This window comes from Ambystoma mexicanum, chromosome 6p, assembly GCF_040938575.1.
Source record: "Ambystoma mexicanum isolate Mex_15411 chromosome 6p, UKY_AmexF1_1, whole genome shotgun sequence".
NCBI classification, from domain to species: Eukaryota; Metazoa; Chordata; class Amphibia; order Caudata; family Ambystomatidae; genus Ambystoma; species Ambystoma mexicanum.
Window position 1 is genome coordinate 450,645,355 of NC_090935.1, and position 72,089 is coordinate 450,717,443.

Sequence of the window (72,089 nt, forward strand, 5' to 3'; positions counted from 1 at the left end):
TGTGTCTATACCACATAGCCCAAAACTACACATACAAAAATAATATGAAACCTGATGAAAAAAAAGGTAAATATAGAGTAACAAACTGTGAAGGCAGCTTAGTTAAACTCACTAAACCAAATTTAATTAATCATATCAAATTGTCATTAAAGACTCCTCAACATAAAGAAGTATATTGCATGTCCCTGCTACAACTCTTCAAACCATGGAGAAAAGAAGAACAATTACTAGATAACTATGACTCATATGAGGATGCTTTCAAAGCAAATGAAAGCACTATAACTGATGTAAACTTTACACAGTACAAAACAATGTTGCACAATGAACAGCAACACGAAGAAGAACTCCAAGCCCAACTAGATAAGGACACTCCTGACAGTAGTCAACCTTCTGTAACAGGAAGCCAAGAACCACTGGGAGAACCACTAATAATAAATGAGGCAGAATTAGCTATGATAGAAGTAGAAAACACCATGTGTCAGTATGAAGATAAGGAAGACTTAACTATACTACAATCAAAACTAAACAATGAGCAAAGTAGCATTTTTCAAGAAGTAACAAAACAAATTGCACATGGTGTAAAACAGTAAAATAAAGAATGTTCCTGCCATAATTATAAACCTATACTACTGTAAGTCAGTGGTGAAGCTGGTTCTGGCAAAACATTCCTAATCAAAATCATTAGTAAGTTCCTTCAACAATTGACAAACAACAAACTGTAAGCTGTTGTCACTGCCCCCACAGGTTTAGCTGCCTACAACATAGGTGGTGTTACATTATACCGATTACTAGTATTACCAGTAGAACACCAGAACAAATTAGACTATTACAAACTTTCTGCAGAAGCTGCAATGGAATTACGCAGAGTATTGAAACAAATGAAAATGCTACTAATAGATGAAGTGAGCATGGTCTCCAACCTGATGTTAGCTTTGATTCACCTCAGATTACAAGAAGTACTCAAAACAGACTATGAAGAGCTCCTTGCAGGAAAACACATTATTGTTTTTGGAGATCTACTTCAATTAACACCAGTAAAAGGTGAACCTATTTTTAAAACATTAGGAAACAAACTCTGCCGTAAAACTGTTGGCAGCATTGGAAATGTCAACCTTTGGCAACATTTCCAATACAGAGAATTAACAGAAAACATGCGGCAATCTGCAGATCTCACTTATGCCAACATTTTAAAAAGTATCAGTGTTGGTATACTTTCTAAAGAAGCAGAAGCAATATTGAAAACCCGGCACATTAATGCACTTTATGGCGATAATGCATGTGCTACAGATGTTATGGAACAATTAGCCCATAAAAATGTCAATTGTATGGCCTTAATGCCAAACCGTGCAAGCTGTTTCAAATTCAATGAAATCATGCTAAGTAAAGAAATGCAACCAATCATGGAAATTAACGCCACAGACAAACTAGATGTATATGGTATGACACTACCCGTGTGTGACCAAGCCACAACAAGACTAAATAGTTTAGAAAAATCAATCTCAAACACAGCAGGCTTAGAAAAGATATTAAAATTATCCTTAAATTGCAGAGTAATGCTTAAACGTAAACTTGACGTGGACCAAGGACTAGTTAATGGAGCACTGGGTACAGTTGTTGGCTTTCAAACATACCCACGCGACAGCAAAATTTAGTTTGTCAATATACTCTTTGACAAACTTTCAGAAGTAAAAAGGATAGGACGCTCAACAGCTAGATTCCTTCTCTTCAAAGATATGCATGTACGCAGAGAACAATTTTCTCTAACTCTTGCATACGCAGTCATGATTCATAAATCACAAGGTCTTACCCTAGACAAAGCAATGATAGATATTGGTAACACAGTCTTTAAAGAAGGCATGAGCTATGTAGCACTATCATGATTACGTACACTTGACGGTATATTTCTAATCAACTTTGATGCAAGTAAAATAAACGCTGACATTCCTTGCATTTTAGAATTCAATAGACTTTGCTCACTATACACCCCCCACCTAAACACATATTCTGTTCCACAAAAAGTAAAACATTATAAAAGAAAAATAAATCAAACAGAAATGCAACAGGATGTCACTGCAAATCCTCCAAAGAGAGTAAAAGAAACTAATACTTCATCAAGTACCACAAGCACAAAATAATCAATTAGGTAGAGTAAACCAATTACTTCTTTAAAGAAGGAAGACAAACTTCAAAAAAAACAGTTAGATACAGAACTGCCTGTACCTAAATTCTCAAATATCGTTGGTGTAAGTTGCTACGCAAATGTAGCAATGAATATTCTATTTCAATTACCACCAATTGTTGACAACATTTACTTACACAGTACAGACACATTGTGTTTGCAAAGGTTAGTACTTCACAGAAATGCAGCAAACAATCCCGACAACACGTATAGTGTTTTTGGAATAAGACAACAATTGGACTACTGTGCTGGAATGGTGAAATTCACTATAAATTCACAGGAAGATCCACAAGAATTTCTAATGTACTTACTACAAGTACTGGAAAACATACCTATAAATGAAATCTTTCAGATTTCATACATGTGGAAACATACATGCACTCTCTGCAACAATGTGACACAAGAAGAAATCCCCAATGAACGCTTCATATATATATATCAATACCAAATTGTGAATCCATTCCATTTCAGCGACTTGTACAAAATGCAAACCATGGTAGATTGTGCTCTACCTGCAATTCAGATAATCACTCCAGGTTAGTAATGCAAACACATAGTAAATACATAATACTAATGCTTCTACGTTACAATGCAGATGGTACAAAAAACAACTGCAAGCTGACTGGATTCACACATGGTCAAATATCACTTGGTAAGAAAACCTTCACAACAATAGGTATAATCTACCACGCAGGAGCCACAACCAATTCAGGGCACTACACTGCATATATAAAAAAGAAATGTGGATGGTTTGAATGTAATGATAGTACCATTACTCTAAAGCAGAGATTACCAGGAAATCTTACCAACGCTTATTTGATGTTCTTAAAACCAATATTTGATAACTAAACTGTATTTAAACCCTAAGTAAACTTGTGTTAAAAAAATATAAACTGGTAGAATACTCCAAAAGCTATCTAACTGCTCAAACATTCTACAACAACTAATCAGATAAATGAATACCACTAAATTAGACCAAAAAATACACAGTTAGAATACGCCAATTGGTATCTAACTGTCCCTAAATTTAACAATATCCAAATAAATCAATACCACTAAAATATATCAAAAAAATAGACAGTTAGAATACGCCAATTGGTATCTAACTGCTCCAAACTTTTATAATATCAAAACAAATAAATAATATGTTACTGCTCCAAAAAAAATACAACAAGCCCAAGTATAAAGCATTAGCCAGAAACAACAAGTGAACACTGAAAACAAACAAACCAAAAAACTGTAGCATAACAGAAAAAGTTTTTTTTTTAATCCAACATGGATTTTTTTTTCTCCCACAGACCCAATGATTTTAGCAACAAATACAGAAACTGAGCAAATTGCACAGTACTCTGATTTGTAATCTACTAAATATGAGGGTCCAAAAAAAAAAAAAGTATATTGATTATACAATGTAATAAGTCATTACAAAATACTAATACTAACATGCTATTTTCTTTTATCACTGAAATTAACAAGAAAAACATGGACTCCCGTTACTAGACCAAACAGTAAGTATACAATAATAAGGAGAACCATAGCAGCATATCACACATATCACATCCATAGTATTTAATACCTTTGTTCCTTATACATTTGTTTTTCACCCAAAGTTATAAGCAAATATGAATGTGATATGCTGCGGTGGTTGTTGCCAGGGTATAGAGTCTTGGGTGCATGGCCATGCACCCAAGACTCTATACCCTGGCAACAACCACCGCAGCATATCACATCCATAGAGTCAAACATTTCAACTATGGTCTATGTAAACTTTGAATGTCCGCAGACATTATGAGTGTTCTTAGAACACTTTCAACTTGCCAGCGAACAATACGGATAGCGTTTTCAGGACACCCCCTACGAACATTTCAGAACAACGCGATAGTTCTTAGAACACTTTCAACTTGACAACGAACAATACGGACAGTGTTCTCAGGACACCCCCATTTTGTTTATTTGCGAACATTTCAGGACACTGCGAGTGTTCTTAAAACACATTCAACTTGCCAGCGAACAATACGGACTATGCCTTCAGGACACCCCCTACGAACATTCCAGGACACCGCGAGTGTTCTTAGAAACGTCTTCAGAACACCCCCATTTTGTTTATTTGCGAACATTTCAGGACACCGCGAGTGTTCTTAGAACACATTCAACTTGACAACGAACAATACGGACAGTGTCCTCAGAACACCCCCATTTCATTTATTCGCGAACATTTCAGTACACCATGAGTGTTCTAAGAACACATTCAACTTGACAGAGAACAATACGGACAGCGTCCTCAGGACACCCCCATTTTGTTTATTTGCAAACATTTCAGGACACTGCGAGTGTTCTTAGAACACATTCAACTTGCCAGCAAACAATACGGACTACGCCTTCAGGACACCACCTACAAACATTCCAGGACACCGGGAGTGTTCTTAGAAACGTCTTCAGAACACCCCCATTTTGTTTATTTGCGAACATTTCAGGACAGCGCGAGTGTTCTTAGAACACATTCAACTTGACAGAGAACAATACGGACAGCGTCCTCAGGACACCCCCATTTTGTTTATTTGCGAACATTTCAGGAAACCGCAAGTGTTCTTAGAACACATTCAACTTGTCAGCCACAACCCCATTCATATTTGCGAACATTTCAGGACACAGCGAGTGTTCGACAACATCTTCAGAACACCCCCATTTTGTGTATTTGCAAACAATTCAGGACACCGCGAGTGTTCTTACAACATATTCAACTTGACAACGAACAATACGGACAGGGTCCTCAGGACACCCCCATTTTGTTTATTTGCGAACATTTCAGGACACTGCGAGTGTTCTTAGAACAGTTTCAGTTTGCTTGCGAACAAAACGGACACATATTGAGTCCTCAGAACACCCCCCATTCAGTTTATTTAGAACATTTCAGAACACCTGTGATGTCCGCAGACAAATCGAACACAAAAAGAACGTCTAACACATAAAAAACACAACTTTCATCCCATCTCATACACTCCCACCCTCCCCAAACACTCCTACACACCAACACACTCTACTAAATACAAATTTTGAACAAAGTTTCACCGCGCTGTCCGCGGACGACTTCAAATCCAAGATGGCAGACGCTACCGAATCTCTGACGCGCTTCACTCTCCAGGCCGTTCAATCAGCGAACACGTTGCATGTCCGCGAACATCACGCAAGCCGATTGGCCAATCAGGACACTGTCCGAGGAGCAAACAGGGAAGTCCGTCCACGGACCGAACACAGATATCACTAATTTTTTTTCACCTACTTTTTGGTCATTTTTTAAAAAACTACTGGACGGATGTTCACCAAATTTGCAAAAGCACGCTTTCGGGACCAAGCCGCTGCTCCTGGTCCCAATTCGGTGAAAATTCATCCAGCGGTTTGGGCTGTAGATGCGAGCAACATTTTTTTCCCATTCAGTCTATGGGAAAAAAAAGTTTTGGGACCCCCCCTATAACTTTGCCCCCCCTGGACGAATCCTCAGCAAACTTTGCAATTCAGAGTGACCCAAATACTTTTTTTGCAAAGTTTGGTGAGGATTCGTCCAGGAAGAGCGAAGTTATAAGCCACCCAAAAAGTGCTCCTCCTTTGGAAACAGCAACTTAACCATAACTACATGGCCACTACCGTGGCCATGTAATATATATACATATATATTTCATAGGTTTTTAGTAGCGCAACTTAACCATAACGTCCCTTTAACAAAGTTTTTTTACTGCATTTCATAGGTTTTTAGTAGCGCAACTTAACCATAACGTCCCTTTAACAAACTTTTTTCACTGAATTTCATAGGTTTTTAGTAGCACAACTTAACTATAATATCCCTGACTTCATATACATGTAACATAGAACATACTAACCCCCTCGTAGTGATTTTCATGTCCGCGGACATATCGAAAATCTGAGCGTGGTGAATGTAAATTTAAATAGTGTGCCCCATTTCCCCTTTGAAGTTCTCTCTGAAAAGAGCCCTTTTTTTTTTACCGATGCTTGACAGACACCTGTTATTTTGGATTTTTTTTCTTGTTTTTTTTCTTACTTTACTCCTAAAATCTTCACATAACCTTCTCCAAAGCAACCCTTACATTCCAAAATAGAAAGGCATTTCCCGTAAAAGATAAAGAAATGCCATCTTCTTTAAAATTAACAGCATTACTGGCATCAATATTCTCATTATTACAGAAGAACATACCAGCTCTAAGCATGAAGGCACACATGCCTCGGTTGATGACACACCTAGCAATGTTTTGCTGAGGACAAAAAACAGAACTATTGTCCCATATTGCCCTAGGTAGTAATCCAGAAAAAATTACTTTCGCATTTGGAAGGATCTTCATTACGGCTTGAACCAAGCGTTCCAAATCAGCCAACAAAGTAGGGACACTGACGTTGCCCAAATAGAAAGCCCCATAGTGCAAAACTACCACATGCGGACTGTTCATCGTGGCCATATCCTCACAAACTCGTACAATTCTGTGTACATTGCAATCAGGCACAGTGCTCCACACCACCTCCACTCCTTTCACATCAAAGTTCTTTGCAACATGCCTGCATTGAGCGTACTGTTGTAAACCATGCACAAACATATCTCCGAGCACCAACACCCTGACTTTCTCCACTTCTGCCATCTTCACTACACACAGTCTCTTTCAACACAAATCCACAACCTCGACATCTGATTGGCTGATCCGTACAGTCTTCTTTCCATGTTGGATTTCCTGGAAAAACCCGGATGTAGCACGCCCTGTCCACGAACAGCCGTGGTGTCCACGGACGGCGTCACTTTACTCTCTGTGCCATTCCCTCATTGCATACAGCTAAGTAATCACACAATACGAATAACGTCCTCAGAACACCCCCTTCTTGTGAATTTTCGAACATTTCAGGACAATTATCATTTCATTATTCAACATATTAACATTACAAATATTATACTTTCATCTTGTACTCTGCACGCAATGCTATGTTTCTCCATTAGTAGCTCAGTATACGAGATAGAATCCCATAATACAATGCTATTTATATCAATGCATCATTCAAAGCACTAATAACGGTATGATATTTATTGCAATATCCTTGACACTTTTTTTTGCAACATTATAATAAAAATCCCTAGTACACAAATTCCATGAAAAGTACATACACATGTGATGTCATCAGTGATTTCATCAATGACATTTGCGATGTCATCTTTGATGTCCTGGGTGTTAGTCTTAGCAGTGCACGGTGGTTTCGCGAGTTATTTTTCATAGTTTACCATAACTTGCAATTTTCAGGGGTCTTTCGGCTGTACTTAGAACCATAACGTCCCTTAAACAAACTTTTTTTAATATCACGCAAACAATATACAAACATGGCGTGCAAAACCAACTTCTCACAGATGGCTTTACACAGAATGTTGCAAAGTAAGAATTTATGCTCGTTCACAGTGAAGGTCAGCTGCTTCCATTTTTTTCTTGGGCCCCAGAGAGGCTCACGAAGCAGACTATAAGGTTGTATTGTGTTTTGACCTTGACAGACAGAGATTGTGATGAAAGACTTCTCTTGAAGGAGTGTTGCTAAAAAGTAAGAGAAGATAAGGATGAAATTTCTGAAACGAAACCACTTTTATATATTATATCACTATGCGAAAGATCGTTCGCACACGCAGAGTCGTATTTTGGGACTGCACTACTCGTAGACAATGGAAATTGCAATTGTACTGTAAGTAACCCTTTAGATTTTTTTATACCAAATATAATTACAATAGCGTAGCATTAAAGACCGCTCAAGTTGAACTTGTTCGTTGAAAGTGGCATAATGTTTTCTACCGCGCACTATCACCGCCGAATTGATCCCCTGTCATTTAGAGGGCTCTGAAAAAGGCAGACGACACAGGGTGGGTTAATAGAAATAATTTAACTGGTCTATAGGCTGTCAAGCGCTCTACTCACTGTGCCACTTCACTGTAGCCTGTCAAGTGGCACAGCGAGTACAATGCTCGCTTTGACATCCATGCACACCTTGCTAACGCAAGTTCGAATCCCGGCAAGGCCAAACTCAGCCTTTCATCCTTCCGTGGTCGATAAATGAGCACCACACACCGTGGTTAATAATAAGCACCACTTAGATACCTCACGGTTCTAAGCGCTATATGAATGGGAAAATATGATTATTTTATTATTAACATACTCCGTTGCACTATCTTCGATAGCAAATAGTTTCACGCCCTAATAAATAAAATGATGATGTTTAATGAAGATCGGCTGGTGAGACTAATTTATGTTTTTTAAAACAGGTATGTGGCCCCATTTTTCCTATGTCACGATTTACAGACTCCAGCGGATGGGGTCTTCAACTGCCAGGTGCAGGTCCAAATATGCAACTTCATGACCCTCACCATTTTATGGGACAATCGCCAAGGACCAATATGCCCTTACGCAGTACTAGCGGCTACAAACAACATACCAACCAATAGGGTGGTCTAATGGCTCGTTGTTGGAGCAACCTTCCGATTATCAGAGCGACCATTTACTGCTTTTATCATAAACGAACAGCCTATCTATCGCAAAGGAACAACGCGTGGCTCAAAATAAACTTTTGCTGATCGACAGCAGAGACAATAGCAAATCGCTGAATATTCACTAAACATTTCATGTGAAATAAATGTACTTTACCAAATGTACAATCCTGCTGTTTACTTTTAAACCACAGTTTCATATTCCGAATTGTGGCGCACTGAGTTGTAAGCTGATCTAACACCCTCTGTACCGCAAAGGAACATTGCGTGCCTCAACATGAACTTTTGCGGATCGACAACAAAGACAAATGCAAATTGCTGAATATTCTCTAAACATTTGATGTCAAATAAATGTACTTTACAAAATTTACAATCTTGCTGTTTGCTTTTAAATCACTGTTTCATATTCCGAATTGTGGCGCGCTGTGTTGTGACATAATATGTGTTATCTTCCGGGTTCTGTTTAAAGTCACTTAGGACTGCAGAGGACTGGGCGCGTTTGATGAGGCACCTTGTAACGTCACGGAGAGAGGTGGGGAATATGAATGCGTTGATAATATCAGGCTTAGGGGCGGGAGATATGATGTAGTGTCGCAAAAGCAAGTCAGCCAGGTCAATAGCGCCAGTCATAGGATTATCACATAATGTCGGCACACACCAGCCGGATTTATCGTTTCTTTAGTGGACAAAAAGTCAGTTGACGCCCATAGGAAATTGTACTATTAGCCGACAAAAGGAGTGGTCTTAAAACACTTTCACCCTGACAATGAACAATACAAACAACGTTCTCAGAACACCCCCATTTTGTGTAATTGCAACTATTTCGGGACACCGCGAGTGTTTTTAGAACACATTCAACTAGACAGATTACAATATGGACAGCGTCCTGAGGACACCCCCAGTTTGTGTATTTACGAACAATTAAGTACACCGCGAGTGTTCATAGCTCATTTTTACCTTCCGTGCGAACAAAAATGACACATACTCCGTACTCTAAACACCCCACCATTTAGTTTATTTACAAAATGTCAGGACAGCCGTGTTCTCTGCGGGCAAATTGAACGCAACAAAAACGTCTAGCACATAAAAAACAAAACATTGAACCTATCTCATACTCCCTCACCCTCCCCAAACACTCTTACACACCAACACATGGCACTAAATACAATTTTTTATCCACGTTTCACCGCGCTGTACGCGGTCGACGGCGAATACAAGATGGTGGGCGCCACAGAAAATCTGAAGCGCTCCACGAGCCTTGCCGTCCAATCAGCGAACACGTCGCATGTCCACGGACATGACGCAAGGCCATGGGCCAATCGGGGTGCTGTCCGCGGAGCGAACAGGGAAGTCCGTCCGCGAAGCGAACACAGCTATCACTAATTTTTTTGCCTTAGGTTTTGGTCATTGTATAAAAAACTACTGGACGGATTTACACCAAATTAGCAAAAGCACGCTTTCGGGACCAAGCCCCCGCTCCTGCCGCAAATTTGGTGTAAATCCGTCCAGCGGTTTGGCCTGTGGCCGTGCGCAAAGTTTTTTCCCATTATGTCTATAGGAAAAAAACAAGTTTTGGGACCCCCCTATAACTTTCCCCCCCCTGGACGAATCCTCACCAAACTTTGCAAAAGAAATCAGAGTGGGCCATATACTTTTTTTGCAAAGTTTGGTGAGGATTTGTCCAGAGGGAGCGAAGTTATAAGCCACCCAAAAAATGCTCTTCCTATGGAAACACCAACTTAACCATAACTACATGGACGCTACCGCGTCCATATAATACACATATACACATATATATTCAAATGAAAACACTTTGTTAAAGGGACGTTATGGTTAAGTTGCACTAATAAAAACCTTCACATTTCAATGAAAAAACGTGGTTAAAGGGACATTATGATTAAGTTGCACTAATAAAAACCTATGAAATTCAATGAAAAAACTTTGAATTTCATAGGTTTTTATTTGTGCAATTTAACCATAACGTCTAATGTCATGGGTTTTTACCAGTGCATGTTAAGATACTTACCCAATATAGCAAAATATCTGTCCAATTTACAAAATTTCACCTTAAACCTCTGTCATTTCCCACCTTCTAGCATCATTTTTAACACTTCTATACATTTTCCACAGTTTTTGCTTCAGTCAACTGCAAACATCGGACATAATCGCGGACCATGAGCTTGCGTGCAGCATGATGACATGTCCATAAACGTGATTGCACTTCGCATTTGGGTCCTTGCTTTGAGGACAGTTCGGAACTGCATTTTCAACTGATCTAGGAAATTTCAAGATCAAAATGTCTTCTTGCACAGCTCCTGAACCTATTCTTACTCACTATCCATTAACAATCTAGTACAAAGCACATACTTGAAATAATAGTAGCAAACCTGCTATTTATCTTAAAATTGGCATCAGCTATTGCCATTCCTCCTCCCGAAGAGCCAAAACCACTCAGTGAAATGCACTGAGTGCAGCTTTATACTCAGTCGCTGACTTCCTGGACATTACTCCTACAGGGCAACCTCTATGCGCCGCCACACCAAATTCAACCACCACAATCCTCTCAGAAAGATTGTTCCTTTCTTAGCAAACAGTAGGCTGTCTTCTTCCACATCATCTTCCTCAAACAATACTGTAACCAAACAGCCTACTTCTGTGGGACACAAAATCCCACCAGCTACCTCGTAGGCAATAAAAGATGCTGTTGATCCACATCTTTCGAAGACAACAGTCCTCTGTATATAATGCAACACACCAGTCTGCAGGGGGAAGCAATTTAGAAGTGCTTTTGAAGCTATAATCAAGGAGCATGAGAAACACTAATAAACAAATAAATAAATAAATAACAAGGGCTATGGGTCATTATCCTCCATTCCAGGCCCTGCGATGGGGGATAAAGGCCATTAGCACCCCTGGTTCCCAAAGCTGGAACCCGGGGGGCTAAAAAATCGATTTTTCTTCCTAAGAAGGAAAATCCTTTTCCAAGATGGCCACCATGGAAAGGGAAGGTGGGGTTCCATACATAGCCCCTCTTCCCTTTCCATGGCAGCCTGCAGAAGGCGAAGACAGAATCCCATGACCATATCATTACAAGCACATTTTTTTCTCCCTCTTCCCTTTCCATAGCAGCCTGCTGAAGGCGAAGACAGAACCATATGATCATGTTACCGCGGGCACACATTTCTTCCCTTTCAAACCTATCCCACTTTTGAATAACTCTACCACATAGCCAATCCCAGGTGGACATGGCCACTTTAACCCCATATTACATCCCTAGCAGTAATGACCAGTAGCCAGATTGTCTGGGTCATGACCTTATGCAATGACCTGGCCAATCTGGCCACTGCCCATTGGCCCAGGCTATACCTCAGTCACCAAAGGTATATCATTTTTCTTTGTACCTACATTATGACACAAATAAAACACAGGCACATTTGCAAAACCATGCTTTTAGGTCCTTGCCAATGCTCCTTACACATGTTTTCTGCAAATCCGCCCATGTTTTATTTTTTCAAAGTGTCAAAATGTATGTACATACAATAGTCATATAACCTAGCCCCCACTTGACAAAATCCATTCAGACTTTACACAAACATTCAAGGTTGGTTCTATAATCTATCTGAAAACTTTTGTCCACATTCGTCAAACGGCAACAAAGTTAGAACCCATCTAATTATGTTGAGATCTGATCCCCCTCTAATTTTGCCCATCTTGACAAAATCCCACTAACTGTGGCAAACACATTCAAATCTGGGTCTAAAATCGGTTTGCAAACATTTGTGCAGAGTCATCAAATGGCACCAAATTTACAATCCTTTCAAATATTTTAGGACCCCCCCCTCTTATTTTGTTTCCTTTTGACAAAGCAGCACCACACTGTCCGCGGACATCGGAGTTGGAAAGCCATCATTTATTTTTGCCTTTTTAAGGACATATCCCATTCCATCCTCATCACCCCTCACGCTTATTAATTTGACAAGTGCAATGTTGTATTTTTTAATATTGTTTTACCTCAATTTTCGCAGACAATGGGCACTGTCTGCGAAGCCAACATGGCGAGAGTTTTCAAAAATATGACACACCTCACGCTTTTCACCATCCAATCAGTTTACGAGTCCGATGTCTGCGGACATCACGTCAACCCCTGGACCCATCAGAGGCACTTCCACTGACCGAACAGGAAAGTGGGTCCACGGACCGAACCTAGATCTCACAATTGCTTTTTTACCTGATTTTGGGTCATTTAAAAAAAAAAAGAATTGACAGATTTACACCAAATGTACAAAAGCACACTTTCGGGACCACATTGCCCCTCCTGCCGCAATTTTTATGAAAATCCGTCCCTCATTTTGGGCTGTAGGCGTGAGAAAAAAATGTTTCCATTGCGTCTATAGGAAAAACCAAACATTTTAGGGACCTCCCTACAACTTGACCCCCATGCACAAAAACTCAGCAAACTTTGTGGAATCAATCTGTCAGGGTCATATACATTTTGTCCAAAGGTTTCGTGAGAATTTGTCCCAGGAGGCCAAAATTATAAGCCGCACAAAAAGTGCTCTTCTAATGTGTTGAGCAACTTAACCATAACTATAGGGCCGCTACCTCAGGCCCTGTAATAAATTGTCTAATTTAAAGTTTTTAATCTAAGTTTTATGAGAGCTCATGATTTACTGGATTTTGTATTGTTGTGCTGTCATGGCTATATCGAATAAAGCTATCTAAACTAAACAGAAATGAATTATTTTACCCTTTGCTGATGAAAGTGCTGGTTATTAGTTTGACAGTATCACATCTAGTAATACCACAAACGTAGTTAGCATTACCACATGTTGTAAATGCAAGATTCCAAAAGGTCTGTGTGATGCTAATTCATGTGAACCTTTCGGTTGGCCACTATTCTGGACTTGAATAGGCCTCCTTGTGGTCAGCGATTTACTGTAAGTGGTAATTGCTGCATGCCATAATTAATGCTAGCAGTACTGCGTTTGTATATAGGCAAAAACTACCAACCCCATAATCAGGCCGTAAATGTCTGTAGCATCTTTTAAATGCCTGAAATTGCAATAAATCGGTCATCCCTTGGCTGCATATCTAAAATGATGTTTAATGAATGCAGCATTTGTAGAAAATCATTTTGTATGATGAGACGAGAACCTCCTGCACTAGGAAGGGCACAGTCTGATAATGGGCCTCAATTTGAGTCCGGCAGTAACCGTGTGCATCAAATATAATGTGTGCATAAAATATAGTGCAAGCAAGACAATAAAGAAGGAGTTCATAGAAAAACAGATAATTCATGATTCGTGAGGCGTGCTTAGAATTGTCTCAATTTGAGTTCCAGGTTGCTCCCTCTTTGCGGCAAAAGTCACATTACCGCAAAGAGGGGGCAACCTGGAACTCAAATTGAGGCAATTAGAAGCACGCCTCATTTGTCAATACAGGACAGTATCCACAGGTCTCAACATGGATAATGAATTATCTGTTTTTCTATGAACTCCTCCTTTATTGTCTTACAAATATATTTTTCTCACATTGTGAGCTCTTTATAACATGTTGTTCATATATTGGGTGTAATAAATCAAAGTAATTCATTGGCCTATACAGTTCTTAAATTGTGGTACATTCCAACGACAGCATTTGTAATTTTGCATCTTTAACAATACCTTGGGATTCGGGAAAGAGGTTTGTAACCTTTATTCAACATGTGAAATCGGTGCTCACATACATAGTGACCTAATGTTCAAGACAATGTACTGTGGAGCTATTTCTGTTTTTTTTTGGGGAGGATGTGCTAGTGTCTCTGCTATTTATTGTGAATCGAAGCACAGTTTGGTAATTATGGAATATGCATAACATTGTGAATAATGTGTTCCAAGGGTGGGTCATTGGGACACATTGAAATGCTCTCTGTCACAAACAAGCAGATTTTAAAGTAAGAATGCTTCAGTAAATAGTTTCAAATGTACGCATATTGCAGTTTAGTGTCATCATCAGTCCTAATTAATCACACTTTAGTTGTCAGTCCCGAGAAGCGGGTATAGTCGATCACAGGTTTTGAGCCTCCCCGCCATCTGTGCAGTATGAGGAAGATATCTTCATAGTTTAAGGCGGTCCAAACACAGATCAGCAGCCTTCCAAGTGACTTGGTATTTTTAATTTCAGGTTTTGGCACATCAATTTCGTTAACACATAGATCAGATGACGTATTAGATAGATTGAGAATACAGGTTGCAGATACATTTTGCACGTAATTATGCCAACCAAATGGACATATGTTTAAGATCATGTAATATAACTGATATGTCTGAATATGATGGACAACATTAATTAATTGGGCGCTCAATTCCAAAGTGCACTCAATGAACCAAACTTGTGACTGGACCAACATTAGCAGCACACATTGAGTTATCCAACAAAAATGCCGGTTACTTGAGCAAACCATGCTATCCAAGGGTGACCGACTAGTCTCCCAACAAGTTAATGAAATTTGTAGCAAGGAAAGCGTTCCCCTTCCTTGACTACGGGCTCACTTCGCCGAAAGGTTAGGTAAGTGCAATAACTACGGCCGAGGCATCGAGCGATTTTTCAATGTTACAACTATTGTGGATCCACAATACGTAACAGATCACAATCACCAAACCAACTGAGGCGCTTTGTTGTGTTTTTTTCTTCTTACTTCTCGGCACAATCAGACCAGCAATATTCATCAATTGACTTTCTCACATTTGTCAACATAATTGGTGATCGCAGACCTGTTCTTTCTGCAATTGTGAGGAAACTATAGAGGTGCTTTTTTCTTTTTTAGTATTAGTGGATTGTACAAAGCATTTATTAGCAACTTGAGTTCTGTAAATACATGTTTGCATAATGTATCCTTTCAGACATTTAATAGACGAGTACGAGATACTACCTACAATACTAATAGGTAAGAAGTCGGCATCATTTATATTTGGCAATGTTGAGCTCAATTCTGAATTCATCATTAATTGGTGATTGTTGATCTATGGCTCTACTCACGGCCTACAGCAACCAATCATTATTTTGTGCACAGTTTCCTCTAAAACAGATTTAGAGATTGACGAGCACCAAAGGTACATTATTTTATTCACATTCAATTAAATACATTTGTCGTGACATTGAGTGCATAACCACTATGCCCAATGGCTAACTCTTTGTCCCTATTGATTTTTTCTTATTTTTTCTTTTTTTCTTGTTTTATGTTTGTCTGTGTAAATTATGCGTATAGAATTTGGTCTTGCCATTAATTTGGGCATTATTGTGCATTGTTCTTTATTTGCATCCATTTACGAATAGCGTCAATTAATGTGATTCATAAAAATTGTGCTTTTAATTATGTTAATATGATGGTACCAAACCTTGATGTCACCATTTGTGCATGTACATTTAAGTAGAGTGTGAATTTGGATTGTATATTTTGCGGTTAATTCAGCCTCAGATGAAGAGCATGAGCTCGAAACACATGTCAGGCTGACAATAATAGGCTGACAACAATAAACTCAATGTGAAATACATCTGAATATTTGTGACCCTTGCATAATCAATATTTTTTGACCTTTGCACAGTGTGAATGTACTGCTCTATTTATAGATGCATACAATATCACCCAACCTGTGTTGGTACTCATTTATCGACCTCAGAAGGACGAACGACTGGGTTGGCCTTGCTGGGATTTGAACCTGCAGATCACGCTTACATCACAGCAGTGAGTGCTCAACCCACTGAGCTATTTTACCGGCGATAGTAAAATGAGCAATTACATGTCTGAATGTTTTCAAAATCAGAAAACAAATTACACTCTGTAGTGGATGCTATTTAACTGGTAAATGAAATTTAACAGCAGGCCAGTTCATCTTCAGATCTAGTGCAAAGTTGGCCACATGTCCACCTGTCAAGCCTGTGTGGATCTACTTTTTAGGCTTCAGAGGTTGGCAAAATATATACCATTGGGAGGGTTCATAACTGTATGTTAAAGAATTTAGAGTAGCACAGGGAAAGCAGAGGACTCACACAGGGATGTCATTTCACCAAAATGCCAGGGGTAGCAGAAGTGACACCACATGACCCTTGGCCTCTGATGACATCAAAGGAAGTGATGTCATTTGACCCCATTCCCAAGTGACATTTCGAGAAGCGATGGAAAATGACTGTTTACCCCTTGACAGAACAGGAAGTGGCATCACATAGCATTGTTTCTAAGTACACTATGAAAATATGGTTACAATATCACTGTAACACCATATACATTTCATACAAGAATGGATCACCACATGTATTGGCAGAAAAAAACATGCTATAACTGAAACTTGAGAAAAGGAAAATACATAGTCTGAAATGGATGCTTATTCTACTCTAAATGCTTTTTGGTTGAGTTTGTCTGCATTGGGAATTTGAGGTGTGAAATAAACCTTTAATAAGTCTAGCAATTATTGTATAAAATTCCAGAAAGACACATTATGTGTTATTCCTTTTCTTTCTTATTTAGGGTCACTGCTCAAAGTGTTACACTTGTGAAACCCCCTGTTTTTGTAAGAAGCCTGAACAAGAAAACAAGCCACTCCAGAAACAAAGAGGAGCTCCAGTTTGTAAAAGAAAATATTTTGATGCTGTATACAAGCTTTTAGGCACAAGGTGTCAAGTGAGCGAGGACACTGAAATGGAATGTCACGAAGGCAGAAACAAAACATGCTATAACTGCTACTTGCAAAAAGCAAAATACGTACTCTGGAATGGTTGCTTATTCTACTCTAAATGCTTTTTAGACGTTTTTGTCTGCATTATGAATTTGAGGTGTTTAAGAACAGACTAAATTAGTGACTCATCCCCTGAAGAAACGACTCTAGCAATTATTGTATAGAATACCAGAAGGACACATTATTTGTTAATCCTATTCTTTCGTATTTGGGTCACTGTTCAAAGTGTTACACTTGTGGAACCCCCTGTTTTTTTAAGAGGCTTGAACAAGAAAGCCAGCCACTCCAGAAACAAAGAGCTACATTGCACTGGCCACACACAGCCCAGGAGCTTCAATTAAAAAAAAACAAAAAAACAAAAAAAACAATTGTTTTCTTTTCTTAACGGGTAGCAAGGGAGACCACAGGGGTAACAAGGCAGAGAACAGGGGTTGCAGTTGCAGCCCATGGCGACCACCACATGACATCCCTGTCTGTGCTCACGACATAAAGACGGGCGTTATATCCATACGTTTGCATATTGTGTGGCCTTTCCGTGATTTCCAATGTGAAACCTGCAGCGTTTTCATTGAATGTGTGATAACCTAGAAAACTCGTGTTTGAAAAAGCAAACATAAGCACAATTTGAAAGAGGAAACCTAGGTCAGGTTACGAGGCTTGGAGCATGCTGTGATTGGCAAGTGCTAAGAAATGCAGTCAACGGCCGCCTTCCAAAGACATATTCTCCTTGACACCTGTCATACGGATGTGACTGCTTACTGTTCGCGTGCGTTGTGCCCGGCCAGTTGTGGTCCATTCGAGTACCACCTTTTTGATGTCCGTGAAAGCCTGCTTTGTGTTCAAGAACGTTAACGTGACTGCGAAGTGGATCTGCAACTGGGATTTTAGCTACATGCAAATGTAAGAGGCTGGTAATTATAGTTTTTGCGTTGCACATCAGAAAATAAATGGTGGATAATTATAGCTTGCCCAATGGGCAATTCGTTTTGTGCATTAAGGGAGCTGCTTCACTCTGATGCCTCTGGCAAAGGGCAATCGTCCTTCTTCCTCATGAACAGGTACAGCGGGAGAGCAGCCCTGGGAAAAGGTGAGCTTTCAGATAGTAAACCGCTGCAGTGAGGAATTAGTATTACACAATGTATTTATTTATTTATTTATTTATTTATTTATTTATTTATATTTTACATTTGTAAAACGCACCGAACCCGAGGGCAACTGGGCGCTGGAAACAGTAAAAGCAAAATTCAGATAGGAATAATAATGCTTAATAATAAGCAACACGTGAGACTTATACAGACGTGAGCAACATATGAGAGTTATACAGACGTGGATGAACGCGGTAGCTTCACAAAGGATAGGACTCTTTCATGAAGAGCCATGTTTTGACCCCTTGACGGAAGGACGAGAAGGAAGAATCAGACCTTAAGGAGAGCGGAAGAGCGTTCCAATGTTTTGCGGCCATGACTCGAAAAATGCTGCCCCCTGCTTTTCGGAGCTTGACTCTAGGAATGGTTCGGAGTTGCGAGTGGGCGACCCAGATGTGTCTGCTGGATTGCGATTTGGAAAAATGTTCTAGCTAAATACCTAGCGGCGTGTTTGACAAGCATTTGGCATTAGAGAAAGTGTTTTGAACAAGATGCGTTTGTGAAACGGTAGCCATTGGGCCTTCTGCCTTACAGGAGAAATATGTTCTATTTTTACAATGTTTAGGGTTGCTCTTAGTGCCTTATTCTGTATGATCTGTAGTCTTTTGCATTACAACAGGTCTGACAAGAGATTACAAACGATCCTTGGGGAGATGCAGAAATACACAGAGGGTTATTAGATTATCCAAGTAGAGCAACATAAACAGCAACCCAGGTTTATGGCAATGATGGAGCAGACGCACTGGGAACAGAAGTGTTCCCAGCGCATTCGCTCCCGAGAAAAGAAGAAAAATGAAGGTAAGTGGGGTTGGGGGGGTGTAAGGGGATAGTTTGCAGGGGAGTGGGGTGGAGGAAAAAAAAGAACTTACTTGAGTCCCCGGTGGGGTACGAAGGCAGCCTCCAGCCATGGGGAGGCTCGGAGCTAGGAGTGTCCCATTTTGAGCCTCAGCATTGGCAAAGGTTTTGCCACGCCCCCCACCGGGAACAAACCCAGGTACGTACGTGCGTCCACGGGATTACACCGTGGTATGGCTCAGAAACGAGCCAATCACGTTAAGTGTATCCCGTGGACGCACGTCCGCTGGGTACTAATGGAGAAATATTTTTGACATATTTTATATGTCCTTGGCACATCCTGAATATATATTTGAGGAAATATCCTGGTGTTCCCTCTTCCATGTCAATTGAGGCAGGTTTGTTTCAGAACCCAATTGGGAACAGCGTCTCCCGGGACAGTATTAGCATACTTTCCCTTATTTTATCATGAGAACAGCTGAGTTTTCAAGGGATATTTCTCAAAGTAATGTGAGTTTTCCTGGATGAGGAGTTTCATAGATTGTTTGCTAGGACTGAGAAGGTGGACGAGGATGCTGCCCTTGTTTTTGACTCATGGGACTGTTACCAGATGCACAACGCTGGATGGACTTGTCTTGCCAAGCGCATGTTGGATCAATTTTGTCAGGGTGTTTTCGGTGTCCCTGCCATGGAAGTTATGGTAGGTGATGCAAAGGGTTTGGAGAAGGACTCTGCCATTGTAGCCAGGGAAGGGTCAGTATGATATGATATGGCATTTCGACCGCGCCTATACACAAGTGTTTCCAACAGTAGAGTTGGAAAGATTTGTTATTGGAGAAGGCAAGTTTTGATACTACTAGGATGATGAAAGAATGGATGCTGTATGGGAACGTTTGCTAGTGCATGATGTGGCAGATGGATCTTAGATCACCCCCTCATTTAGCATTTGGCTTGTGTGTGTTTTGGCATTGAACTCCGCATCCTCCTGAGACTCTTCTCATCTTCCACCACTGCCTCCACCTTATGGTGGTTGGCCTTGCCTCCGGATGGTGTGATGTCATCATGTGATGTGTGCCTGGTCTTGTGATTTGAACCTCAGTGGTCCACTGCCTGCAGACTCTGCCACTTACCATCTGGCTGGTGTGACTCTTGGAGGTGAGCTTAGCATTTGCTTGAGACGCTTCTCATCTGCCGCTGCTGCCTACACCTCGCATCGGACAGCACATCCCCATCTGCCATAACATCATCACTTGATGGATGCCTGGCCATGTGATTTGAGACCTGGCAGTTTTGGTGGTGGACACAGCATTCTCTCAAGGTTCTTCACATATATCACTGCTGTCCAGGGTGGCCCCAACCCCAGCTACTGTGAAGTCATCATTTGATGATTGCCTGTTTTGAAACCTGGTGGGCTGCTACTCGTGAACCCCTCCATTTATCATATCTCTGGTGTGACCTTGGCAGTGGACTATGCATCCTCTTGAGGCTCTTCTCATCTGCCACTGCTGCATCCACCTTTCGGTAGGGGCCTCGCCCACTGCTGCTGTGATGTCACCATGTGACTGCACACATGAATTGTGGACTGACTGCTGTGTGCCCATGGACCCCTCCACTTACCATCTGGCTAGCGTGACTCTTGGGAGTGAACTCGGCATCTTCTCGAGGTCCTTCTCATCTGCCACTTCTGCCTCCATCTTGCGGTGGACAGCACCATCCCCAGCTGCTGTGACATAATCAGATGGTCTCCCTCCCCTTTTTATAAGGATTTCCCAATGTGTCCTTTGCTTGGTCGTCCTTTTCAAAGGGTGGGTTTTCTAATGGCGTTGCAGCTCGGTGTTTGTTATGTTCTCCAGTGTGCTCACCATTTCCACAAAAAACCACACTTTTTCCTTATGTGCAGCTTGATTCATTCATTGATTCTGTATCATCATGACTTGTTCTGTGTACCTCTTTAACTGTTGCTTTATTTGATGAACATTCCTATTCATAGCTATAATCACAGGAGACAACATGTCCCTCATGTTGCCTCACACTCCTTCCTTAAATGCCCTGTTATTCATGACCATGCTCTGCCTGTTTTAATTTTGGCTTATGAAAAGGTATTAGCATACTTGATCGCAAACCAAATTGACCTTTTCAATTTGACTGAATGCATTTGTTTTTTTTGGTGGAATTTCGGTCAATTTAAATTAAATATATATTTGGGATTGGATTAGGGAATAGGTTAAGGTCGGGGAACTTTCGAACAAAAAAACAAACACAAATAATTCAGTCCAATTGGAAAAGGTACATTTTTTCAGTCAAATAGACCTAAACCTATGAAACGTTTCTTCCATTTTTTTTTCAAAAAACTAATTTACTTATTGATCTTTTAATCTCCTTTAATGTTGTCTTTTTTGCATTTTGGATACTTTGCTCCAACACTATGACGGTGCCTCTATTGCAGCTCTAACATCACACTGTTCTTCCTTTTTGCACTCTCCTAGATCTGCTCATCCTGTTGGTAACATTCCTCTACTATTACCTTAGCCTATAACCCTAAATTGCTCCCATCTCCTCCTACCCATTCTAAAAGGAGGGGTTTTGAACTTACTACTGAACACTTTTACTTTCTTCATCTTTTCTTTCTCATCTCAATTCCTTTCCTCGCTTACCCTCAATGTCCACTTTATGTGTCATGACTTCCATAACTTAGACTCTTGTCTTGTCTATTACCTCTGTATCTTCACAGCTCTCAGATTGTGAGCACAAATCTTCTCTTGATATTTTTAAAATCATTTAAAAAATCTCTTAGGATTCAAAGTCATAGAGCTGAGACACGTTGGTTAAAAGATAAATCCTGTTCCAACCATTAACTATTCTCCTCATTGCTCTATTCGTACTGTGCTTCGACTAACTACCGTAAACTAATATTTCCTATTACGTAATCAGACTCTTGCTCCTCCTCCTGTTGACTCCTCTACAGCTTCTAATCTTTCTCCAGAAGATTCTGCTAACTTCTTTCTTTCTCAGTACAACATCCACCAACGACGATCATCCCACCTTAATTTCCATTCTTCCTTCTCTGGATTTTTTTTGGCACTGTTATTAAATGGTTTTCTCCCTATCTCTCTAATAGCTCCTTCACTGTTTCTTGGAAGGGCTCTACTGCTCACACATTCCTCTTTCGTAAGGTGTTCCTCATTGGTCAGTCCTTGGTCAGATACTGTTTACTCTGTCTGCTTCTTTTGTCTCGTCAATTTCAGATTTTGTCATTCAGGTCTGCTTTACGCTGATAACATCCAGATTCTACTGCCATTCCCCTCTTTTAATGCGTCTGTTAATCATCATCTTTCTGCTACCACTTCATGGATGTCCTCCTGCTTTCTCTCTCTTAGTCCAAAAATAACCTGACATTTAACTTTTTCCAATCTCATCTAGGGTCTTTTATACCATACATATTTCCTTTCTGCCACTCGAGCTTACTATTTCTACTTGTGCGCGTAATATTTGTGTTCCCAATTTTCATTTCAGGTCCAAATTGCGACTGTTGTTCGTTCTTGTTCCTATCATATTTTTAATATGAAGAACATGAGTCATTTGATTACTTTTTCTACTGATATATTGCGGCTTTAAACTCTGGTACTTTCCCCTCTGCAATTTCTGTTCTCTTTACATTCCAAAATACGCCTTTCTTCACTTATGTTCTATCTTACATTCTGCAGTTATGATATTTTGTCTACCTTTTTCTTCTCATGTTTCCCCTTATCAGGCTCATTTCAACTGGCTAACTGTTCAGCAGGTTTGTGAATTTAATTTTCTCTGATATGTTTCTAAATATATTCATTCTCTTGCTCGCCCTATCTTTGCTCTTTGATTTCTCTCTGCCACCCTACTCATGACCTTAGTTCTGCATCACAGGTTTTTTTTCACTCTGTACCTCGTCCTCCTTGTCCTGCTTCTCACTCCTAAACTCTGGAATTCTGTACCTCTAGATATTCACTCTTGCTTAAAAATCATCTTTTACCAAACTCCTTTTTCCTGAATCATCAGTGGAACTAAATCTCTGGATTGTCACTGTCTACTTTGCATTCACTGTATGGTACTACTATTACTTTTCGTCTGTAAATCGCTTTTGATAAAAGCTTTGTGTAAGCCTTGCAAATAAATACATAGATAAATAAATCATCTTCAGCCTATTGCTATGACAAGATTTAAGGATGAGGAAAGTGTCGATTAGAAATGTGAGGTTTATCTTAATGTCTGTCAAGGGTTTGTTCCTATTTCTTCCATTCACTGAACAGTTTTGAGGGGTGCTTGTTGTTGTGGCTCATGGGATTTGTTTCAGACAAGTTTCGATTCGGTCAAAGTGTCATTATACAAGAGTTTCTTCATGAAATGCATTTGCCAAGATCTAAGTGGTTTTCCAGCTTGTATCCAAATTATATACATACTTATAGTAGATGAGAATTGCTGATTATTTTCAAGAGCAAGGTCATGCAGATGTTGATGAGAAGGTATGACAGGATAGATATATGTGTACCTCACAGGATATATTTTGTGGTGGGAGATCTATAAGGCAGCGTGAACATTGTCTCCATCATTTGGGGAAGGAAAGATGACATTCAGCATAACACGGTTCACTCTGTTCCTATAGCTGCAATTCTTTTAAGAAGTATTTCCTGGATTATGTTGTGTAATGCATCTGAAATATGAAGATAGATCCGAGTGCTTGCTGTTTACATGTAAGCGTTTTTCCATAAGTTGCCCAGATGGATGTGATGGTTGGTCACCTTTCTTTTCTTAGATATGAATCCACATTTTTAGTGTTGCTTTTTTTATCAGGAATTGTGTTTGTTAGTCTTTCCATAATCCCACAGTTTGTTGTCAGAATCATTTCTGTATGTGTTTTGAGTTGTAGGGATGATCTTAGATAGGACAGTAACTTGCATCATCATTCAGATTTAATGTGGTCTCTTTAATAGACATGAGGTTCTTCAGAACAGTTCTTTGTATGAGTTGAGTAGTGATTGAAAGAGTTAAGCAAGTCCTGGTTATTGTGCTTTAGCTTTGTAGATGTTTGGTGGGTGCGAGTCATAAAATGATCCTTCCGGGTTATCAGAGCCGACTGTGCTCATTAATTCCGGCATAGTGAAGGACCAGAAAGCCATCAATGTTCTGGGGGTTTTGTAGTAGGTGCTGGTCCGAATTCATAGTTAAGTACATAGATGCAGTCCATTTTGACAAGGTGGTCCTGATTCTGCAAGACATTGTTTGTGGACTCAGCAGATGTTATAGAGTTATTGGTTATTGTGATGGGATTGATGTGATGTTGTAGGCTTATAGATTCCTGAAATCTGTATTAAAATGGAATATTACTTTCTAAGGGCACTGAGCAAGTTTTACACATAACGTAAAGGGGCCTTTTTTGGTCCCCATTGCATCCCCCCTGTATCAGGATCAGGAACGGTTTCTAAAAGGCAGATTGTTCTGCCTAGTAGCAGTTTTTATCCACATTGTTTCCATCGTTCTCTTATCTTTTATGTGATTATTGAGTTTGCTTTTTCCTTTTACAATACGCAAGAACAGAGATCCGGGAAGAATGTTAAATAACATTTCCAGTTGCTGTTCTTAGTCATTATCAAAGTCATCTAGTAATGGTCTGATATTCACCCTGTTGGCACTGTCAAGGATATTAGACAGAATGTCCTTTCCGGTCACCGTAGAAAGTGAACCTATATTATTTGTATTTCAAATAACTGATTTACCCATGAATTTCCCTGATGAGCCCCTATCTGCTTTTCCGGATGAATCCCTCAAATGTAAATGTGAAAAGGGTGCACTGGTTTAAGAAATGCAAGGATGGGTTGTTCTTTCATTTGTCAGCAATGCCCATTGCAAATTTTCAGCATTTTAAAAGTGAAACAACTCAATTAAAGCTATTAATCAATTATTTCTTATCAAAAGTCCTTAACTGTACAGAGTAAACTGTGATTGTTCACACACACACACAAACACACAAATGCAAATACACACACACACACACACACAAACAAACACTGGTAGTAGAAAAATTGAAGTTAGTTTAATATCTAAATGAAACTTGCAATTTATCACTGTAAACTTCTACCTGCACTCGTTAAGCACTCCTAATAGGCCTGGATAAACTTCACCAGTACAGTCTTTAATCACCTACATTTCAGGTGATTTGAACAAGTCGGACTTTAGTTGAACCTCTTAAGAGGTTCGAACTAGTACACCTGCATGGCCTATGAAGTGACACGTGTGATTGGAGCTTGGTTTTAGCAAAGTTTCAGAGAGGCAGAAAGTGGTTGCTGGATGCAGGCTTAGGACATTTAAAGAATCGAGAAGGAATAGCAGCAGAATAGAGTAGTTAGGTAGGGTTATTGATTGGGAGAGGTAGTGACTTACTAGGGAATTAGGATTTAATTTTTGGGTAACTTTTGCTTATGCAAAAGGTTTGCAATTCTTTAAGAGATGTAGTTGAACAACACAACTAACATCCGCATAGTTTGCTTGAGGAGGCAGGGAAGTCCAAGCACTCTGTTTCTAAGTGACTGTGCCTAAGAAAATCAAACTGTACCCAGCTCCTGCTTTACACTATGTAAGGGCAGTAGGAACAGCGAATTCCTGATGGCAGCTTGTATGTGAACCCCAATTGTGTGATTTTTGTGGGTGGAATTAGCAAAGTTTCACGGATGTGGGTGATACACCAGTGATTGTTAAATGAATGAGACACATGCCAAGAGGAGACACCTGGGGCAAAGAGCAGGAGGAACAGAGAATAAATGAGAGTTCCTGCTATAGGCTCATTCTTGCTATGTTTTTGGGAGAGGGCATAGTTGAGTTTCAGGCGGGTGCATAATATACCAGTCAGTGTCCATCCCTTGAAGTGTGTGGTAGAGACAAATGTCATATGATGGCAAGTATGAGGGGGCTCAGGGAAGACCTGAGGGCAAAATCTGCTACACTCACACTTACATGATTTCTGACAGAGATTGATGGGATGGGTGGTGCACCAGTCAGAGAACATCTCTTGAAGTGAATGATTGGGACAAGTCTCATTGGGTGATGAGAATATGGAGCAGGCCATATATGTGTACTTTATGTGGGAGGAAGTAGCATAGACCTAGAAAGTGTCCATATCTTGAAAAGGTTCGATGAGATACTTGCCAGCAGGTACACATTCAGAGGATGTGCAAAGTATCTCTGAGAGCAGCTACTATGAGCAACATGCTCATGTGATTTTTGTGGGAGGAAGCATCAGAGATTCAAGGGGGTGGGTAACCAGTCAGCAATTGAATTATATTTTTGGATAACATGTCAGCACCAAAATTAGACATAGATGTGGAGAAGGCAGAATTACCTGTGGTAGATTGAAGGTATCATCCAACAAACATTCCACACATTATAATCCACATTGAAGTACATTAACCACAACAATGATATGAAAAGGTTACATTTTTCCGTTCTTTCCACTATTCATGCACAGAAGAGGGAAGGTTGCAAATCTTACCTTCTGAAGGTCAGCTAAGAAAAACACATGATGTACTTGAATAATGAGAAGAATATGAATATTTCAGGTCTCTATTTTCACCATACCCACCCATTTGTAAGTCAGACAATGTTGATGACAATGATGAAGAAGATTATGATATAACTGATAATGAAGACAGAGATTATGATCCATCAGAGTCCACACAGAAATGTTCTTTACTGCTTAAATACACTGACACTGAGAAGTTGTAGAATGGCTACACAGATATTATGTTGGCCACAGACTCTTGCCCACCAACTGTGTACAATCTCTTCAAGAAAAAGTCTCCCTATCACAGACCAGAAAGTAAATTCTATAATTATCTAGCATCTTGAACACCACTACTGCTACCACCACCAACAGCAACAATGTGCTGTGGTGAGCCCAGCCTGTGCATTTATATGCCCCAAAGAAAGTCAAACATGTTGAAGTACCCCAAACAGAATTAACAGTGGCCAAGCCTGGCCACTTGCACATTCTGCCAGAAAATGGTTTGCTGAGAGAAGGCAGGGACAATGTGGGTGCAACACAATGCGAAAACATGGGATGAAGTCATAAAATTTAGCACATCCCTCCCCAGGCCACCCACTAAACAGCATACTGCCAGTAGTCCACACAACTTCCCCTGAAATCACTGCATCCTAGTCATTGCTTGGGAATTGGACACCAAACTCTACCCCATTCCCCAGTGATACATTGCAGTTATTCCCATTGTGTCAAGTCAGTGTTTTTTTTTAAGCATTTGAGTGTGGTCAAAAATATCACATGACAGACTGCACCTGCTCAATGCTATTCTGGCATTTTGGTTGGCAATAGACATCTTTCCCTAAACATTTTCATGAAATCATGGATTCCGGCAGCTTATGTCAAATATTCATCACAGCTAATAGTTTTTGTTAAACAGCTTTATATTTTTTTATATATGTCCCCCACTTTTGATGTTATTTAAGTGGGGGACAACCCTGCAACCCCCAACGCCAATAATGCCAAATTGAGTGTGCGGGGGACACCTCTGCAACCCCCACATCCCAGGTTCGGCATTATTGGATTTGACATTTTCTACTACCCCGAATATGGCACAAACGTGTATGCGTTATTTTCTCTTGATCATTTCGTCCAAAACGCCTGAGTTGTAGGATGAGGATATGGCTATGTTAGACACAGGGCTCATGGTCAGATAATTGGCTACATGACCATTGCAGCCCATTCAGACCTTTCCTAATCTATCCAGTCAGGAGGGGTCCTGGAGTAATGTCCCTTGGATGCAGCAGTATGTATTTTAGTACTAGGCAATGTTATGCACAGAAGGGTATTCGTGGCAAAATCCAGAGGGGTGTTGACAACTTGGAGATGTTGGAGGAGGTGGAAGCACAGTGGATTATACCTTGTAAATTTCTTTTGAGCTATATTGCAGCAGACAATGCATACCGTGTCTTTACTTACTTACAATTTCAAAGGGACGTCACCTCACGGTCGCTGGCGTTAGCAGTAATTGCCAGTGTGTGAAAGATATGGTCCTCATTTCAGCTGCGCTTAACATGCCAAAAATGCACAGTGCCATTTGCAGTTGCACTGCCATTTTCCACTGGACAGCATGAAGTCCTTAGTGGCCACCCATTAGATAATTAATTACTTTGCAGCTCTTGACATGCCACATGAGCAGTACAATGCCATCACCTATTACTAAAATGCTCAAAAGAGAACATGGCATTTCAAAATAGTTTACAGACATTGCTGGCTAATGGCTGGTCTGTGCTAATATCTTTCAAAGATGCCAGCTTGCGTGTTAGCTATCAATCCATCACAATGTGTCACTCGCTGTGGTTTTCCTTTAGGTGTACGTGCTTGAACTGAACCTATCTAGCATGGAAAGAGCCTACGGATTAGTAGGTGATGCAAAAGTGCAACAGCTAGTGCGGAATCTGCTTTCAAATGTATGTGTTAATCCAAATGGTGTTAGATTTGATGGTAACCTTGAATTCCTGAATTCCTGCCGGCTTCTTTTATGGGGCAATTGTGAGGAATTTGATCATTCGCATGGTGGACGTGCGCTCGCCTGGACCTTTTGATTTTTCTTTGGGAATTATGGTAGACCAACCTCATAAAAATGTTTGGGGCTGATTCAAGCACATTTTCCTATGCTCACACCATCACAAAAGCACAGACCTGTGTACTCCGGGCTGGACAACACCTTCAGGTACAGTCTGCCCCTGTCATATTTAGTTGGCATGTGACAGCCAAGCAATGCACAATGTCATCTGCCATGGTCAACCTGATTAACCAACAAAGGCTGCATGGATCTGACTTGCTCTTTTGTTAGGCACTGGAGCTGGTGGCAGCAATTAACATACCAATAGAGGGTACTTCAAACAGGCCCACATGAGGCCTGGCTGCTGGGGTTAACACAGGAGACATGAAACCCAACAACCTTTTATATGTAACTGTGTCAACCTGAAGCCAACTCCCGCCCTCAGTATCAATGACAGTGAACTGTCATGTCTCGGACGGCTGTTTACAGTAGGCCACCCCACTAGTGGGGCATCATTCATAAGGTACGAGAATGCGGTTTGTCGAAGCCAGAGATCTGGTCTCACCACATCTTCAAGGGAGACCTGCTGCTTTAACAGGGACCACACAGTGAGGACCATTAACCAGAGAGACTCTTTGAACACAAAAGATAGGAAGATGGGTGGCACTTAGTAACACAAGGGAGTGAGCCCCAAGCTCTTTCTGTTGAGAGAAGGGTTCTGCCTTTTTAGTTCTGTGGATCAACTTGTTCCTGTTTTCACCCCTTCACCTTTATTGTTGTAAAGCACTCTTGGTATGACCTCACACATTCAGGAGTTTGTTGTTAGGGACCTCAGGATTGGTAAATTAAGGTAGGCTTAGCCTGCACCAATTATTGTGGCCCACTTCGCTTTAAAAGATGGTCAAGTGCATCTTTTGGCAGATCATCTGTAGACCACCAGAATTAATAAAAAGGAGCTCAATTTTGGACCCTGGCTGAAGATACAGTGTACCTTACATCTTCTGCCAGTGAAGGAAGACCAGGATATCCAAAGAGGGAGGAATTATCCCTCCACTAATCAGGGAACATAGGGAGATAGAGAACTCAGAGGACCCTCAGGTCACTCCAGAACTAGTACCAGGCAGCACACAGCATGCCCTGTGAAGCTCTGATGTAAGATTCCTGGATGAAAGTGCCAGAAGGTCTCTGAACCTACAACCCAGGGTAAGGCAGCTGTCTGAAACACACTCCTGAGCTTTGGGCCATCCACTTTAAAGAATGACACAACCTCATTGAAGAAGCTGGGAGAAGTGCTGCAACAACCCTCTGCTGGTTTCCACCTTAAACGACATTTTCGAGTGTTGAATTCCTCAATCCACAATCGACAGCAACGCTGACTATTTTCAAGCTGCCATCGCTTGAAGACATCCCAAACATCTGGACCAGTTCGGCACTGAGACAACCTTACCTGTACCAGAGCTGCTTTGTAGGCAAGCCTGCATCCTTTTGTCCAGCTTTGTTCACCAAACTGTTGTGCCACCTGATACCTGCAGCAACTCCAGTATCAAACTCCATCACAGAAGCCTTCAAAGTGCCCTGCAGCTGACTCAACCCTGTAGAACACCAAGAACATTTACAGCCTGGGTACCTTGTGGTTCTGTCCCCCTGGACCTTGCCAGAAGGCTCTCAGAGGTATTTTAAAATGCATTACTCCCCTTATGCTAAATCCAAGAATCCTTAAAAAAATGTTGTTGTTATTAACCATAACAACTACCCTCCTATCAGTATCCAGAGTGTATCCCTTTCCCTTCTTTGAAACTGTCTGTTCTCTGCATTCCTACAGAAGGTGCAATGTATTTCGTAGTGTTGTTAGACTGTCTGTTGTGAATAATATAGTGGATATTTTTAATACAACCTTGACTGGACACTCCTTTTATCATTGGGTAATAATTGTTTTTTCGCTGGTGCTGCATCTAACCAACATTCCACAACCTTTCAGAGATAAGCCTGCCGTTACGTCCACGTTACCAAAATTTGACAAGGAGGTTTATAATTTGCTTATTATTCCAATCTGTTCAGATTTTTTCTGGTTTATTCGAGTTGTGGGGCTAATTGATGGTTTAGAAACTGATATTCAACCCTGCAACACTGGGACCCCGTAAGTTGATTTGTCACAGCAATGTTTCAAGTTAAATATATCTGCTTTCATCAACATCTGTGGTGGAGGATGACTTGCAACATTACAAGGAGACACAATGCAAATGTTCAACAATGATTTATTTCTGGAAACACTTGCAAGCAATGTCTGGTTTTGAAAAACATCCTACTGAATGATTTTCAGTTTGACTTGTCATTCTGGCCACAATAGTTACAGTGATCCCCTCAGCCAAATTTAGTGCATTAACCCCTTGAATATCAGCCACATCCTAACCCATTTCAAATATTGTTTTCAGGCATCTTTAGTCATATGAGTTTCACATCAGACTGGACTTCTTCATTGGACATTACTGACATGGGCAGTGCAAGAACATCATCAACCACGCATGGAAGGACTTGGTTGCTAAAATATATAATTTCAGAAAGAGACTTATGGTGGAATGTCATAGATGTTTTATTGGGAGGTGCTGTACCATACTCTGCATAGGCTCTGGTAATTTCTTTAATAATTTTCCAATATGCATCTGGTACTTCGGCGGGATTGGCTGGACTACACCGTAATGTATATCCCCTTCTGTGTTGGAATCATCCCCTGTATCTGTAAGATGGGAACACATTGAAATGTAGGTAAAGTTGCTTAAAGGAAAGGGAGTACTATCACACCAATCTGCCATAAATCCATTGTTTATTAAATGCATATTATCTCCTTTTGTCACGGCTCGCTCCCTTCGCTCCCGTTCCCGCCACTTGGGGGCATGTTTTGGGGTTTCTTCCCTACTGGACATTTCCTCCGAACCTTATGCTACAGTGTCCTGATGAATTGGGAGCGCTAAAACCTTATTTCACAAATTACTTCCCTTCCGGATCCATTCCAGGTTTTTGGCAGCCAGCATGCTACTGCTACTTTAATCAAATGACTATGCTTCCCAGAATGCCTGGCTCACTGCCTCACCTCCTCCCTTGCAGGACAAGGCTGGGTGGAGGATAGGCAACACCTGTGGCTGCAGGTGCAGCAGGCGACACGCCTGAGGGGTGTGCTCGTTAAGCAGCTTTAAAAGCCTCAGTTTGCTTCAGTCCAGCGCTGGTCATTGTTGCAGTGTTCCTGTCGTGACTGGTCCCTTGTTCCTGGTTCCTAGTTTTTGTGCCCAGTTTCTAGTTAGTGTTTCTTGTTCCTTGTCCTGGAATTCGTATTTGTATGCCTAATTGATTTCTGCCTTTTGGAAATCCCTTTCTCCCTTTCTCTGACTGCAGGCAGCCTTTCTCTGAGCTTTCCTTTTGCTGTAGCCCAATTGCCTGTGTTCACTGTTTCCTAGAAATTGTCCTTTGCTACTAAAAGACTTGTTGCATTAATCTTTCCTTTACAGGTTTAGTTTCCTGCCTTCTCACCTTGGATGGGTGGGAAAGTTTCCATTTTGATATCGTTTTCACTGCTCCTGATCCTTGCCTTCTATTGGGATCCATGCCATGTTTTCCTTTACACTTTTACATTTATTTCCTATTTTATTATTAGGTGTGGGAAGCTGTTGTAACTAGCTCCTGTGTGATTATCTTTTGTTTTCCACACTGTACTATTCCTTCTTGCCTCTTGCCTTGGGTTTAGGTATTTAGTCTTCCTCACTCTTTGCCTTTACTGCCTTCTGGGTTCTTGTTTGATTTACAGGGTTGTGGGTTAGTACTGACTTTTGAGTGGTCTTTCCGGTCCTCGTGAATACAGACATCCAAGTGGTCTTTCCGGTCTTCGTGAGTACCGGCATTCATGTGGTCCTTCCGGTCCTTGTAAGTACTGTTTCCAAATTCTTTATTCAGTACCGTCTAGAGTGTCAGCTTACAGATTCTGTCCCTGCTTGCCCTATACGTGGGCTTAGCGCTGTCAGTATCTGTAATAGCATAGTGGGTAAGGAGTTTGCCGACTTTCCTTTCAGTCATAAGGAGGTTCTAAGTGCTTACCCTACATTCCTTTTCATATAGTGGTATACACGAGTCTTGGGTATTGAATGCACGTTGTTATATTCAAGGTTGTTTACTGTGTATTTTGTGCATATTTCCCCTGCCATATCCATCGCCTTCTTCCTTTCCTAACACCTTTGAACCTGGGCAATCAGCAAAATACTGCAAATACAAATGTGGGGAGTCTACCTATCTATGTGTAATCTTATTTTGTCAAACTGCATTCAGTTAAATCACCATATATGTTGCTGGACCCTGGCATTCACAGCTCCCCCCTTAGAACAACCAGTTCCAGCTTTTCCACAGCATTTTCACTACCTGAAAACACACCATCAGTTAATGAAAGGGGTTGTTGAATGCATACAATAATGGCATCTTTGTCAAATGTCACGATGCAGGATGGGTCTGAATCCCTTGCATCAAGCAGCACCCCCATCTTTGCCTACGACCAGGAGGTTTGGATCACACGGATAGTATAAGCTACAGACCTTACACTAAAGACTAATATACATGGGCAACATGAGAACAATTCCACTGGAACATGCCAAAATATAGCACAACCTCTCATATCTTGAAGGATTATTTTGTCTTACATATATTTGTACTAAGCATCTAGAAGTTTGTTATCAATAAACAGCCAAGCATTTCATAAGTAGAACACTTAACTCGTGTATCGGAATCCACTCGTTTCAGGGTTCCAAGCTACCAAGGTCCAGGGTGGAACGCAGGAAAAGCTGAAGTCAGGAGTAGATTTTTCTGCAGAGGGGGACCAACACCCATCACTTTGGCATATCCAGTTTCTCTTCAAGATATTGTGAGATGTCTGTGATGAGATTTATTTTATCCAGCATAACAGCTCAAATGGCATTAATATCAACTCAAATTAAAGTACACAGCACCAAACAAATGTTCATAGTATAATATCATGTGATCTACCAGCATTTCCATTTCTGGTTCAGTACATTTTGCATTTCTCTTTCTTCAATCCATGGTCCCAAAATGTGAAACTTTGAAACATCTTGAAAAACCTAACGCTTGCTGAAGGCCTTCTCTTAAACCAAGAGTTCATGATTGATATGCCACACCCTAGAAACAATGTGACAAGGTATGTGGCTCTTTCCTAATCAAGACTCTCACATGGAGGAAAAAAAAGCTCAGATGAACACAGGTGGAAACTACAGAACCCACAACTCATAATCAATCAATAAATCCAATAGCGAGGCAGGCATCGATGGCAGGTGTTATTCCATGCAGGTGTGCAGTGGATTGGAAAGGTAGCTCAGTATCCTTGTCCCAAAATGTAGGCTCCCAAGCTTAGAAACTTTGGGGTTTTATACAGGTAGGCATAGATACATGAGCATTGGAAAAAGGCTTACTTCATCCTCACACCGCCATATGGGCACCCATGCGCTTGCCAACCAATCAGTATTTAGTCCTCACCACCACCCCTTATTAAGGCTATGGTTTATATGTCTGCACATTCAAAGACAAGGCACAGTGGACTTGAACATTTTTCACAAATCTTTAAAAAATAAGATGAATTCTCTGAGCTAATTCCTTTATGGCTATGCTCACAGCTGGCAATAGTGGATCGACTACACTAAACCTGTTCACTTCTTTGTATGCATGCGCAAATGATTCTATTTTGTGGTGCATATACGTTTACCAACACAGTCTGCATTTAAGTTAAACCAAAACTGCATTCGGTTTTAAATTGTGCCTCTCAATACAAAATGCATTGGGCTTTAAGGAAAGAGTACTCATTATAAATTGGAAACACAGGGCATTTTAACAACAATGCAATTGTATCTTTGTCAAATTAGCATTCCCTTTTGCCCAATAATTTGTGCAATTTGAATTTACATTTAGGGTCTTATTTGCCATTTTACTTGTTACTTCTCAGTTAGGGAAATCAACGAAGACTCTCTCAGCCTGAAATGACTGCCTCAGTAAAGGTAGTTGATTGTCTGATTCCCTGTTTTCAATATGTGCAGCTCATCTTTCTCTGCAGGGGCTTCTCTCTCCAGCCTGCTTGTCTGCCAACAAGGCTCCACCTGGTCTCAAGTCTCCTGATCCATCTTGTTTTCCAGATCCTCAGTGCTCATCTCCCCATTTTAATTAATTGATATTCTGTGTGCATGCTTATATCCCTTTGACTCCTTTGAGGAGCTTGTGTCCAAGGTGTGGTTTCCCCAATCCCATGATGTGCAAAGGGAGAAGTAAATTAACTTCTAATGTTAAAATTGACATTTTGTTTCTGGAAATAACTTCAGATTTGATTGTGTTGAGGTTAATACAATATATATCATCATGGTTTGTGGATCTGTGTGCTCGATCACATGCATGGAAGATCACCGCATGTTAAGTATTTCATGAGATATATGTTTCTTCCCATTTTTATCCAAATATTGCTATGATTACCAACAAGTAGTGTATGTGTGCTGAAAAGACATATTTTTTAATTACGTTTTGCAACTGATCCTGGCTCGATCGGAACTTGAATCACAGAGTTATGATGTTTTTTTATACGTAAACATTTGATTAAAATTTACACGAAAAGAAATGTTCCTCCATTTGTACATGAATAGTATGTTGCAGAAATGTTTTAAAGATAGAGTTCTTTAAGTGAATATAATAACAAGACCTATCCTTTGAGCAGGTCCCATGATTTAATTCCTAAGGTGGGGTCTACTGCAGTGAGGTGAACTCTTGGACAGTTTCACGTTCCCCCATAGCAATAAAATGGGACATTAAATAATACTTTTTCAGTTACACCTTTTACATTATTTTAGTCAAAAATGAAACAAAATGCTAATACAATCATTTAAGACACATGATAGGTGTGTAGTGGATTATTCTTGAGATGTAAGTGTTAAACAGGTGTCCTTGGTCTACTGAATTTGCATTAATGTAAATGCACTCCAAAGTTCTAGGACTTGTATTTTTACATGTGCACAGTTTCGATTTTCCTGTGCATTTTTCTGCACATTCTTAGATACTAATGGGGCAATAGCTGAAGACATGTGGCAATTGCAGTCGGTTCATTAAGTATAATATGAGGCCTTGGAAATGGTTGCAATCCAAAATTCACTTTCACACTTTAAAAAAAGGTTCTTTGGCACTTGTGCATTTGTTCATACCTCGCAATTTAAACAGGCAACCCTTTTAGCATGACAGCAAGCAAGACACCCAATCCAATAGGAAGCATACTTTTGAGAAAAGCACCTTTCCTGCTCTTTCAGAAAGGATTTTCTCTGTTCACTTTCTTTTTGGCCATTATCCTTTACTGCATTTTTCTTTACAGTTATCCTTTGAAGAAATATCATTGGGCAAGTGTGTAATACCCCTGTTATTTTGTTTTTTTATTAATGAATACAATGATGCAGGTAATTCCATAACAGAAATGGTGGTTTGCTAACCAAACACCCCCCTTTCATTAAGCTCCATGCCAAAAGCACAGTGACACATGTGCCATGGCTGCCACAGCATATGTTCTCCAGTGGCACAGAACAGATGCCCTTTGCTGCTGTGACAGCCAATTTACTGCAGTGCACCACATTATTATCAGGAATTATCATCCTGGTGGTAGTTTCATAATTAAACAAAAAACATACTTAAGTTTGGGGTATCATTGAAGCTAATTCACATAATTATTAAAGCCACATCTGATTTCAATCATACACATGTCAACATGTGAGTGCAGGTCAGCTGTGGAAGTGTTGTGTGTATTTGAGATTCGAGTTAGACAGCCTGCCTCTGCTCTGCCAGCAAGAGACTGAAACGTTATACCTCTCTTTTGAACCTTTCTGTGGTCCAGTAACACCTGTCTCCAGCACAGCAGTCCCTCATCAGGAGATGTCTTGGTAACCGGACAGCCATTAGATGTCTCACTCCACAATCACATGTCAGGGATCTCCATTCCTGGCTTCCCATGAAATATCGAGTGTCTCCAGGCCATGCAGGTTTCCCTCTTCCATGTTCTTCTTAAAGGTGTCTTAATCCTCTTTTCCCACATTATTCTTAAGCATGTGTCCCCTTATCAGTGCCCCATTATGGTACCCTGAATGTGTTTTCATATTGTGCAATGGACATTATGCACATAACCTGTTCAAAACGTTCATTACATAATGAACTTAGCAAAAGCAGGCTGAAGAGGAGCAGTACGTGGGGAGACAGGAATGGTGGGCAGTGGAGATGGGAGAATGGCCTTGGGAGTGGAGGGGCTGATGGAGGGCGTAGGCGAGAATGTGGGAAGAGAAGGTATAGCAGGGGTTTGTCGGGGGTTCCCTGGATAATGGAAGAGGTGAGCTTGGGGAGGATGCTGGAATTTCGGGGACGGGTGTGGCTCCAGGGGTTGTCTATCAGAAAGTAAGGAGGGACGAGGGAAGGCAGGTGGAGGAATGGAGAGGGGGGATCCATATTGGAACTCCTATTCCACAAGGTAGAGAGCACTGTTGAAATGGTTATATTTTGGCAAAGGCACACAATTATCATTTCACTGCTGCCACTCCCAATAATTCTCAAGTGTCCCGATGCCATAGTGCCACATGTGAGTTTTTCTATTTCGGTAGCAAACTGTACTTTGCATTCTAGGGCCAGTAATCCCATGCCTAAAACGATTAAACAAAATCACATGTCCCAGAATGCAGAATGCCCTGGCTCACAAGCCACGATGCTATATGAATGTGAAGCATGCCAAGGTGGCCACTTGGCTGATAGGTTCACCTCCTTAATGCTCTTTCTTATATTTCGGATGTATGGTTGCTCTAGCACAGCACTACCACTTTTAGTGGTGGAAGGCCATGCTGCACCTTGAAGGAATTGGTGGACATGAAGGCTTTCATCACCTTCTCCTGTGTGGCTATCGTCAATCATCATAAGTGAGAGAAGCCACCTTTTTTTCCCAATTACCAACTCTATCCACTCAGCCTTCTGCTCCTGCCACCATCCGGCAATGAATGGAATGATTTTAAGCACTGCAGGTGATCATCCAGACAAAGAAGCATCCCTTAAAACAGAATCTCACTCCACAGGAAGCTCGGTCACTTGCAGCAGGATATGGTAAAACATGATCGTATGTGTCCAAAATGGATCTTGACCAATCACTGAGCAACGGAGTGCATGATAGCACAGACACAGGCAGCCAATCAACAAGCATAGTGGAGGAAATGTCATGTTCCAGTAGTTGATATATGACTTCCAATGGGAGCTGTCAAATAAACATTAGGTCCTCATTTCACATGCAACAGGATCATGCTGTGCTGGTGTGCTTCCACATGAAACAAAGTTTGTGCTGATATTAAACTGATCAAACTTTACCATAGTCCAAACAGACTCCACGGGAATGGGGATTTACAGTTCCGCCGTAGTTTACGATATCCGACTATCACCAGGATGTAAGACGGCAGAAACATTACAATGTTGTCAGCGTTAGGCTGCTGCCTACCAGCGGGTTTTACCGCAGACCCCTTAAAGCGGCCCATGTTATATACACCCTGTCCACAAGCTTTCGTGAAATACTGAACATTTTCAGCATCCCATGCCAGACGCACAGCCCAGTCAACATCATCATGAGCAAATGGAAGTCGCCAACATTCCCTCATTGGTGTTAACTGAAGACTTTAGGCCTCATTTCCAATCAGTATGGAATAGTTAATAGGGTGTAAAAACCTGGTGTAAACAAATTTCACATGGTATGCCTTAATCGTTGTCATTTTCTTTGACATTGTTCACAGGTAAACTGATTTGACTTACTTTTCAACTTTTCCCTGAATGACATCAGTTTCTTTTTTTTTATTGACTGTGTTTCTGATGGATAGCATTCCTTGCTGCGCCGCAGAGAGAACCTTCAAAGAAGCACCCCTACATGGGACCGAGGGTGACTGACTGGTAACTCTCGGTACTTTTTGGGCTGAGTTACAAAAGTGGATTTCAATGGGGAAATGCCATTGAAAAACGATTTGTAAATCGGCCCCTTAGTGTTTCTTCATTGCTAATAGCGACAAAGGGAATAGTTGTCTCATCTGCCCCTTTAGAAGGACCTTTCTGGTCCATGGTCATGTGTTTGAATGTGAGTATAATAGTATTGTGTGTGTGCCTGTGTGTAGTGCATATTGTTCTGAACATGGTGGTTACATCGTGGTGCCAATTGTTCTTAATACGTGAGAGTTGCTGTAATCACTCCTCCATAAATAATGTTCTCTTGGGCTGTCTGGTAGATTATTGCCACACATGCCATTCGTGTGTACTCTGACAGTGCACATTGAACACATTGAATATGGTTAAGTGTGCTTTTGCATACCTATATAATGTCCATCACAAGGACATTTGCGGTTTGTGTATTACTGACGTTGCTTGTGTGTTCTTTGTTTTGAATGCGCTGCCCAGTCAATTTTGCTGATTAATATACCTGTGCTTGCAAAACTGCAATGCCAGATGTGTCAGTATCAAAGAGTCGAAGAGCCCTCCTGTGCCTAGACCCAGGTATCACACAAGTTACCTAAATGAAAAATAAACTGTTTTCAGTTATTTTTTTTTTTGACGCAGTCTGTATGATAATATCTTTAAATGGAATAAGGCGGTCACACTGGCACTTTACCCCTTAATTCATAAAATCAGCAGAACCACTGGCAGAATAATTACATGTAGCTACATGAACTGTATCGGGGGAACATGGATATATACGACAGGGTAACGGGGAATAGGGTCGATCAGTGCAAATAAGTTCACTTCCTCAAATCGTACTGTGTATTTAGCATGTAAGTGATATTGCTGTGTCTCTTACTCATATAGTGTTAATGACAGACCCAACCCTACACACGAACTTCAGCTGCCTACAGATGCCAATGGAACAACCAAATAAATTCAACAGTGCAACATGGAGCCAGTATCTACTGCCCAACAGCAGAATTTACCCTCACTGTTGTGGTGTGTTTTCACAATGTGTGTACCACCTTATAGATAAAATTACCAATCAAGAATAATAAGTTATTACTGGTAGGTTATAATGGTTGTTGACACTGTGGTGATAGCCGTCCTGGCAGTTCTATGTCAGAATGCTGATTTGCCACGCCAGTTGAAGTTGCTGTGAATCTCCCTTTTGTTGATTTTTCCATTGAAAACTTCACTTTTTAAAAAATGTGTATTGTTTTAGTTGGGGTTCAGTCAACAACCCTCACATTTCCCCAGTCCAACTATACATCCCTCTACTGTTTTACTTACTGCTTTACTAACTTCCTTTCTTTTAACGTGTTTCCTCTTCCTTGCTGACCTTTCCGTGACTAATTTCTTGTTTTGGCTCTGGCGCATTCAGTGGCGTTAAGAAGCAGGCAATCCGTTTAGCATGGCAACTGCCAATGTTTGTAGTATGAAGAGTACCTTAAGTACCAATGCACATTCATTTGTTGTGTGCAGTGTGTGATGCCACCAAAGAGCTACCTCTCCCTCCTCCTGCAGGCCACCTAGTGCAGCAGTGTGTACCCTGTGGAGCTGCCAACTTATCTTTCTTTGCAGCTGTTCATAACACCCCTGTGTTGCAATGCACGTAATCTGAATTCCCACAGCCATGTAAATTGCACCCAATAAGTGCTTGGCTGTATACTGTAGCCTCTGCCCCTCGTCCGCGTGTCTGCCCCCATTTCCACTATTAAACATCAGTTAATATTGGGCCAATAATGGGATTCAAACTTCTGCTTTATTGAGTGTGGTAGGATAATTTTACTGGCTGAGATATTTTACTTGTATAACCATTAGAGAGCTTTTCTTTTCTTCATATGAGAGCCCTGCCCATCAATCCCGCACAACTTTAAAAAAAGGTTGATTCAGTTTCACTAGACATCTTTTGAATACTCTTATGGAGTGAGTCAGCTTCAAACCTAAGCATTCAATGAGAGAAAAAGCTGGATTTATGACTGAAAACACTCTAAGGGCGTATGGCTTACAGTCCAGATGCATTACCAGTATCCATTCAAATATGTTTTTCTGTTAGTGCATAGGATGCAAAGGGGTGGGGAGGGTTGTGGGATATATTGACCCACTTAGATGTGCCTTACCACATCACTTGCTACATTGGTGCAAGAAACAGAAAATGGCTGCGCTTACTCCTGTGCACGCCAGGATCTCAAAATTGCGTTTTTACAACCACCAAAATAATGGCGGCATCACCCTGCCACACACATTACAGGCGGGGATGAACAGAGTACACGCCACAGGAGTGTGCCAGTGTGCTCTGCCATATTTTTCTACAAATTAAGTGAAAGAGACAACATTGCCTTGCTGGAAATCTCAAAATTGCCATTTAAAAATGACACCTTTTTCAACCTTAAAAGTGCTGCTTGGTGTTAAATTCATCAATTTCTCATGAAACTACTGTGATTAAAAAAGCCCTGCCATGGCCAGGATCATACGTTATGTCTCAGAGGAACCGGGCCTCATTTGAATGACAGCTTCAGTCAGTGCATGTATTTTTCTACAATGTATCAAACATCAGCTGTCTTCAAAGAACTTCAAACTATCTGCTTCCAGGAATAAGCAGTGTTTGCAAAGGCAGAAACAGCCAAGTCGAATTTAAAAAGAAGGAAATGTTATTAATTGTTAACACATGTGGTAAAATGTGCTTTTGCTGACTGAAGAAAAATTGGCCTATTTAAAAGTAAATTTTTGGGTGAAAGCCCGCTTACTTGGCAATGTAAATGATGTGTTGCTCGTAAAAGTACACCAACAAGCTGTTTTGCTTCCACAGATTTTGTTTAAGCTAAGATTCAAAATGAGAGAAGGAAGGCTACAACTCATAGGCTAAGTTGGCAAGCTATAAAAAAAAACTGCTCTTCAAGTTACAGCCCTGTAGCTTCCTTCAGGAAAAGAGGCACACTATAAACTCCTGGCACAGGGAAGCTCTAATTGCCAGCTTGAAAGACTTTGAATGGACCAGGACAAAGGGGTTTCACATGCTCATCAGACATTCGTCTTTGCTCCAGGCTAGGACAATAGCAGTCCTGGAATTCCCCCCTGTCAAGTGTGAAGGGCAATACAACCTTCACTCAAGAGAGAGGCCATCACCCTGCTTCAAAGAAACTACCAGTTGGTTTTAGCTGGGAAGAAAAAAATGACAGACAATGACTCCCATTTGTCTTAAGACTATTGTAGAATGAACTTTAAAAAGACGTATATCTCAGCTGTAAAAATTAGTAAAAAAGTGACATTTCTTTACAGAGTAAAAGTAGAATTGTGGGCTGTGTTTGAAAACTTGGTAAAACGTTGTGACACACTCTGGACAGAAACGAGGATATATGTTGTATTACCAGAAAAGCATCCATGTTGCAAATGTAAAATTGTGTACATACATCCCTGGAGACAATTTGCATCTGTGTATAAAATTGGGGAATTGTGGGCCAAATCTTTAATGTGTAAAATTACCAAAATGTGTCAAAGGCGAAGCAAGTTTGCACAGACTGGAGGTTTGGACTAATCTGTGCTGCACAAAATATGTAACCTGTGTATCTGATTTACTAAGAGGTGGCAACTGCATAAATATCAGTTTTTGGCAAAATCAGATTTGCTGTAAAGGAGATGTTTCTAGATACAGTAAAAATCACCTCATAAACATGACATCACTTTTCGGAAAAATTTAAATTGGATCAGCAAACAAAGGGTCTTCAATAGCTGTGTTCAGTATGATGACATAGTCAATATGTTTCTTGAATTATCCTAGATATGTTTTAAATTATAAAGGTTGAACCAGGATAACGTATGGTACACTTGTGGGTATATACTGGAGTCTCTTTGTATGTTTCATGTTTTGGAAATGATTTGCCATAACGATTGTAAAGCCAACATGTGGTATGCGTTTTATATTCACAGTGATTTCTTATTGTTTTATTTATCATTTTTTGGTTTTGTGTGTTTTTTTCAATTTTTTTTGTTTGTGTTTTTCTCCCATTCATACGTTGACTGGCTCTTTATTATGATGTTACATTTTATGTTTTATGATGATGTTTTATTGATGAATCGTATTTAATTGAATTGTGTTTAAATATTGAAAAATTTGTTTTCAGCTATATTCAATAAAAAAAATAAAAAAAGACATCACTTTTCTGATATGCAACCACTTGTGAGAAAGGCAGAGACTATGCCCTTACCCAATCCTATTGTTAGGGGCAGGGGTAGTGAATCCTGCCCCTGCCATATACTGATATGATGTCATCTGGCATTATAAATAAAGGCCCCTGACTAACCCACACACTCTGATTCCTGATTCCTATGCCGGCGTCCTGTTCCTGTCTGTTCCTGTCTCCATCTTGCATCTATCCATCTAAACTCCAAATCCCAACCACAAGGCCAAACAATTGCTGATCCTGCTTCAGCTATGCATCAATGCTAAAATTATCCCAATAACCAAAGGGAAGCTGTGGTGTTTTGGGGAAGCATCCAGAATCTACCTGGCTTGCTGCCACTCACCGCTATCCTGCTATCCTGCTATCCTGCTATCCTGATGCCCATTAGTATCCAGTAACCGGAACTGCCAGTCCAGAAGAACTATCCTTTGGTATCCATTCCCTGCCCAGCTGACTCTGTCCCGCTGAGTTTGTCCGGCTGCCCTGTGTTAGACCAGATTCATGTGGTGATCCAGAGCACTGACTGTCCAAAATCCAAACCAAAAGTGGACTGTGAGCATCAATAGGAATCATAGAAACATAGTAAACCTTGCCTTGCTTTGTTCCATCCCAATCTCTAAATCTTCCAATACGCATCCTTATAACTGTAATATTGTCACAATCATGTTTGAAACCTTGCCTTTGATTCCTTGCGCTAGTGCTAACGTCTTTAATAATGTTGTCTTGTGAAATCCTAAGCCCTCATTCTCCCTTGGGTAATCAGACTGGGTCCGCCAGGGCGGGCGCGGAGGTGCTAGGGTTGATTCCACGGATCAACTCCAGAGCTTACTGTGTCTCAAGCTGGTAGCCTAGCCTGAATGTCCTAGCATAAAGTAAAACCGTCCTTGTCAAAATTGCTTTCTGTTCCTTTTCCACGCCTTTATTTTTCCAAAAACGCACCTCATTCTATCTGGCATAACTCACTCAATTTAACAGCTAGAGATCTAATTTCACTTTCATAGTGTACCTAGGATCCATTGCTACCCCTACACCCAAAACCCGCATCCAGATTTACAATTTTTCCCCATTTGTATTAAAAACCATTTTGGTTCATTTTAGGCGGGAATGAGCATTTTTGCAAAGTTTTACACGTGCTATTTTTACTATCAATAGTTTTCAAACCTTCCATAAAAATTCTAACTATTGCTTATGACTGGTAGTATTGTTCCAATGTTGCTCCCATAGAAATTTGTACAGATTTAGGGATTTTTGCACACTTTCAGTGTTTAATTCAGCCATTACCGAGTGTCACTTTAACACTGCAAAGCTTCAAATCTGATTTTCTCTAATGTTTGGGGAGGGAAGGTTGGATTAGAATTTTGTTTATTATTCCTCATTCCTGATTACTTGATGCTTCCTTATATCAATTTAGAATTGATTATTTGTGGGTTGATGAATACTGCAGGGGGAAATCCTAAATTGAGTGCTATCTTTCCCAAAATTCAAAAGTGTCTCTATTCTCTGGTGTCTTCTATCTGTGTTGCTAAAGGGTTAATTTACTTGCATTATTCACATTCCTATTTGTTATTGTCACCACATTGGTGATTGCTGCCCCGTATATTAAAAAGTATATGTTTGATTTGAATTTTAAATAAATAAATAAATATTACCTTTACCAACCAGTTTGTTTCCTGGTCCATCGTGCCCTGGGTAATTTGAAAAGGGGTGTGATGTGAGTGAAGTATCTCTCAAATATTGAACCTGCATATATAATAGAATAAGCATTGCAGTTGTGTGCTGCATACTAGGCTGAGACCAGGGTGTATCGCCTGATTGAAATCGTTAACAAATTGGTGGTGTTGGGGTTATTGTAAAAAGCATTTAGATGCGGTTCTATCACCTGGACCTCAAAGGTTTCAATTGCCCAAAAAAGCCATATTCAGAGAGGGCCTGATCATGTAATGAACAGGTTAGCACACACACAACTTTGTATTATGATGTACTCTTCCAATCAAAAGAGCGAGGGAAGGAATGCTACAATTATGCTCATTTTATTTAACACATTTCTTTAAGGGCCTATACATGTGTTAAGTTAGTTCATTATGACATTTCAAGTCAGCTCTTTAAAAAGAACATTATGCAATGCCAAACAATTAGACTTTTCTACCAATAAGACTTGTCAACCAAGTAGACCTGACAAGGTATGTGGTCAAGATCATAATTTACGTACTTGCTTGAAATCCCAGCTTCACCAATTAATACATATGGCTAAAAAGAAAATAACCCTTTGGCATATTTACAACATCATTAATATGCAGCATTAATATAGGAATCCAAACAAAGTCATATCACTTTACACGTTTGGTGTCAATTTAATCAATCAATGAGTTAAGTAACAAAATTGATGACTCCAATACACAAATACACATAGTAGTTTCAAAAGAAGCAGCCTGTTGGCCCTTTTTTATTCTATTCTCTTTTCGAGTCATAGGATCCTCTCCCACATATGCATTACAGCAGGAGTAATCACCAGGGATTATGCCACCATGACCGTAGACCAAAACTGGTCAGATTCAATGGTTCCCGGTGATGTACAAAAGCCCTCGTACCCCTTAAGATACAAATCTGCTGCCTTCTCGGAGGCAGTCAGCATGTGCCTGCTTGTCTTTATAAAATTGGCACAGAGGCAACATAGTCTAATTTCTCGGGGGATCCTCTGCCAAGCTCCATTACACTCCATAACCAGGAACATTTTTAAAAGCAAATACAAAATGATCCGTCTTAAAGTTTGTGGACAAACTTTAATCAAATATCTGCAGGGCTTTTGATATTCAAAGCTCTGTGTAAAAACTCTGCATAGCATCTTTTCTTACAAGAGGCTCCATGGATCTAACTCTGTCCCATTCATTTACCTTAGGTTTGTACAAATAATGTCCAGTCTCATCTTCCTTAACAGAGGCTAATCCAGTGTTCTGTAAATATATTTGCATGGAGTCACCATGTAAAGAATTAGCCTTACAGTAGTGTGGATGAGCATCAAACATGAAGAGGATGTCTGGAGGATCAGGGGACGCACTGGCTTGCGTAATTTTTAGGAATAATGCACTAAAGTCAATTTTTATGTGATCCGTTATGCAGCTTATAACAACTGATGGCGAGTTTCCTTGGGATTGTTGCTTGTTTTTATATGAATTAGAGCTGCACAGATATGTACTTATTTGCTGTGAGACTGCCCAATGTTCGAAACTTGATTGAACGTAATTAACAAGTACTATGGTTCTTGCGCTCCAATATAAAAAATCCTCAAGAGAATATTTGGTTGAAACAATGTATTTTTTTATTTTCCTTGTTGTCCCCCTTTCTTTTGTTTATTTATTCTTCTTATTATCCCCCCGACACGTATTTCCCCATTAATTACAATGGTTTTTCAGGAGGGTCTATATGATAATTATTGATCTAAAACATGTGAAAACAAGAGACACATTCTTACAATTTGTGGAGGTGGAGCTAGAATGTTGTTGATGGGACTGTCCCCCACCTTTACACAAGACTCCTGCCACCAACTCTTCACACTTCTGCCATTGCTAGAGACATCTAAGAGACATGACGCACTGAGCTGCATCTCCTGCAGTGCACCGGTCACAGAAGTGTTTGTAACAACGTTGTATCTGTTAATTGAAATGCCATCACACTTAGCATTCTCTGACATAGACCTGTATGAATGTATGTTGTTGAGTGAGGTCAGGTAATCATGAGCTATGGGCCTCAGTTTACTAAATGTATTCACAAACCTTGAATTAATCAATATTCTGAATTCCTGTCAGTGCTCCCACATTCCCCTGCTCCAGACTCTCCCTGATGACACAGGTGTTGATGCCAACACACTGTGTTCAAATAGGATCCCAGAGGGGCAAATTACATCATCACATTTGTTAAGTATACCAATTGTGCATCACACACCAGTCCAGGACAGTTGGTCTTATCCTGTGATGTGGCACTCAATAGGAATGCTTTATCTTTAATTTCAAGGAATTCAAATTGAGCCAATACCCGACCTGTTTCACACCCCCTATTACAAATAGCCTGGGTCACAAAGGACCATGAACCAGGCCGGTTGGTGAAAATACAACATTTATTTATTTTTAGAATTCACAAAAATCACACACATTTTGATATTGGGCAGCAATCACCAATGTGGTGATAATTGCAATAAAACCACTGAACTACACTTGATTAATATTCTACATGAACATAACCAAAGCACAATTGAATAAGAACACTTTTTGATTAGGATATATAGCACCAAAGTTAAGGTTTCCCCTTGCAATGTTCCCACAACCCACAAATAATCCAATTCTGAGTGGATAGAAAGAAGCAGCAGGTAATCGGGAATAAGAGTCAGCAAACAGAATCACAATCCGACCTTCCCTCACAAAATAAGAAGGATTTTAAACCCTTTGCAAAGGCCTGAAATGACACTTGGATTCTAATGAATAAATAATAATAATAATAATAAATAATTAATTATATGTGTGTTTAAATACAGATATGCATATATTTTATCACAGTATCAGGGATGTTATATGACTAGCAATCATCAGTCAAAGTATCACAAAAGCATACATTTCACAAAGCAGGTTGAAATGGAAGACCGAGTGCAGCCAAATTCACACATTGAAAAGTTGCTTTTTTTCTAGTTTACAGTTTTAAATGTAAAAACGTTTTTTTTTCAAAAAACGGATGAAAAACACTGAATTGGAATGTGTTTTCTGGGCAGGGTTATGGATGCAGAGCACAGGGACAATATAGAAGTGAAGGGAGAGCTATAGGTGGTGAATTGAAAGAGATTTGGAAGGTAGAGTGAGGTTTGTTTTTAGGAAAATAGAGCAGTTAAAAAGAGAAAATCAGTTTCAAAAGGAAAGGCAAATTGTACTTAAACAAGATTTAATGGGTAAGAAAAGAGTAATGCCATCCGTGAATATAAAAGATACGTTGCAGCTGTAACCCTTCACACAGTGCACCCCTTTAATTTAGGGAAAATGTATTTATTTAATGAAAATATTGATTTGATCTGGGGTCTGTGGATTTAGACCTTGCTGGGATGGTTAGGAATGCTTTGGCCTTTCAGCGGAATCTGGAATCAGCTATACTGTGGCTTTTGCAGGGGATCTGGCAAGATGAATGTGGAAAATCAGGAATGCAGGCGCAGGAAATTCAGGAAAGAGTGTGTGTCCAGAGTCCTATCAGCCACCCTTTATATAAAGCAAGGTGATATCATAGAATTATACGATGGGGAAGGCTTAGCTGAGCATGCCTCTAAACAACTGGATTGGTCAAGTTAATGGTTGACGCCTTCCTCTCAGTTGGTTGGATTTCAAGAGCATGCTGTCAGATTTATGATGTGAGTTTTACAATGTCCCGACCCTCATACAGTTACTTTAGTTAAAATCCTGTTTTGCCATAAATGGCACATTTGTACAGTGGTAATTACATTAGCAGGATACATATTTTATGCAGCACATGCCAACTCTCCAGTATGTAAGACATAATAACTTTTGGTCATTTTTAGGGTGAAATATTCAGCCTAAATTTCTATAATTTTATACATGTGTGTGGATTATCATTAGGCATCAGGTATACTTTCCGTGAAATACCCAATTCTATACCATTTCTATTCCTAATGTGGCAGTGAAAGCTACAATGTCTTAAATTAAACCCCCCAAAATTACATCAAGGCTGTTATTTTTTTACATTCCTGCAAAGTCTGGTTACAAAGATAAAAGTCTGAAAAGTTGCTTAATAAAATAGCTGTTTAAACCAAATGGTCAGCATTGTCCTCCAGATATGGTCATGCCTTTCCAGGCCATCCCCCTAAGTCCAGGGTTGTCATGGAGTTTTTCCTTGAAGCTTCTTATAGACGTCACAGGGAGGCGTGACTTTTTTTTCACATCCTCGTGCTCCAGAATTTCTATTGTAAGAGGCCTCTGCCCAGCCGAAAGTCTGATGAGTATGTGAACTTTCTTTCGTCTTGGTCAGTCAAAGTTTTCCAACCTAGTAATTGTCAGCCTGGTATCCTAAAGGTTTATGGTGGTTCCTTTTGGGGGAAGCCTTAGCTAAGCCAGCAGGGAAAAACGAGTTCTGGAGCTTGCAAAATTCAGCCAATGCAGTTTAATTCCTTTTATTTTATTGTCTTTTGTCCTGGATCAAAATTAACCTGTTGGATAAAACATCCCCTATATGTTTCCCAGCAACAAACCCCTCTACAGTGCTAGGCACAGACAGGTTTTTGCACAGCATGGTACTTTTAAAACAAGCATTTTTTGTTTTGGTTTGCAAAAGCTAATTTTTACATGTGTGAAGCCAGCTGGCATTTTCCTTGCAAATTTGGTTTGTCTCTTCCCTCCACATTTCCACATTGTTTTGTACCCATTGTTAGTTTCTGGTAGGCAGAAATTTGTTTGAAACACAAATGCACTGAAATTGACATGAGCCCAGAGCCAGGGCTTCTTTGACGCATTGATCTTTGATATTTTGTATCCCAAAAGTAAAGCGTGTCCTGTGTGACTGAAGTAAGGCTTCTTTTGATTCCTTCAGAACTGAACAACAGCCTGTCATTCAAAGATACTGCTTTTGTCTGCTGGAACACAATGTGAATGTGTATGGGCATGGCAGAGTCTCCTTAATAATATAGTGTGATGAGGAATCAGAGGAAAAAGCATCAGAGCGGCATCATTTTTAGTGTAAATATTTCCCTTTTTCAGTGGGAACTGTGGGTTTGCAAGCAGCAGAGCAGCGCTGCTTTGATTTGCTTCTTTTGGGTGCACCCCAGAACACACTGGCACCTTCCTATGTGTGCTCCCGGTCCCAACTCGCCCATTTCTTATATGGCAAGATGATGCAGCCATCCATTTGTCACTGTAAGGCGCAGTTTTGATGCAATGGCACCGCAAGCAGCCAGCGCAGCCATTTTGCTGTTGACTGCCAAAGCGCAGCTTGGTTATGGAGAAGAATTATGTTAAGTGGGTCAATGTAGCCCACACAATGTGATAAGATAAGTTAAAGAAAAAGAAAAAAGTGTGTCTGTGTTTCTGCAGAGAATGTGGGAACACATGGTATTAGGTGTTAATTTGTTTATGTGTGTTACGTTGGCCAATTGTCCTCTATTTCAAGGCATAATCCCATCAGGTCCCGCAGCCCTCAAGACAACAGTCAAGATGTAGCTCCTGCACCATATCCTACATTAGTTAACATTACAAAGTGCAGAGGGAAAAGGGATAGAACGGTGTCATTGGTCTGCATGGTGTTGAACACCGTCTTCAGAAATAGAATGGCAGTAGTTGATGATGGCTGCATTAACCCAGGGTCTTGCTTACATTGTTGATGATTCTGCAGTTCTGGGTTGAGGTGGCAGAGGTTATAGTGATAGAAGATCCTAAGGTCTGGTGTGAGTCAGGGGTGCTTTCTGACTTTGTAACTGAGGAAATCTGCCTGAGATCTTCCAGTGCTATGATGTCAACTGAATCTGCAGGTGTTCCCCAAGTGGCATTGGCAGAGCAGCGAGACTAGTCTAGGAAATTCAGGAAGACCTTCCTTCCAGTATGGACAGTATGGATTAAGGGTGACTGACAGAACTGTACTAGTCCTCACCAGTGAGGTGGTGCCTCAGGTCAAGATTAAGGAGCAGTGCCAGAACGGGACTAGTATCTGGACTGCAAGCATTGCTCTTCTCAGGATTGCGGGAGCAATGGCTGAGTGAATCCAGTACCTGGACAGTAAGATGCACTGCATATTGGAATTGTGAAGTTTTGTCAGTGATCTGGCAGTCATGACTTTCAGGGGCAACATATTACTGCTACAAAGACAGGAAATACTGGCAGGGGATGAGGGAACCAGAGTGTATGCAGTTCTGGATGGAGGGGTAATAACAGAGCTGTCCTTGTACTGGGCTGCCAGAGTTAAGTATTTGAGGAACCTTTCATTGAATATATCTTCTTCCACAGTGCACTGTAGATTCAGAGATGACAGCTGTGGGGCATGCATGGGGTATTGTGATATGATGGATCTATCTGAAAACAACACATTCTTTTGGATGAAAGCAAATTGGTTGACATGTGTGGCCCACTCCAGCCCATACCTACCCTCCAACCCTTTTATATATACACCTTACACCAAACCACAATCTAACTATTGGTGGTAAAGATTGTGGTAAAAAAAGTGACCAACACATTTTCAAACTATTTACACACAGCCACAGAGTTGAGTACCTTGTGATACACGACACAAAGAAAACAAAATATTATTTAAATGAGGTGCATTGGAGTATAGTGATTCAGGGTTGAAATTATGCCTCTGTCTCTTCCATGCCTGCTACCCACACAGATACCTACCATATGCCACACTTGCCTACCAACACACCATACATAATGTCTGCCTATCCTGCCACCCTAATCCATGCCTACACACACTTACCTGATCCCAGCCACCCAATCACCCACCATACCCCACCCCTGATAAACCCCTGCATACCCGTACACCCATACTACAACAATCCTATTTTGACATATGGAGCCGACCTAACCCAAGGCCTACCCACTCAGAAAACCCACAAGTATGCCTACCCCCACACACATTACACCATGTCTGCCTGCCCCCACTGACTGATCTAATTTCACAAGGCCTTCTTACTGTTCATCCACATGCCCTCTCCCTGCCTACCCATCCATCAACTATATTCCTTGCCTGCCTTCCATTCTACCCAACTCATCCATGGACTGCCTATCCATACTGATTCAGCATACCCCAGGCCTGCCTAACCCCTGCAACCCTATCCGATGCCTGCTGCCAATCTACTATCTGTACCTGCCTGTCTTCCTAAACACCATAGCCCCTGTCTGGCCACCACTTTGTATAACCACGCACCATACGCCATGCCTGCATAAACATCCATCCTAACCCAAATGAACCTACCCAACACCTATCCATCCTAGCCTAGGGTTCATTAGGCACCACCAACCCACTGTACCTCAGGGGAAGCCTCGCCCACACTCACCCACCTGACTTGACTATCACCCATCCACCCTAGCCCAAACCTGCCCAGCCCCTACACACCAACCAAATCACCTGACCCCAAAACTGCCTTACCCACTATTCTTGCGGCCTACCTATCTCACCTACCCAACCATCCCCCAGTCCTGCATAACCACCACCCATTCTCAACCTACTACCAGGCCAACCTACCACCATCCTAACCCTAGGCCTGCCTAACCCCCATATCCACCTACACATATCATAACCCTAGACCTTCCTAACCCCAACCCACTCCATCCTACAAGAGGGCCAGCCTACTCCTCATCCGACCACGCTGACCCAGGTTTGCATATCCTCAACCACCCATCCTACTTCGGCCTGCCTACCCGATATATCAATCCCAGTCAAGGCATGCCTATTGTAAGTGATTTCAATCCAGCACACACCCAAGTCAAAGCTCAGCATGTAGTCCACAACTGAAATCCGTATTTATTTTTGTCTAAAAGTTCAATATTCTGAACGATATACCACTCATATCAGATGGCACTGTGGTTAGCAGTTCCCCGAGCAACACCCCTCAACCCCCCAATAGGCTATGTAAAGAGATAGGAGGAGAGAACAGGGATTCAGGAAAGGCACCAATCAAACAGAATATCAGTCCCACTTTCCCCCAGCAAACACAAGAGAAAAACAGAATTGACTGTCCAGCTGTCAGAATGGCTTTTAAAATGGTCTTAGAATTGACTGGGCAAAAGCACCAAATGTGGTTAAAAACACTTAAATTACTCTAAATTCTTATGGGAGCCACTTTGAATAGTTGTACACAAGCACAATCAATGATTTGGTTAGCAGAAAACAATGGAAATCTCAAGGTCCATGTCGGAAGCAGTTTCGAGCTATCTTACACGTGTAAAATCTTCAGATTTTTTAAATCGTGGCAAACTTTTCATTGCGCAATATGTGCGATAATGGGAGAATCACACTGAGTAACATATATAGCTATGGGTGTTGGCTACAAGTAGGAGTTGAAATTTTGTTTCTATCACAGAAACTGAGCGAGTTACAGAGGTTTTAGTAACTGTCATTTTTGCGAGATAGGCGCGAGAATGGAAAACAGGAATGCACTTTGAATTGACAGATAGGTTTTCTTATGCTATATTAAAGACTATCAAAAAGTAGAATGGCATACAGGAAGGTCATTCACGGCCATTCATAACAGTTCAGGTGTGATACTCTGCTTTCTGTTTGGTTTGGGAGTTACTTTTGTAATGAATCAATAGGAAGTTAGGGTTTAGGAACACATATGAGAGATGAGTTTGTGCAAAGATAGTTCTAACAATACTGGTTCTAGTTGAAAGATAGGATGGGTATAAGCTAGGGACAAGACGATGCAAAGTACATACGCAATGGGACACAATTTTTCCTATTTGTACTCACTGGATAAGATTTTAAATGGGACCGTCAGCTCTGGTCAGGATTGGGTCTGGTCTTGGAAAAAAAAGAACATCAGACACGGGACTGGATCCTCTAGGCCGGTCGCCGGATTGGCACAGGATCTGCTCTCCTGATCAGTGGGTATTTGGATCAGCTGGATGGGGATTTCCTCATGCAAGCCTAGTGGTGGCAAACTAGAGAATTTCTGGAAACGGGTTCAAAATGGCCTTCTCACACCACACAGTCCTTTACTGAGTGGGGAGAATACATTTGAGGGTTGGGGCCTTGCAGGAAATCAATAGTCTCTATTGCTGGCAAGAGATTTTGGCATTTGGATCTGGAAGAATATTTAAAGCTGGATGTAGGAAGCTGTATCAGAGTGCTTCGCCGGAAACAGGAATGTGGCTGGATCAGAGAGTCTCTATCTGCTGTCAGCTGTCTCTAATTATGCCTTAAACAAGACATCACAAAGGGGTGTATGAGCCGGCTTACCTAAGCTGCCCCTACGAAAGGTGATTGGATCAGAGACTACTCTCTGCCTTGATAGGAGGAGAGAAACAGAGTGTCATCTTTATGGTGTCATTTTATGATGCTGAGAATTCACCCCTAGCCACTGGGACACAAAGTCTAATTTTGGAAAAATACATATTTACACATGTGCAACCTCTATAAAAAATCACATACACAGATTGCATATTTTACATAGCAGCTATTACTCAAAACCCCGTAGCTGTGGGATCTTGTCTCCGCTTTCTACAGAATTTTGCCCTTTTCACTATGTACACAATGTCTGATTTTTCTGCAAATTTCCACAAGCGTACGTGTTTAACATAGGGATATGCGTGTAGATTTTCACAATTCTAACAGTAATACATTTTGCATAAAATCAAATATCTTGCTCTTCTTGTCCAGAACATGTCACGCAGTTCTGCCACCACTTCACACATGCAGCCAGAAATTAAATGAATAACTCTGTCATTTTTCACATATTTTTCACCATTTTGAATAGCAAGTTATAAGTCTTTTAAAAAGTGTTCTTTGTTCATGTTCAGCAACAGATGGCTGGTTGGCTCTGCCTCTTTTTGTCTCCCTGCAGTCCAGTGCATCCCATTCCTTGAGGGAAGCTCCTTCCAGGAGGGTTTAAGACTCTCTTCACACTTCTAGTTTCCTGAGATGCAGCTTGTCATTGTTCCTTTTGCTCTCTGTAGACCAGATTCTGTCCCACCCTCCAATTCACACCTCCCCGTGAGTTTCTGCTGAGGGGAAGGCCCTCCTTCTGGGAAGAAATCTGCTTTCCCAGTTTTTTCAACTTCAGCCAAGCTAATTACTTCTTAAACTTAACAAAACCCACATTTGTTGCATCACATACAAATACATTTCTTCCTTGGCCTTACAATCCGTGGAATCAAAAACAACTAAAATCTGTATTCTTTTCTGTGGCAACAATCCTGTTTATGTTTGTTAATTCAGCAGACTTTTGAGTTTTAGGTCTTTTTAAAACTGCCTTAGTACTCCTCTGACAGCTGCCATTCAGGTCACCCCAGGTACTGCACCCAGATTTTGGCATAGAGGCTGTCAGTTTCCAGACTTTGTATGTTTCATTTGATACATGGATTTTACCACCAGGCAAGATTGTGAATGTTTAAAAGTGTTGTTTTATAGGCATTTTGGATTTTTTGGCAACAAAGCAAAGGTCATTTGTAGGCACATTTTTGGGGTTCATTTGCAAAGTGTTGTTTCTTTCTCTGCACTCTGTTTGCTGGTCATGGAGCCCACTGGCACCTTTTCTACAGGGTGTGCTCTGTTCCCCCGCACATGCACCATGGGTGGCAGGTTTTGCATCCCTCTTTTTGTGTGCTGAAGCACACCGTTTTTGTGGGTTTTTGTAGGTTTTGGTATGCACAAGGGTTTTGCAGCCATTGTTGCTGTTTCTTTCCCCATAACTGGCAGGGTGATGCCGCATAGCATAGCGGAGTGGATCAATACATTCTACACTATGGCATGCCTATCCTCCTCCCACCTACACCCAACCACAGAGCGGCCTTCTACGACCCACCATGCTTCAGGCCTACCTTCCCCCAGACACCTATCATGACCCTGCCCCACCAAACCCATCACATGCCTAATTACCAATCCAATGCCTTCCTACCCCCACTCGCCCATCATACCCTTACCTTTCTACCACACTCCCTAATGCATGCCTGCAACACCCACCTACCCCCACTCACATTAAATCCACATCTGCCTACTCCCACTCACCTTGTCACCCCCCACCAGCCTAAACATATACACTAATATAACACACACCTGCCAACCCCACAATTACCCCACACCTGACTTACCCCACCCACTGTACCACATGCTTCCTATCCCACATACCCACAGCAACCTAATAGCTCCATCCATCCATGGTCACACGAGCAAGCTCCACATACCCATTATTTACTTTAAAAGTTCTGAGTATGCCTGTAATGTTGCAGAAAAAAAACAATGTGTGATGAGCACAGTAAAAAAAGCTCGATACACCATTGCCAACTTTTTAGTATGTCTATTACTGTTGTTTTGTGTTTGCAGACACACACTTGCAGGAATGTTTGGATTTATTGGGCTTGAATGGCTGCATTCGTACCTATGCATCTAAAATTCCATATAAAACTGCACATTTTGCAAATGCTTCTTATTGTAGGCACCCTGGCCAGTCATTGGGGAACTGTCATCAAACGGTTTCATTTCTGTTATGAAGTGGTTGTAAAACTGACTTAATGGAGCCGTTGCACTGTGGGTTTCCTAGATGGCTGTAAAAGACACACAATTATGGTGCCCCCGTGCCTTATCGTTAATGTCGGTGTCGACCTTGGCCTTGGTTTTCAACTGGTATGCAAAGTAATATTTACTCTAAGAAAACTTTATAATATGTTAATGAAATTCTAATATCTTTGGTACATCACGTATCCAGATGCGTTTTCAAAATTAAATATACATCACTGTTAAACCCCAAAAGGCCCCTATCCTGTAAGTGCAGAATGAATTCAAATGATCATTCGTTCCTTTGGAAGTGGCTGGGTAGGAGAAACCTTGGCAGAACTCTACCAGCCTAGACGTTGTATCAATTGTTTTTCATTCCTGTACTTGTGTGCCCAATTCCCATGTTATCAAACTGTTATTGAGCCCAACACACCAAAAATTCCATTTGCCTTAGAGGTCATCTGTCAGCAGCTATCGATGCAATGCAAACAATCAACGCACTGTTAGTGGGAAAACAAACGTTCCTAAGCCTTCACTGTGCAAACAGCAGTCCGTTCTGACACAGGCATGGCAAGCATGTATGCTAATGGCAAAACAAGAGCCAATTGTTCAAACTAGGACACATGGCTTCAAAGTTTAGTGATAACATGCAATCTGCACAATTGCAAACATGCAGTGTTTAGGTTTCAATACAAGTGTGTGAATCTTATCTGAAAAATATGTAATTTCTAAATAATACAATCACATCGACTTCAAATGCCCCCTATCGCACAATACGATCCCTTTTTCATTCGTCGAATGAAGTCATAACACTATCAAGCCATTTCAGACTTCACAGTACAAACTATACCGATAGATAGAGAGGCGCATTGTGCAGGCGTTTGTTTCTAGGAACACAACGAGCGCAGAATGTGTGGTCAGTGGGAACAGGATGCAGTGCTTCCTGTCTGAGGATCGCATTGGACATGGCATGCGAATGAATGAATGCCTGCCCACAAGCTGGGAATGATTACAATGCAGTTGCACTGTCGCCATGTTTTAGAATTCTTATATAAATAATTGATAAGCACCGTTTGAGGCGTTGCAGACTAAGGCTGCTAAGTTAGCCAATTAATTGCATTGATATTACTTTTAATATCAAAGTGAATGATAAGGCTGCACTAATGTGGCGGTAGCAACGTAGTTAGTGAGGTCCCGATAAGTGTGACTTGTGTGTTTTTTTTTTTTTGTTGAGTTGGTTGAGAGTCCTGACAACGGCTCCAGGATCTCTTTGTGTTGTCTAGAACTAGGAGCCAGATGTACAAAGCTCACTGGTAAATGTTTGTGTGTTGTTTTTAGCAACTTTAAATGCAGTAACTCCACTTTCGGTGTCATTGTTCGGTAGCCATTTCAAAGCTTAGTCCATTGTCATTGGCACTTCTCCTGCTTGGAAGTGGAACTGTCAAAGAGAAAAATATGCATTGTTGAACAAAACTGTAGGCAAGACTAATTGGGTACCTACCACCTGTGTGGTACTACCCATCATACCTAGTAGTGGTGTGCTGTTCTCCCCTGGAGGTGCACCCAATTAACAGGCACATGGATGTATGTTAAGAGGGCTCACCCACGTGTCAGTGTCCACCTCTGATGGGGTTCCCTTCAGGCAACTTCTACCCTAGTGAAGACTTGGTGCAGCGTTTGCCCCTTGCAGTGTCAGAGGGCACATGTTTTCTTCAAGTGGTGTTTTGTGGGTTGCTCTCTGAAACACACTGCAGGTGTGAACAATACGTTAAGTGGTACATGCACGCAAACCACAGCTCTGCATCATTCCTTCCAACAGTGCTGCTTCACAGTGGTGCTTATTTGAAAGGAGCAACTCAGTTGCAAGCCATATCCTATTTGCAGGATCCCGCGCCATGGTTCCAGCCAGCCCCTACTGGCAAGGTAGTGCTGCAGGACATACAGAGTAGTCTAAGGTGGCCCACGTATTCTGCACGCCTCTTCCATTGGCACCCCAGGTGGGAAATTGGTGGCAACTCAGCAGCTTAGCAGTGTCACACAGCTATGCTGTGGCATTGCTTCGCTCTCTCGCTCACGGACTCTTTACCACATAGATGAATATGATACCGTTTGCTGTTGCCTAGGTCACTGATGACAGTGGCACAGGCCCAGAACGGCAGGTGGGCTACCTCCCAGGAACATCAAGGGGCTGGGCAAGCCCCTTCCTCGTGCCTCTCTCACTAATCCATCTTCTAACAGTTCTAGAGGGAGACTCCATTACTCATAGTCACCCAGGGGAATCAGGTTATTGCATTAGTACTTAGTTGTTGACTGTACTAACATCAATTCCATAAGAAGAAACCATGTGATCACTATTAAGAGCCAACCATGCCATTCTGTCATTGACTTTATAACATTAGACAAAGCAATGCCAAAAACGTATTGAACATTGTGGAATCAAAATGGAGAGCCTAGATGGCATATATGGCGAGTGCGATCGTGTGTTTCTTCGAGATCAGAAGAGGTAACGCCAGAATAAGAGATGCCGGGGCAAATAAGCTTGCACCAGCTGCCCATGTCAGTAAATTGGAAAAAGATGCATATTTGGACACGAGTAAGATGCATTATTGTCAGGTGCGGCGGTCGTGCAATGAAGGACACTATGCCCCAAGTGTCATAAATCACAATTAAATCCACTGGTACACAACTACACTAGGCTGGGACACACATTTATCAATGTTAATGGAACGAGAACAGCCAACACGTGTTTCGACTGCATGGACTTCTTCCAGGATGGGACAGTTTCTGTTAATTCAACCTGTACGTTAGATATTGAAAGAGAGACTCTGCAATAATGTCAGAATAGCCCCCGGTGCAGAAACGTTAATTATGCTTGATTGAGCAGCCCGTTCATCTAACTGTGCATCCTGCACAATCAGGGTTTTCTGACATTATTACAGAGTTTCTGTACCTGTAGATTTAACACACTAAAAACAGAGCTCAATTTATGGGGGTGGGGGAGTCTGCTCTGGCTCTTATTCCAGAGCCCTGGAACTTATTATCTCAGATTCTGTTTGATTAAGATATGGTTCTTTGATAACTTTATTGTTTTACTGCCATTCAGTCATAGACACACAACAAGCAACACCAATGTGCACTATTCAGGGTCTCTACTTCCTGGGCCAGCTCATTGTTATTTATGAACCTGATACCGAGGCTGGACCGTGAAGTGCTAGTTATACATTTTCATGGATAGAAATGTGTTGTATGGTTACAATGATGTGTGCTCATGCCGGCCATTACCACACACTGCATCAGTCAGTGTGCCTGGCATTGGTGCAGCTTTACTACTATAACAAGCAGCACCACCACAGCAGTGTGAGTCGGTAGATTTACAGTAACCAACCAGCAGCACCAACACAGGAGAAAGTCCAGAGACAAACCTAAGGTCACTGATAAAGAGGAGTGTCTGTCATGATTGCCAACCTATTCAAGAAGATCTTGCTGCAAGATCATCAGTCCAGAAATGATCTCCATGCATTTGTCCATCAATTTGCCATAGGAGGAAAGTTTGTTTGGTCTTTTCTCTGTGCATAGATAGTCAACTTGATGAATTTGCCGCCTATAGTATCAGAACACCATATTCCACATGATGGATGTGTTTACAGATGCACATAAAATGTCTTAATTCAAGACAATTACCGCGTTTTATTTTATGTTATGTTGAATGGTATATGCAAATTGCACATCTGTCATCCACAAACCCCAATGAACCAGTGGGAGTTGCCACTTACACCCCAAAGATACAGCCGTGGATGGTGGCAACAGTGGGCGAGGAGCTGCCTGCCATGATGTGTCAATATTTTCCCCAGGCACATATTTTTATATTACACATGAATCACTGAATAAAGCACACAGTTCGGGAAACAGTTGTTGAAATTAATGTTCACATTTGTTAGGAAGTCCAGAAATGATCAGGTGAAAAGAATTAATTAGCATATGAGGACATTTCTAGGGAACTTCCCAAGTTAAAGATTATGAATATGTGAGTCATGCATGCCATATTCCAATACTGGCCATATTATTCCTCATCACACTGTTCTAGTGGTATCAAATAACATTCAGTGATTTTGTAAGTCAGATAAACACATATCCTCTTCCCAACATTTCCAGAGAGGAACAAGGCACATTCTTATGAATGGGGCTACACCCTGCTGCAAACATCTGAAGACAGATTGGTAGAATTGAGGGATGTTATTTGCTTCAAGGAGTTGCGTGGCTACTGCTTTCTCAAAGATCTTACCTAGGAACGGGAGGTGGGTGATGGGACAGTAGTTGCTTAAGAAGTTGGAGAATTTGTCCAATCTTAATGGTCAAGGGGAAGGCGCATAAACTTAGGGAATTTTTGATGATTGTCAGGAAAGGGGAGTGCTTCAGTTGTAAGGGTATTAAGTACAGAGGCAGGGAGGATGTTGTTGATGTACAATGTGACCCTGAGGGACGCTAAAGTGGTAGTGAGGTCTTTCATAGTTAGGGTCATGAAAGTTTTCCAAGTAATTGTAGTTTTGAAAGATAGGATTTGTACTGTGCTGTTAGTTGTGGCGCTGGTTTCTGTTTGTTGACAGATCATGTTGACCTTGTTGACAAAGAAAGAGTTGATGGAGTTAGATTTTGTGATGGAGTGTGCTAACAGTGGGTCGGGCAGATCGTTGATGCAGTGCTTGATGGCTTGGAAGAGGGCTCTCCTTTTGTTGATGGACTTGGCTCTCGTGTTTTAGTATAGTAGTTGGCCTTGGCAGTGTTGATCAATTGTCTGCGTGAAGTATAGTTCCTTGAGCTGGGGAAGGTTAGATGCACTGATGGATTTTTGAAAATTCGTTTCATATTTTCTGATGGTTCATTTGTTGAGATTGGGTTCTTGAGTGTACCAGGGTGTGGAAGGTTTAGGCTTGAGTGTGCTCTAATTCACTGGGGCATGGCAGTTACTGTTATTTGTCAGGGTGGTGTTGAGTTATAGGAGAAGCGAGTTTCAGTCCCGGTACATCAGAGGGAGCAGCCCATTTGAGGTCTCATTTGGTGAGGTCTTCTGTGAGAGCCTCCACTGTTACATTCTTGAAGGATCTTAAGGTATGTTTGCTTGGTGTCCAATGAGTTCACTTGAGAGGTGAGGTGTGACTAATCTCAAAGGGAATATCCCGATGGCCTGACAGTCAATCAGAATAGGAGAGCCGTGATCGAGTGTGGGCAGGGCAGCGAGGATGAGGTCAAGGAAATTACTTTTCCTTTGAGTTGGGTCTTTCAGGTGATGTGTGACGTTCAGTGAGTTGAGTAGGCAGTGGTGAACTTCCTTCATTGACTTGGTTGCTGGGTTGCCAGGGATGTTGATGTTGCTGAAGGTGATATTATTTGCATGCGCGAGAGACATGGTGGTGAACAAGTCTGTGAAGTCTTTCATGAAAGAGGTATTGGTCTTGTGTGGTCTGTAGATGACATGAAATATAACTGTGTCCATTAGGAAGAGTGGAAAGTGGCAGGATAGGTTTTCGAAAGAGCCAATGGTGGCGGTGTCCAGTTGGGTGCGTGGACATGATGCCTTGTGGATGATGGCAAGTCGCAAGTTGTTTGGACATTATCATTGAAGAATTATGTAGAAGTTGAGGGTGAGGACATCTAGGATGTGGGTGGGTTGGATTTGGTAATGACGATCAAATTCATGTGTGGAGATGAGTTCAGCCATGTCAGATGCATGGTTGATTGCTGAGCGGACATTGGCAAACATCAGTTTTTGTGTAGTGTTGGATGCTGGAGTGTTGATGGGATGTATGGTGGCATGGGTGAGGTTGCTGCATTGCAGTGTCCATAATGTTTCTGGTTAGTGGTGTGCTTGGTGAGGAGTATTGATGGTAGGGATCAGGTGTTGGGAGAGATGGGTGAAAAACATTTTCAAGGGAGCTTAACTGATGTCAAGAGAGGCAGGGGTTCTGGCCCAGGGTCCTCCCGGCAAGAACAGGTACAAACAGGAATTTCTGTTTTCTTTGTCTGCCCTTCACTTCAGACGCCTGGGTGAGAGATACCCTTGATCTAAGAGTAAAGACCAGAAAGGAAGAGGTAGGGCTAAAAGGGTTTGTGGTCTTAGGTCACATGACCTAGATCCAATTGCACTCACTCACCAACTGCAAAGGAAACTTGGCTGCAGTGCTGCTTACGTGGGGGAAAAGTGTGGCAATGTAAGAAGCCACCAACAGATTAGCAGTGATATAATAAAGTGCACATGTGTCTGCAAGGATAACTTGTATTTTTTCATAAGAATCGAAACCAACAAAGTATACTTTTCTTGGAAAGTCACCATTGATCCCTCTTTATTTCCATGAATTGTTATTTTATTTTTTTAAAGAAGGTTTGTTTGTTTAACAAGTATAACTATAGCTAATCCATAAGTATAATAATCCAGACTGTCGGGGAAGTATTTTCTGGTGGAGTAACAGGAGGATGTGCAGATCAGGGGAGCCAAGTGAATTGAATCATCTACAGGGTAGGTTGGACGCATAATTATAAAACATACACACATAATATGCCTTTAAGTTCATAGACCTATATTTAACTAGAGCTACCTGTTGCGGCTTTTGACAAAACTATAACTTTCTATGTTAGCTTAAATTCCCACTATTCACCAGCAATCTCTATCCGTGGTTGTGGGCCATCTCTTATGATGTTTGACAGTGGCAATCGTGGAGCCTTCGTCATGTCCACACACATGGGCAATGACGTGGTTTCAGCATTGTTCTCTGCCGTGATTTCCACTACCTGTATAGCGCTCCAACAATGTTTATGGCCTGTTCCTTGGTTTAGAATAATGCAAAAATAAAACAAATAAATAAACATAGTGGATAGGGCCCCCTAGTTAAGTCGCCAAAAAAAGTTCTGCCAGGGAACAGCCATGTTAATGGTCTCTGATGACTATGTTGTGGCGGTATCACTTTCCACTACGTGTGATCTATCTATTCTGAGGAAGTGGGTCTGCAGATCACATTCTCAACTAGCCACATGCACTGTCACCACACGTGAAAACATTAGTAATGCTGCTCTCTAAGGAATGGGTCATTCCGGCGCACAACTTTCATTACAGATGACTTGTCATAGACCAAACAGCCAAGCACCCTTTCCAAAATGATGCAGTGCCTAGTTGGATGTGTATGCAGCAATACATCTGCATTCTGCATATTGTTCAAAACAGGCAATATGTGGCATAGTAATTATAGGTTGATGCCATCTTCTTCCCTTTTTCTGTGGCAGTGAACTGAACCCATTGTAATTCTGCCCCCTCGCCAACCATTCAGGAAACAGAACCTCTGGTTTCAAATCAATGTACATGTCACCAGCATTGTCAGCGTACCATCATGCACAGGTTGGCCCGCCGTCCTTACTGAACATATGACAACTACATTTTACCTGGCTCATTGACTGCTACTCAATTGCAGGCTGGAAACTATCACAACATGGGCTGCTAAATAAGTATACTTCACCATCATGAGATATGTGTGTTCAAATGATCAGCACTGTGCTATTGCGTGAATGCCAGGGAGAGACACTCACAAACGTCCACCCATATCCTCCATGTGACAGGACATTCATTAAAAATCGGTATATCCTGACACCCTTCCACGATCTCAACACAGTCGCCTAGCATGTTCCTTCACATGTCCACCAGAGCCATTGTCAAACATACATTTGCCGTGTTAAAGATGTAATAGAATCTCAGTTTTCATTCCGAGGCATTGCCCAATGTTTTATGCGTCAAAAGGATACTGGTGTGGCTGGCAAAAAATGGTTTCCCTGTAAGCCACTGTACTCCATGTTATGATTTCTGTAACTCACAAATGCTACAACCCCCAATCAGTTCCTTCCATACTATTGGATTATCCAGGGGTGAAAGCAGCCAAAGAGCACACATAGCGATATAATCTGTTATCTGTCATGTACAAACACTGCAACAGGACTGCATTTGAGCTGAAGTGCAGGAATGTATTGACAACTGACAGTGAATAGGGGATAATGATAGGAACGGTATAAATTAGGAGCAGATGCACTGAGGCGAACCGGAAGAAGGAGCCAGACTCGAGGACATCACTTCAAGGGTGTTTATTTAACAACAAATCAACTAAAATAAAGGTGCTAGTTTTTAGTCAAAACTAAAAAAAAACAGTCCACAGATCAAAACATAGTAACTATCTGGCCCTACCACTTTAAGAAAAACAACATAAAAATAAACCAGAGCAATATCTCCCTTGCTCAGACTTCTTTAGATGAAACTTACTTGTGTCTCTTAGGGTGTCTCCCAGAGTCTGTCACATTTCCAATGTTCATTCTTCATAGTTCATCAAAGACACATTCCAAAGTCTTTCCTTGTGCTCCTCAAGGAAAAGTTCAAGTCTTTACACAAATCAAATGTCTTAAGTTCTATAAATGGAGGGATGATTCCCTTAATCTGTCTCCGCCATTTGTGTCACTCCCTTTCTACTAGGTGTGTACAAAGGAAGTCTCCAAGTTCCCCTTGTTTCTGCTCTAAATTGCAATGGTTGAACCCTCCAGGTTCCATTTCACGTGTATGTTGCAAAGTTCCACTTGTCTCAATAGGGCTCTCCACACCCCTCTGGTCCTCTGACTTTCTTAGCTCTCGGGGCTGTTCCTTGGGCTGCTGCTAATGTCCAACACTTGGATTTCTATGGCCCCTGTAACCCTCCTGGATATTCTTTCTTTGGGGGTCTGACGGACTCATATGTAGTTTACCTCCACTTTCTTTCCTTATCCCTTTTGTGCTCTGCTCAGCTCACCTCCCTCCACCCTGGGCAATCCGGCTACCTTCATCGATGTCGGATGTGCTTCAGCCGAGTGGCATCTCAGCGTGGACGTTGCCGTTCTTCACTCTCTTTTGCGTCTCTGTCGGGTAAACGTTTGGCTTCCTAATTCGGCCCATCTCAGCCCTTTCTTCGGTTCTCGCACTGCAAATGAGGATTTGCTCCTCCATCAGAACCTGGTCTTGGCTTTTGACACATCAGAGGCTCACCTTTGGATACGATTTCTCATCTGCCATTCAAGCTTTTTCAAGCTTTGTCATCTCTTTATTCTTGTCCCTGTAATTCAGAGTAGTGTGTTGTCTAGCATTACATTGAGCCAACTGTATGGAAGCAATGCCAGTATGTTTTGGAATCCACTAATTGGAAATAACCTCAGTATATTCTACTCCCATACTGGCAGAGAAGGTTTTTCTTATTGGGAGTTCCTTGGAGGAATGAGTGTCCTTGTCCCCTCCAAGTGAGTCACTCCCAGTGATGGCCCACTTTCCCAAACCCCTGGGGAGGGTTTTGTTTAGCTGATTCACCTCCCTAGCCTCAAAGGGGCTGACTCCCCCTGGGGAGAAGTGATGAATTCCCTAAATTTGTCACAGCACATAGAAAGGTGGACGGGCCTGATTTGCAAAGTGTTTTCAGTGGCATTAAGCCATTGTAAAACATGTTTGTAAATAATGCCCGGAGAGTTCTAGAGCCCGTGTGGCCAGCCCCATCAATATATCACCATATCATGGTCAACGCACATAATTCAAAGCCCAGGAAAGGCATACTTTAAAGCCCAGGAAAGGCATATTCATGCACATCATTAACAGGCTAATGTGCATTGGGCCTGTAGAGGTCTGTGGCTCAAGAGCTGGACTCAAGACAGATGGTGCTCTAGTGCATAGCCACCCAAACCTCTCTGTGGTATTGCCAATATGTTCTGTCTGGGAAACTATGCATTCTCATAGCCCGGCAACACTGCACAATACAGGCAATACAAAGAGACCAGGATCTCCTTCTCTAACACTTGCTGTGGCAGTCGCACTGGAGAAAGGTATTGCATGGAAATACTATAGATAGTTAGTCTAAGTCCTGCCCGTAACAGAGGGCTGTTTGCCAGAATGCTGCTTAGTGCGAATGGCTTGAGAAATATTCCACAATCATCTCTGGCCCTACAACCTACATTATTAAGGGCATACAAGCATCCCTGGGTGCAGTAAAGCAGAGGTGTGTTCATCTGCATTGAAGGTCAATGTCCATCGTCATCATCCTCTGTATACATTTTATTTTTTGGGTCATGGAGATCCAGATATATGATGGGCAAATGGTGGACTGGAGGAAGAGTGGGGTTGTCCTTATGATGGTGTCATGTTCAGCACTCAGGTTAAAAGCATAAGAGAAATCTTCCACATCTCCATCTGCCAACAAAGCAGCTGCAAGTGTGCAAAGATGTATTATTGTGTAACAGAAGTGCATAAATGCATCATTAACGACAGTGACGCATCAGTATTTACATGGCAAGCACATTTTAGTGAAACTTGAAAATCAAGGAACATTTTTTAGTTGCAGGGACGTTAATGTGAGCAATATATTGTAACAAAATCTTTGAAATTCAAGGAAAAATATTGAGTTGCAGGGATGTTAAGGTGAGAACTTAACATAACAAAACCCAATAAATTTAGCTAAAGCCACCTTAACTTTGTGCACCCTGTTCAGCAGCCTATGACTACAATGACGTCATCACATATCATATCATTAATGACATAACTGGCATTAAGCAGGGCCTTCAGCAATTGTCAGTGTGCATGGCCAAATATATTTTAATACATGAATGGGTACCTGTCATGGCCTTCAGTCATGGACAGTGGTCACAACCTTCACCCATGTGCACTGAATATTTTAAAACACTACCACGCTTCCAACCATAGATTTTGTGGATACAGCTTGTAGCCGTGTCCACTGTATATTATAAACACTGATCAGGCGCTAGCCATGGACTTAAGCACAATACTAGCCAGTGGCCGCAATCTTTGGATGTGCCCCTTATATATTCTAACATTTAAATGGGCCACTAGCCATGGCCTTTGACCTTGAGCAATTTGTACATATTTTGGCCATGTCCACTGTATATTTTAAAATAATAAAATGCAATAAGCAATGGCCTTCGTCTGTGCCCACTGTGCATTATACAACACTAACCGGCCAATAGCTATGGCCTTCGGCTCTGTCCACTGTATTTTATATGCAGTAACCAGCCACTAGCCATGGTCTTCAGCACAATGATAGCCAGTGGCTACAGCCTTTGGCTGTGCCGACTGTATATTCTAACATATTAATGGGCCCTAGCTATGGCCTATAGCCATGGCAACTGACAACAGCTTTCAATGTTGCCCACTGTATATTTTTAAAACAGTGATGGGCTACTAGTCATGGCTTTTAACCATACACATTGGCATTTTTTTTAACACTAACCAAACACTAGCTATGGCCTTTGGTGCTGGCCAGTTACCTTAGCCTTTGTCATGGCTCATTCCACGGCCTAAATTGTTATTACGGTAATCAAATGTATTTATGTAATCAGTTATATGCAATGTGATTAGTGTTGTCACCAGTGATGGCATCAGTGTTTTCATACAACATGTAATTACTCATGTCATCCGTTATGTGATCTGTGACGTCATCATTGTGGTCATAGGCTGCACAACAGGGGGTATGCAGTTAAGGTGGCTTTAGCTGAATTTCAGGGGTTTTGTTGTGTTAAGTTCTCACCTTAATGTCCATGCCACTAAAGATGTTTCCTTGAATTTCAACGGTTTTGTTCCGATGTATTGGTCACCTTAACATCCCTGCAACTGAAGTTTTTTCCTTGAATTATTGAATTAATATCTAGAAGTCCAGCGATGTCTGCTGCGATGAGGCAAATTTGTAGGAGATTGAGTCATCATAAGAGCGATAGACATTAGGATGTGGTCTCTTCCTGTTGTTTGTACACAATATGTCGGTTACAATCACCACTACGCATACATTTATTGTACATTTATCTATGTATTACAGACTTATTTTGAAGCGATAATGAGAAAAGAACAGAAAGGGCAGAGTTTACTTTTTACATGAAAACTGGGGCCTCCTTTGAAGCATGCCACTCACGAATCCCTTACAGATTTTAGATTGAAGAGACATATGTTGGGTATAAAGTTTCAATATTTTTAATAATTGCAATACAGATAGGTAGAGTCTTTTGAGGTTAGTGACGTGTAACAATGTAATGTGTTTTAAATGGCTTGATTCTGTGAATTGCGGCTGAACTCACAAGGTTTAGGATTTGTTTTGGTCAATGAAAACATATTGAGCAAAGAAAGTTTATAATATGTGCATTACCATAAATAACACGCCGCTGCAAATGATGTCTTTTCAGAAAATACTGTAGTGCATAGTAGGGCGAAGCAACTGTTTTTGTGACTTCACCCTCTATTATTTCATGCTTTTGATATTAATACTGTGAATGACGTGTGTGTCTTGTGGTGAGATGGGTTAATCTTTTTTTTCTTCCTGCACTTATCAGACCTACCCTGTCTGCTGCCTTAAACCTAGCACTTGAAAATTGCTGGATGCATTACCACTGTTTGTTGCCTTTATTATTTATTTATTGTTATTTATCTGTTTCTCCTCTGCTTCGCACTTTCCACCTCTCCCCCCTTCCATGCACTTTTCCCCTCCCCCCGCTCCCATGCACTTGTGCGTTCTCAGTGTCACTGGGCCTAGTAAGATCGCTGTTTTTGTTCTCACCTGTTTCCCTCCCTTGACTTGTCGCACCCTGAAACACTTGTGTATGAGCGCGATAGAAATAAAATATCAATCAATCAATCAATCAATCAATCAATCTTGGTAGCTTACTGAAAAATGACTTTGTATTCTGCATTCCCCAAACACATTCTTTAGGACCTACCCTAGTGGTGGACCTACACTAGTGGTGATTGTAATCTTGCTTGATCTCTCTTCTGCCTTTGACACTGTTAACCATGCCATCCTGCTCAACCACCTCCGTGATAACCTGAGTATTACTGGTCAGGCTCTGGCATGGCTGACTTCCTTCCTCTCCGATCGACCCTCCCAGGTCCAACTTGGGTCCTTCCTCTCTGATATTTTTTTCTCTACCTGCGGTGTCCCCGAGGGATCTAACCTCTCTCCCTGGCTGTTCAACCAATACTTGGCACCCCTTGCCCACTGCATCGTCCCTCTCTGCCCCAATTTTCAGTGCTATGCGAATGATACCCAGCTCATTTTCAGGCTACCCTCGGGCTCCCCCTCTCCTTCTCTCATCTGTGACTGTCTGCTAACCAGGTGTGGTGTGCAGCCAATGACCTCTGCCTTAATGCCAGTAAGACTGAGATTCTACTCATCGGCACACCCACTCCCTCCTTCCTTGCAGCTCTCTGGCCTGCCTCTCTTGGCCCTCTTCCTGCTCCCACCTGCAAGGCAAATAACCTCGGGGTCACCTTCGACTCCACACTCTCCTTCTGCCCTCACATCTCTGACGTCTCTAAGAAGTCCCACTACCATCTGCACCTCCTCAGAGGTATTCTTCCATTCCTCACCTTCCCCCAGAAGCTCACTGTCTCCAGAGCCCTGGTTCTCTCTATGCTGGACTATTGTAACAGCCTCTATCTAAATCTACCAGGGATCGTATCTCTCCAGGACTGAAATCTCTGCACTGGCTCCAAGTGGCTGTGAGGATTAAATTCAAAACCCTCTGCATTGTCCACAAGGCTTTCTGGGGGCTGGGGCCGAAATACCTTCAACTCTCTCTTCCTAAATATCTTCCTTCCCAAGCTCTTCGCTCATCCGCCTCCAACTCCCTCAGGGTCAGTCGCTTCTCCAAGCAACGAGTTGGTGGTAGATCTCTCTCTTCGGCAGGGGCCTCCCTCTTGAACAGCCTTCCTGCCTCCCTGAAACTTGAGGAGAACAATATCCGGTTCCGGAAGCACCTCAAAACCTTCCTCTTTGCTTCTGATTCCTCTCTTCCTCTCCCCTGCTGATTCCTTGCTGTAACTGCACTGGTTACAGGGCCTCCCTCTCTGCTCATAGGCCCGGCCCTGCCAGTTGCTCACCTGCACTGCCTCCCTGACAACCCCGCACTTGGAGACTGTTTCTGTATCCCTACAGTCCCCCTACCTGCACTTATGCCTGCACTTACCTTGCACTTGCCACTAGCTGGGCGTTTATTTATTCTTATCCTTCTATCCCATGTACTGCACTTCCCCTCTCCCTGCACCCTTGCACTTTTCCCTTTCCCCTTTCCCATGCACTTGCGCGATCTGAATGACACCTGGCCTAGTAGGATCGTTATCTGTCTTCCCCTGTTCCCCCGCCCTTGCCTCGTCGCGCCTTGAAACACTTGAGTATAGGCGCGTTATAAATGCCATATCATATCATATCACATCATACCGTGTGAGGCATGCATCAGGTTCGAGTCATCGGCCAGTTAGTGGGAGTCTTAAGGAACAGTCAGTTAGTGCTTTCTAACACTGATACTTGCATTGGCAATGCAGGACATGGCACAGGATGAGCACGCCATGCTTCCCCTGAGTGTTATTCATTTCTCCCCACACAAGAATGTCAAAAACTCTTCTGCACCATTTGGTAACAGTTAGGTGCCAGGGCACGTGTCACACGTTGGCTGGGTGGGCATCAGGGATGACATCAATAAGAAGGAAGTTGCAGTTTGATCACCAAATGAAGTCCATAAGTAGTGAGTTCTATATCTTTTCATGATTGCACCTTCTTCCTTCTGTTACGTTAGGTTGACCACGAGTAAAACAAAATATATATACAAAAATGCATTTGATGAAAGATTTGAGCCAGTGTTCTGTTGTTTTCTTTTTTGGACTCGTGGACACTGTGTGACGTGCACTGGTTGTAGCTGGTGTTCAACATCTGTTGTTTTGATGTATTTGCCGTGGCCATACGTCACCTGCTGTTTGTTGTATTTTGTATGGTTCACATCATGCGGGGGTGCATTGGTTTGTGAACTAACTGATTATAATTCCATCTGAGCTGCGTTTGCTGGTTAGGTGTGTGTGTGCGTGTGTGCTTGACAGTGTTTGTTGTGTTGTGACATATTTGTATGAAATGGATGTTTGTTATGACAAGACTTCTGAAACGTGCATTGCCTATCTTTATTCCGTATACACTACGCCGTCAAGAACCATGCACATGTACACCGGTTACCCATGCTGCGACTTTCAGGGTTTTGTGAACATGTTAATGAGCTTACCCACTAACCACTAGAGTGAGAATTGGCTACACGGTTCATGGTGAATCAGTCCATTGAACACGTTTTCCAATAGGTTGCAGTTGAAAACTGTGCCTGCCTCACTTTGCAACCATCCCAAAACGTGTTTGTGAATTGGAAACCTATTGTTCATTATAAATACATTAAATGATGACACGATCATGTATTATTCTTAATATTGTAAGTACTGATGTATGATGTATTATTTGCCTGTTGCATGTAGTGTACATTGAAGTATGTTCGTGGTTAATGTGTGCTCAACAAATTGTATTAATGAAATTAATTGAAATGTGATTATTTTAGGGGGGTCTTGCGAGAACACTGACTAAATTGTGTTACATTAGAAATAAAATGGCATGAGAATCTTGTAAGACTACATATGTGATTGTAAAATAGTCGCAATGCGTGTACATATTTACTGCGGTATAATTTGTATGCTAAAGCAGTACATCTGTGAAGGAAGTAACCCTGAAGCCTGATGCATCTTGTGTTTTGTATGAAAGCCCTGGTAGTGCATGCATATGTTCCATTAAGGTTAGTTCACGTTTATTTTAATGCATGTTTAGTTGTCATGGTGTTATCATATATTCAGGCTTCAACAAACAGCTCATTGTGATTGACTATTTGCATGTCTTATTGTTCAAACATGTGATTACTGGTCTAATATTGGTGTCTGCCGATAAAATGGCTGCTGCCT